General features: G+C 48.5%; 1 protein-coding gene across 1 annotated transcript; it reads left to right on the forward strand.

The window, feature by feature from the left end:
* Positions 1–5,151: 5,151 nt before the first annotated feature.
* IGSF5 (immunoglobulin superfamily member 5) lies at positions 5,152–60,252 on the forward strand. The gene is made up of 9 exons (XM_056119591.1): positions 5,152–5,274; positions 8,342–8,408; positions 15,019–15,339; positions 27,227–27,520; positions 39,920–40,054; positions 52,683–52,707; positions 54,312–54,463; positions 57,492–57,568; positions 59,558–60,252. Exons 2-9 carry the CDS (start codon positions 8,351–8,353, stop codon positions 59,642–59,644), a joined length of 1,149 nt encoding a protein of 382 aa, XP_055975566.1. The 5' UTR covers positions 5,152–5,274; positions 8,342–8,350; the 3' UTR covers positions 59,645–60,252.
* The last annotated feature ends 10,633 nt before the right edge of the window (positions 60,253–70,885 follow it).

The raw sequence follows: 70,885 nt of genomic DNA on the forward strand, positions 1-70,885 counted from the left end.
TTTCTCCCGCTCGCCCTGGGTCAGAGTTCCCAGTCCTGCCTGTGATATGGTGACGGTGAATGGTAAGTCTGAGCTCAAGGGGAAGGAAGAGCCCTGGATGCTTTAAGGACGTGTCCTTCTAACTACTTCCTGCTAGGAGTCAGCAGATCACGGAGGGCAATGACATCAGGGAATTTTGCAGATTCCCACTTGCAAAGTCTTGATTTTGTCTTAATTTTGCACCCCAGTTAGGTAGCCAGGAAAGCAGCGGGGTGCCTGGGGGAGGCTGCTGTGACTTGTCACTGAGGATCCTACACATAGGTTGTAAATTGGCAGAGTCCTGGGAGCTCATTTCACTGAATTAGTCATTTATTGAGTAACTGGGCCTTTCGGGGTCACGCGGAGTGAACTCAGGGCTTACCCTCGGCTCTGTGTCCAGGAGTCACTCCCCGTGAGACGGAGAGGAACACACGGGATGCTGGGGATCAAGTCAGGGCCTGCTGCATGCAAGGCAAGAGGCTTGTCTCTTGCGTTATCTTTCTGACTGTCAATTGGAAATTTTAAAGAGGTTATGATTCGACTAATGGTTCTAATTAAAACGATAAGATAAGGTTCCCATGCAAAACAAGAGAAAAAGAAAAGTCTTAACCTCAAGTATACAAAAAACACATTCAAATCAATAATATTTCCTGGAACAAAAGGACATTTAATGGAATGGGTATTCTTATTGCCGTTACAATACATTTATAATAAAATTATGCTATCCATCATGATGGAGCATTTATTATGAAGCCATTACAACAAGGTTCATGAGTGGTTTTTAATGATAGAGAATGACGCTTATTATATAATGCTCAATTAACAAGGCTATAAAAGTGTCTGGACATCGTATTCTACTATAGAATCCAGGAAAGTTGCTTAAGTAGATGTCTAGAAGCTGAAATATAGATGCATCTTAATGCTTCTAATAGTTCTTTCAATAAATACAGTAGCCTGTAACCGCTTAAGTGATCTCCTCAGGCTTGAGAGTCCGTATTAGTAGAAAGGTATCGAGGTAATAGGGTTAAGGGGCTGTGTTAGCTCCTCAGGGAGACCCCACACTGGGGGCCTTGACATGACACAGGGTGAGTGGGGGCCGGAGCTGGGATTAAGGTGTGAGCTCCTGGGACGAGCCCTCTGCTTCCTCCAGTTTCTGGGAGTGTCAGCAACCACTGGCTTGCAGTCTCCTCTCTCCAACCCCTGCCTGTGTGGGCATCGGGTTTCTCCCGCCCGCGTTTCTTCCTGTGTGACTCCGTGCCCGGAGCCCTCTCTGCCTGCAGCTCACCTCACACTGAACAGGTCCTTGGCCGCAGCACTCCAGCTCAGCATAGCCCATCGCACTGTAAGGACCCCAGTAAGGCCACATCCTAAGGCACAGGGCCGTCAAGTCTGTGTGTGCATGTGTGTGCGTATATGTGTGTGTATGTGTGTGTGTGCATGGGTGTGTACATGTGTGCGTGCGTGTGTATGTGCGTGTGTGTGCATTTGTGTGCGTGTGTGCCTGTGTGCGCATGTGTGTGCGCGTGTGTGCATGTGTGAGCATGTGTTCCTATGTGCCTGTGCGCATGTGTGCGCGTGTGTATGCGTGTGCGTGCATGCATGTGTGGTGTGCACACACATCTGTAGGGTGAGGGGGTGCTATTCAATCCAGTATAGTATGTTAAGTGAAAAACAGATTTTTGTATGTTAAGTTGCCTTGCGCGCAGCTGACCTGACTGACCCGGGTTCAATTCTTTTGCCCCTCTTGGAGAGCCCGGCAAGTTACCAAGAATATCTCGCCCGTGATATAAAGCCTGGCAAGCTACCTGTTACGTATTCGATATGCCAAACACAGTAACAACAAGTCTCACAATGGAGATGTTATTGGGCCCGCTCGAGCAAATCGATGAACAACAGGAGGACAGTGACAGTGATAGTGAAGTTAGAGTCAGTCAAACACTTCAAGATCCCATTCCCCAAGATGGCACAAGTTGGTGTGGCGTTGGAATGAGGTCCGTAAGAAGCCATTATTAGGCTGGAGCAATAGCACAAAGGGTAGGGCGTTTGCCTTGCACGCGGCCAACTGTAAACCAACAACAACAACAAAAATATCCCATTCGCTATGCTCATTTGGGTTCCAACCTACCCCTCCACTCCACTCCCTGACCCCCCGCTTCCGCTGGGGACTTTTTACCACAATCTGAATCACAGTGGAATGTTTTATGTAAATTTGAACTTTGTAATTTTAAAATAGCTTAGGCTAAAAATATTAGTAAAATTTCTCTTTATGCTCCAACTTTGAAGTAATCCCAAGTTTAAAAGAGAGAGAGAAAAAAAATCCCACCGTCTTTCTGAGCAATATTTCCAGTGACTTTTAAATCATGCTTCTGTTCTGAGCGGGGTTCCTTGTCAGGAGCTGGTGGAAGGGTTGCCCAGGATAGTACCTGGGGTGGGCACAGGGACTCCCTTTGATTGGGAACTTCATCAAAGGGTCCCTATTGATAAAAGTCACTGTCCTCCCGTTGTTCATTGATTTTCTCGAGCGGGCCCAGTAACGTCTGCATTTTGAGATTTGTACTCTTGGTAGCTTGCTGGTCTCTCCGAGAGGGGTGGAGAAATTGAACTCAGGCTGGCCATGTTGGCTGTGTATAAGGCAAACGCCCTACCCGCTGTGCTATCACTCCAGCCCCCCTATCGATATACCTATCAATATATATGCATGGTTGTTGAGGCACTGCTGGCTGGGGCAGAAGATGCCACCCGCAAAGAAGGAAGGATTCCTTTGGTTATTTTGGGTTTTGGGGCTGTATCCAGCAGTGCTCAGAGTCTCTCCCTGGCTCTGTGAACCTGGGTTGAGCACACGCAAGGCCAGTGCTTTCTCTCCTGTGCTTTGTGCTGAGGATCATGGAGGAACAACCGACATCTGCAGACTCCTTCTCCTCTCTGGTAGCAGGAAGGAGGAAGAGTTGTGATTCCTACAGATTCATGTCAGAATCCGCCCGATCAATCGCAGCAAATCAGACCTTGGGGTGGGGTGGGGGCGCTGTGGCTTTCCCATCCTCTCAAGGCACCAAAGCGGGTTTCCCGGGATGGTCTAGTCTTCTCAGGTGTCTGTCCCCTCCCTCCTTATAGATCCATTGCCTTGGAAAGTGGAACCAGCAGGAAGCTGAGGGGTGTGTGTGTGTGTGTGTGTGTGTGTGTGTGTGTGTGTGTGTGTGTGTGTACGTGTTGGGGGGTGCATTCTTGCCAATCTCACGTTAAGAATTTTTTCACTTACAGCAGGAGAGAACACAGAGGGAAAAAACAGTCTTGCCTTCCCACAAGTGATCACTCAACTCTCTGACTGTTGTCTCTGGGACCTCTTGAGGACATTCTGAACAACTAAAGCCTGAAAAATAAAATTCAGGTTAAGAAAGCGCTCTGCTGGCCTTGGGGCTCGGTGCCCGGGGGCTCAGTGCTCGAGGATATTTGAATGTTGCCTTGGCTCATGAATAAAGAGCTTAAAGAGCTCCTGTGTTTACGGGTTTAAAAAAGATTTTTTTTTTTTTCTTGAGTGTGTCTGTTTTGTTCACTACTTTGTGATTTTTTTTTTTTCTGATCAACAGCTTCTAGCACAGAGCAATGTGGGGGAAGGAAATGAGTGTTTTCCTCTACTGGCTTAAATTCTTTGTCTGAGGACTGCGAATTAAACTGGCAAGACACACATTAGCAGGTGGAAAAGGTTTATTTTGCGTGGGTATGGTGCCAACAAAGGTGGTAACTGACCCAGTGAATGAGACTAGGGGCCTAAACTGAGAGGAGGAAGGAAAGGTGACGATAGGGAAAAGCTTCTTATTGGGGGAGCAAATAGGTTTGTTTAGCAAAGACAGGTGTCTTAGGGGAGTAGAGGGAGCTAAGAATGTCAGGGATTGTGGTGACGTCTGCGCAGGGAGGTGCCGTCTTTGCAGCTTCTTCAGGATCCTGAAATCCCCTGGTTAGGGGATTTGGGATAAGTTTCACCTGCACTCTCCCTGCTTGGGCAGAGGCCCCTGAAGAGGAGCTGACTGAAACCTTATTTTCTTTAGTTAGAAAAGGGTGCTCTCTCTCTCTCTCTCTCCTCTCCCTCTCCTCTCCTCTCTCTCTCTCTCTCTCTCTCTCTCTCTCTCTCTCTCTCTCTCTCTCCCTCTCTCCCCCCCCCCCCCTTAACTGTTTGCTTTTTGGGCCACACCCAGTGATGCTCAGGGTTTTCTCCTGGCTCTGCACTCAGGAATTACTCCTAGCGGTACTCGAAGAACCATATGGGATGCTGCGGATCAAACCCAGATCGGTTGCGTACAAGGCAAATGCCCTCCCGGCTATGCTATTGCTCTGGCCCCCAGAGTATTTTAAATTATTTTTAAAATTTTGTTTCTGCACCACAGCTGACAGTGCTCAAGGCTTACTTCTGGCTCTGTGCTCACTCCTGGGAGTGCGGGGGTTGACCAGAGATGGTGCCAGGATTGAAGTGGGGTTGGTGGCAGGCAATGGGGGTATATTCTGATGCTCTTTAAGGTCAGGGAGCGGCATTGCCCTTCGTTGGCTTCGAAGCCTTTTCTTTACGCTGTGCATCTGAGGGTGCCCGTGACCTGTGACCCGTGACCCGGGTCCCCCACAGGCCAGACTCTCCCAGGGGAGCAGGGTTGGGGGGACAGCCAAAGATGGAGAGAGTTTCCAGGCTGGTCCCTGGAGTTGGGGGGGTGGCCCGCCCCCCCACCAGAAGTCACCTGCGCTTCCCTCACCAACGTCCTTTGTCCCCTTCTGAGGAGCTGGAACTGGAAGCAAGGGCCTCAGAATCTGGATTCACAGAAAAAGGCTCCTTGGGATAGCACAACACGCTCCCGGACAGAACGATCCAGAAGTCCCATCCCTTTGGGCGCCATTTCCACTGACAGGAGGACCATGGGTGGACTTGGAGGCCCTTCACCAGAAACGTCTGCCCATGCTCGGCCAAGGGCCGAGAGATAGCCCGGAAGGGCTGGTCAGCCTCAGGCCAGGGAAGGTGACCCGCGTCTGGGTGGGCCGGCCCTGGGCAACCGGCCGCAGCTCTACTCTGCTTGGGGCTGGTTGATGATTAACAGGGCGGCCAGCCTCTCCTGGCACTGCTGGCCGGCAGAGTCTCAGCCGGTCTGTGAGGAACTTCCTGCTCGGGGCCCTGGGAACTGTGTCCCGCTGGGGACTCAGAGGAACGGAGGCCCCGGAGACTCTGGGAGATGGGGAGGCCCGTGCTGAGATCCTGCAGAGTGGACTGACCAGGCTGAGGTGAGTGAGCGGGGCAGCCCTGACCCTTCCCCAGGGAGACCCACTGAGGTCTCTGAACACTGAGCTGGGGTTCCTGGGAGAGCGTGGGAATATCAAACATCCTTTAGCCCTCCCCCCAAGTTCATGCAAATTAGACGTTCGATGGGCCAGGCTATCCAGGCGGGGGTGGGGGGTGGGGGGGGCTGTGGGGTCTGAGGCAGGGACGCTGGCCCTGGGAGGTCAGAGTTCAGAGGCGGGCTCACTCCGGAGGGTGTACTCAGCTCTGTGAGCATCTGAAGTCCCACACTCTCCTCTGAAAGGCCCAGTGCCCGGAGCCGGATTTTGGGGATTCGTGCCTTTCCTTCCCTTCCTCTGGAGCTGGCAGGGGCTCCTGGTAGGGTTTGCTGCGGCAGGTTGTCACTGAGAATCACTCGTCCCTTTCCTGGGGGTTGGGGGTGGGCTTCTGGCTTGCAGGCAGGCCTGGGTGTTGAGGCCTCAGTGATTTTTGAGACTCGGGGTTCGGGGAGGCCAGGGGGGTGTATCGAAGAGGACTTGCATGGCGGGCGGGGGCAGGTGGCGTCCCTCCCGTCCCTCCCAAGCTCTTTCTGTTCGGGCCTCGCTTCTCTGGTAAATGCAGTTCAGTATGATGTTGGGCTGGTGTTCCTTTCCCCAGTATTGGAGGCCCTGTGATTCATTCTCCTCAAGCAGGGCTGGTTTCGCCCCTCTATCACCACACCCAACCCAGTGTCCCCTTCCCCGTACAGCCCTGAGCCCGCCCCATAGGCTTCCAGGGAAAGTGGCCTGAGCTTCCCCTAGGAGACCTGGGCTGGAGGAGGCGGGGGTCCCTCCAGAGGCGCCCGGTCCTGGCCAGTGGTGCTGGGCAGCCTCTGGCCGTTCCCCCTCACACCCCTTCCCTCCAGGACCCACTTTCCGGGTCTGCTGACCCTAGAGACAGTTTCTGGCAGAGAACAAGGCTGGGGCAGGGAGAGCAGGGCCATGGGCACTGGGTGCGAGTGTGTGTGTGCATGAGTGAGTGTTCAAGTGTGTGTGAGTGTGTGTGTGGGACTGTGTGATTGTGTGTGTGTGACTATGTGATTGTGTGTATGTGTGTGTGAGTGTGTGCGTGTGTGTAAGTGTATTTGAGTGTGCGAGTGTCTGTGTGTTTGAGTGTGAGTGTATGTTTGAGTGTGTGTGAGTATGTGTATGTGTGCTTGAGTGTGAGTGTGCAAATGTGAGTGTGTGTATGTGTGTGTGTGAGACCATGTGAGTGCATGAGTGTGAGTGTGTGAGTGCATGATGTGTATGTGTGTGAGTGTGTGTACCTGTGTGTATGTGTGTAAGTGTGTGTGCATGTGTGTGAATGCATTAGTGTGTATGTGTGTATTTGAGTGTGTGAGTGTTTGAGTGTGTGCACGTGTATGTATGTGTGTATGTGTATGTGTGTATTGAGTATGTGTATGTGTGTGAGTGTGAGTGTGTGTGTGCATGAGTGTGTATATGTGTGAGTATGTACATGCGTGTATGTATGTACATGTGTGTATGTGTGTGAGTGTGTGTACCTGTGTGTATGTGTGTAAGTGTGTGTGCATGTGTGTGAATGAATGAGTGTGTATGTGTGTATTTGAGTGTGTGCACGTGTATGTATGTGTGTATGTGTATGTGTGTATTGAGTATGTGTATGTGTGTGAGTATGAGTGTGTGTGAGTGCATGAGTGTGTATGTGTGTGAGTATGTACATGTGTGTATGTGTGTGAGTGTGTGTATGTGTGTGAGTGTGTATGTGTGTGCATGAGTGAGCGTGTGTACGTATGTGAATGTGTATATATGTGTGTGAGTGTGTGTGCATGTATGAGTGTGTTACGTGTGTGAATGTGTGTGAGTGTGTGAGTGTATGTGAGTGTGTATATGTATGAGTGTGTGATGTGTGTGTATATGTGAGGAGTGTCTGTGTGAGTGTTATGTGTGTGTGTGAGTGTGTGTATTTGTGACTCGAGTTTGCTGCACTCTCTGACTGGTGCTTCTAAAGGCCTCAGCATCGAGGCAGCCCCCAGACCCCAGGAGATGGTCTGCAGAGAGGAGGGCACCATTCCGCCCCTGCTCACTGCCTTTCTCCTGCTGGTGGCTTCTGGGGGTCTGTGAGCACAGGGCTATGTGCATGTCAACGGGAAGACCACCCCAGGGCCCCCGGGGCAGAGCCTGTGTCTACGGGAGCATCAGGGGCTCTGCCGCTCCCAGCAAGGCCTATGACAGCGCCGAGAGAAACATGTGCGGGCAGGAGGGGCCACTGGGACTGCAGGGAACATGACTCGAGGAATGGCGGGTGGGGTCAGACCCTGGGGTGGGGGCGCCCCCTGCCTTGTCTTGTGGCCCTGGCCCTGGGGCCTGTCTGGAGCCCCCCAAATGCTGGCACCACCTCTCCCGCTGTGACCCTTTCGAGAGCTGGTCCTCTGCCCAGAATGCCCCCCGCAGTCGCCCCAAGTCCGGGCCTCACCCCTTCACTCCTCCTAGGGCACCTCTTCGGGTGACGCCACGGCAGCCCCCTGCAGTCCACTATGCCCCGGAAGTGAGCACCCTACCTCCCTCTCGAACCCACTTTCCTTTGGAACGTGACCTCCTGGTGGCAGGGATAGCTGTGGGTCATGGATGTCACCTCACCGCTGAGCGGGCTATTCTGCAGCCTGTAGCTAGAACAAGGGGCCCGGGGTCGGGGTGGGGGTTCATCTCACACCGCGTATCCCCAACATTTTTGTTTCCTGCTGCAATACGGCTCAAGCCTGAGCTCGAGGGACAGAGTCAGTCCAGAGGGGAAGGCTTGCATGTGGTCTGGGTTCCATCCCCGGATCCCACATGGTTCCCTGAGCACTGCCAGGAGTGATTCCTGAGTGCAGAGCCAGGCATAGGCCCTGGGCACCTCCAGACATGGCCCCCAAACCAAAAGACAAAAAAAAAAAAAGGCAAAATCAAACAGAAAATTCAAATCTGAACTTGTGCTGAAAGTGTCACAGGAACACTGAGCTGCTCGGCCCAGCCCCAAGTTCCAGTGCGGGGAGCTTCAACTGACCACTTGTCCCTCCTGCGTGTTTTCCAGGGCACGGAGATGCAGAGTTGCTGGACCGGCATCCTGGCCGCGCTGGTCATCCTGGTGGGGCTGGCAGGTAGGAATCTCAGGAGCTCAGGTGGAGGGGGTTGTCGGGACCCCCGAGGGTCCTTCCTGGCACCCAGAAAGTGTCCCAGCTCCCAGCCACCTCTGGTGTGGGGGGGGTCTTTTCCAGCTGTGCCCAGGAGCTGCCCTGAGAATATCACTCAGCCCCTCCTTCCCACCCCCCTCCCTCCGTCCCCCCTCCCCCTCCCCTCCCCTCCCCCTTCCCCCTCCCACCTCAGTGGCCCCCTCAAAAGTCTCTGCTCTGGGCCAGTGTCCCTCCACACCTGGCCTCTCTCTGGTCTTCAGGAGTGACTCCTTCAGGGAGCAAATCCTACTTCCCGTGTTCTGATGGGGAGAGTCTTCTTGGGGACCCCTCCCTGGGCCGGAGGCCAGGAGCCTCCCCCATCAGACTTGCTTTGGGGGGTGGGGCGGGTCACAGGCTCATGCAGGCCAGATGACCTGGGCACCATCTGCGTTCCTGGCTTCTGTGGGTTCTTCTGGTTTGCCCAGCGAGAAGCTGAGCCCAGAGGGTCTTCACCTGGCAGGGAGTCAGACAGTGCCCATCTGAGCAGAGGCCCAGGGCCCAGGAAGCTAAGCTGGTGAGCTCAATAGTTACTGGGTGAGCTCGAGAGAGGCCGGGGTGGAGTTCGGGGTGAAGTGTCTGGGACAGGCTGGGTGGGTCTGAGGATGTGGTGCTGATAGGATGGTGCTGATAAGATGACCCGGTCTTGGTTTTTGTTTTGTCTGGTTTGGGCCGTGCCTGGCGGTGCTCAGGGGCTTCTGCCTGGCTCTGTGCTCAGGGACCCCTCCTGGCAGGTCTGGGGGACCCTAGGCAGTGTTGGGAACCCAACCAGGCGGGGCCGAGGGCAATGGAGTTGGCTTCCCTGTTGTCTGTCTCCTTGACCCAGCTCTGGGGGGTTATTAATGTTAAAGTGGAAACACTTGGAGTCAAGTTTGGGGCTGGGAGCATGGAGGCAGGGGAGGGGGTTCCTGGTCGCTGGATGGGGTGAGTGCCACACGGCTGCAGCAAGGAGAGGTGTCGAGGTGAAGGGACCCCAGTCATCACTGGGCAGGCACCTCTGCCGTCTCGGGGCCTGAGTCGGAGGCGCCTTTTCCTCCATGTCCAGATGCTTTGGATGCTGTCCCTCTGCCTTCCAAGTGTGGGAGTCACTTGCTCCTGAGAGCTGAGATGCTCACTGGAGTCTCTCTCTCCCTCTCTCCCTTTCTTCTCCCTCTCTGTCGCCTCTCTCCTCTCCCCCTCTCTCTCCCTCTCTCTCTCTCCCTGACTCCCTCTCCCTCCTCATTCTCCCTCTCTCTCTTCTCTCTCCTCTCCTCCCCCTCTCTCCTTTCTCCCTCTCTCGCTCTCCTCCCTCTCTCTCCCTCACTCTCCCCCTCTTTCTCTCCTCTCTCTCCCTCCCTGTCTCCCTCTCTCTTCTTCTCCCTCCCTCTCTCTTCTCTCTCTTTCCCTCTCTCCTCCTTCCTCCCTCTTTATCTCCTCTACTTCCTCTCTCTTCTCTCCCCGCCCTCTCCTCCCTCCCTCCCTCCCTCCCTCCCTTCCTTCCTTCCTTCCTTCCTTCCTTCCTTCCTTCCTTCCTTCCCTCCCTCCTTCCCTTTCCCCCTTCCTTCCTTCCTTCCTTCCTTCCTTCCTTCCTTCCTTCCTTCCTTCTTTCCTTTCTTCCTCTTCTTTCCCATTGGGGTACAGGAGAAGGGGCTCGGGAAGCAGCTTGGGAGCAGGAATGGAGGGTGGAAGGGTAGCGAGGACGTCGCCCCTCCATGCCACGTGACTGCCAGCTGCTGTTCCAGGGAAGCTCTGAATCCTGTGTCTGGGGCCCCGGCAGAGTTCTGGGAGGGTGACACGGGTCCTTCTATCTCCGTTTCTATTTGCTTCTCAAGTCTACAAGGGGAAAGGGCCCAGGGACGTAGTTTCTGGGGACTTGCCTGTTGGACTGAAGGTCTTATTTGCAAGTTTCTCCTGTTTGCTTTGTGTAGGGCAAGGCTCACAGGGCACAGCTGATAGGAGCCAGGTAAGAAAGGAAGGAGAGCCCAGCCCCGACCTCACCTGACCAGAAATTCAGCTTCTGACTCAGGAGGCAGGGCCGTGGTGCCATGAGCTCACAGGTGATAGCCAGCCCGGAGTGTCTAGGGGCGGGGATTCCTGGGAACCTGCAGTGCTGAACCTGCATCTCCTCACGCATCCCCTCCCCTCTGTGTAGTTGCCTCTGCCTCTGAGTCTGTAGTTGTGGGAAGACCTGGGATGGGGCTGGCCTGTCTTCTTTTGAACTATGCAGTTGGTACTTCTACTCTTTTGCTCTTTCTTTTGTGGACTCAGTGGGACAGGGGACAGAGGCCAGGTAGCTGCTGTGACTTCCCTGGGGCCTCCCTTCTGCCTCCCCATCCTCAGAACCATTTCCTTTAAAACTAACACCCGTGGGGGCTGGAGCGATAGCACAGCAGTGGCTAGAACATTTGCCTTGCACGCAGCTGACCCAGGTTCGATTCCCAGCATCCCATATGGTTCCCTGAGCACTGCCAGGAGTGGTTCCTGAGTGCAGAGCCAGGAGGAACACCTGTGCATCGCTGGGTGTGACTCAACAAAAGCAAAAAAAAAAAAAAAGAGGGACAGACATAGAAGGACTGCACTTATTTGTGGAATATAAAATAACATAACATGAGTCTGACATGCAAGGACAGTAGACACAACACAAGGGCCAGGAAGATTGCCCCCTAGTTGGAAGCCTGCCTCAGGAGCTGGGGGAGAAGGCAGCTGGGATAAAGAAGGGATCGCTAAGTCAGTGATGATTGGAGGGATCGCTCGGGATGGGAGATGTGTGCTGAAAGTAGATAAAGGACCAAACACGATGGCCTCTCAATATCTGTATTGCAAACCATAATGCCCAAAAGTAGACGGAGAATATGGGGAAAATTGTCTGCCATGGAGACAGGGGGAGGGTTGGAAAGGGGGATATACTGGGGACATTGGTGGTGGAGAATGTGCACTGGTGGAGGGATGGATGTTCGATCACTGCATGATTGAAACTCAAACATGAAAGCTTGTAACTGTATCTCACGGTGATTCAATAAAAAAAAAAGTAAAAAAACACCCAAAACCCAAGTCAAAGGGTTCTTGGGCAGAAAGGCAGCCCAGGAGGAGGGCAAGACTCAAAGGGGGGGTTGATTTTTAGAGACTCACACCCAGAGGCAAAACGTCATTCATTCCAGCTTAGCCCAAAACAGAATTAGCCATAGTCCATCCTGGCTCAGTGCTGCCCCTCTGGGTGTGTCCCTCTCCTGGAACCGCTGCCTTCCCCGCACTGGCCACTGGGACTGCCTACCACCATCTGTCCCTCCCAGTAAACCCTGCTTGCTGTGGACAGCGTCCTTCCTGTGAGCATTCTGGGCGCTCAGGCTGTGCTGATGTGCTGATGTGCTGATGTGCTATATGTGTCTGGTGTGTGCTTCATTCTTGGGATCTGCCATGAGATTCCTATAGAAACCCCTCTCCCGTGGGGAGAAGGGCCCTTCTTAACCATTGGGGGGATGCAAATTGTTGCAAATGTTTTGGAAAACTGAGGCACTTTCTTTGAAAACTGAGTGGACAATGCTGTAAGGTCTATTGACTCCCTGTGCGAAGAATACAAAGCACATTAAGACGTGAAGTTGGACATTCCCTGGGGATTGAGGAAGCATTACTTGAAATTGTTGAGGAAGCAGGATACATTCCTGGAGGTGTGCACACGTGTGTGTATGTGTGTGTGTGTGTGTGTGTGTGTGTGTGTGTATTTGTGTGCAAATTGATTGGATAAAGAATATGTGCACAGTGAAATGCCATTGAACTATAAAATGGTGAAATTTTGCCACTCACCATGAAATGAAAGGAACTGGAAGGGATTATGAGAGGCAAAAAATGTTAGGAGGAGAAAGACACATGTTGGATGATTTCGTCTGTGAATGCAAAATAAGGAAACCACTAAACACCAAGGACAGAACTGAGTTCCCCGTGGGAGACAGGGTGGGGTGGAATATGGGAGGTGGCAGTAAGGCTGAAGGGGGTCTTAGCATATGGTAGTGGGGTTAGAAAATAGAAATTCTGGCCTGGAGTAATAGTACAGTGGGCAGAGCATTTGCTTTGCATATCGTTGACCCAGGTTTGATCCCAGCATCCTAGGAATTATTCTTGAGTACAGAACCAGGAGTAACCCCCCAAGCACTGCTGGGTGTGACCCAAAGAGAAAAACAAAAAAAATCCAAACAAACAAATAAAGAACCCCCCCAAACCCTTCTACCATAAATTAACTTTATAAGGATATAAAGGAAAAGGGGGACTTGGCTGACCCACAAGGCTCATATAGCACCAGAGGGAGTAGGAGAGAGAGACACACACAGAGACAGAGACACAGAGACACAGAGACAGACAGAGACAGAGACAGTGGGTATGTGAGTGAGAGAGTGTGTATGTGTGAGTGTGTGTAAGAGTGTGTGTGAGAGAGAGGGTGTGTATGTATGTGTGTATGTGTGTGTGAGAGTGTATGTGCGTGTGTGTATGTGCGTGTGAGAGAGTGTGTATGTGCATGTGTGTGTGTGTGTGTGAGTGTGTATATGTGTGAGAGAGGTGGGGGAGAGAGGGATCGGCTGGAGAACCCACGATGAGCTTCATGAGTCCGACCAGTCAAGAGCTGACATCCCTTGGAGCCAGTGTCAGAGTGCCCCTAATGAGCCAAGAGCCGAATGTTGCAGGAAATGCAATGTGAGTCCTTTAACCCAATCTCTGCTTCCTCTGGCTCATCTTCCATGGTCAGCGCAATCTCTTCTTTCAGGCTAGTGTCATCTCTCCTTGCAGGTCTGCACCAAATATTCCTGAAGGGTGAACAGGATTCTGCCTTGGAAGGTCAAGCAATGCTTTTTGCAGCTTAAGTCATCGTCTTCCCTCTTCAGATCAGCACAGCCCCTTTTGCAGGCCAACATAACCCCTGCTGGAAGGTTAACACAACCCTTCCTTGAAGCTCTACACCATTCCCTGAGCAACCTAATGCAACCCCTGTTGTAGGTCATCATAATACTTAATACTCGGACATCAATGCAAGGCAAGCTTCTCAGCTCTGAGCCCCCTCTCTCTCTGGCTCCAGCAAAATCCTCTTTGTAGGTCAACACAAAAATTCCTTCTTGAAGGTCAACATGATTCTTACTTTTAGGTTAACAAAATCCCATCTTGCAGGTCACTTGTAGTGATTGTTTCCTGGGTAACTAAGGTTGTGCGAAAGGTTTCAAATAGATAAGTCTCATATCGTTCCAGAAACTCATTTTTGCTGTGGTGTCCGTGTCTGGTTTTTGACCAGGGGAGTAAGGTGTGGAGAAGTTGGGATAACTCCTTTGTGAGCCCAAACCCTCCCTTTGGAATCCATAGTCTTGCCTTCCAGAAACACCTGCTGTCTGTGGGAGTTTTAAACCCAAGATAGACGTGATGAGACCTTTGACCAGGTACCAAATACGGCTCTTAGATTCCCTCACCTAGTTGCTCCACTGCCCTAGATTCTTCTACCTATGAAAGGGCTGCCACCAGCCCTGATCATGGTGTGCAAAGCTCTGCACCCTCTTTGTGAGGGGGAAAGAACTTACTTTCCACTTCCTCCTCTGAGCCTTGAGGATCTCCAGAGGTGGAAATCCGAGGTCCCATTTCAGTGGGAGAAAAATTCTCATTGGTTAGGAAAGCGATAACTATTATTATTATTATTTAATTGAATCACCGTGAAATAGTTACAAGCTTTCATGTTTGAGTTTCAATCATACAATGATCAAACGCCCATCCCTCCACCAGTGCATATTGCCCACTATCAATGTCCCCAGTATCCCCCCCCACCCCAAATCCCAACCCTCCTCCTGCCTCCATGACAGACAATGTCCCCCCATACTCTCTCTCTCCTTTTGGGCATTATGGTTTGCCATACAGATACTGAGAGGCCATTGTGTTTGGTCCTTTATCTACTTTCAGCACTCATCTCCCATCCTGAATGATCCCTCCAACCATCACTGACTTAGCGATCCCTTCTCTATCCCAGCTGCCTTCTCCCCCAGCTCCTGAGGCAGGCTTCCAACTAGGGGGCAATCTTCCTGGCCCTTGTGTCTACTGTCCTTGGGTGTCAGCCTCATGTTATGTTATTTTATATTCCACAAATAAGTGCAGTCCTTCTATGTCTTTCCCTCTCTTTCTGACTCATTTCACTTAGCATGATACTCTCCATGTCCATCCACTTTAAGCAAATTTCATGACTTCATCCCTCCTAACAGTTGCATAGTATTCCAGAAAGCTTTAGATATTAGGGCCAAACCAGTGACAGGTTCATCTACATTGAAACCAGAACATTCCTGGGGAGAGAGAAAGGATCAGTGCCGCCTCCCTTTGCAAGTCCGCTGGGCCACTTACTCAGGGGGTGGTGGAGAAGGGTCACGGGGTGACTTGCTAATCCCCATCCTGAAGCTCCTGGACTGTAGGGGAAACCAGGTGTTGAGAGTCTTCAACCACCGGAAGTTCACCGAGCTCCCGATTGGTTAAGTATTGGCAGGTTCAACCGTGCTGTCAATGTAGGCGCGCTCATTCCCCTAACTGGGAAATCCTTGCTTTCTTCCAGAGGCTGTACCCAACAATCAAATCCTAGAGGGCCCCAAGGATGCCACGGTGCTGGTGGGCTCCGAGGCTCGCTTCAACTGCACCGTGTCACCTGGCTGGCAGCTGCTCATGTGGCTGCTGAACGGAGTGGTGGTGCTGAGCCTCACGCCCAGCATGGTCATCGTCACCAATGAGCGCTTCACCACCGAGAGATACCCCTCAGGCAGCGGCGGCCTCATCTCGGAGCTGATAATCCACTCTGTGCAGCTGGGTGACGCTGGCCAGGTCAGGTGCAGCCTCCAGGACAACAGCCAGAACAGTATAGCGCTCCTCTCCGTCCAAGGTGGGTACGTGGCTGGCTGCAAGGAAGGGCCTGGAGAGTCTGTGGGGCCGTCAGGTTGAGGATGGGAAGGGACCTGCGTGGTTCCCTGCTGGAGAGACAGCCTGCGGGGTCTGGCCTCACATGGGTGAGGCATGCAACTTCCTGAGCCAATGGAAGTTTGTTTCTCATCCTTCTATTATTCCCTTCCCCCTCCCCTCCCCTCCCCCTCCCTCCCTCCCTCCCTCCCTCCCTCCCTCCCTCCCTCCCTCCCCCTTTTTCCTTCCTTCCTTCCTTCCTTCCTTCCTTCCTTCCTTCCTTCCTTCCTTCCCGTTTCTTTTCCTTCCTTGCATCCCCCCCTCCCTCCCTCCCTCCCTCCCTTCCTTCCTTCCCTCCCTCCCTCTCTCCCTCCCTCCCTTCCCTCCTCCCTCCTTCCTTCCCTCCCTCCCTCCCTCCCTCCCTTCCTTTCTTCCTTCCCTTTCCCTTTCCCTCTTGCCTCCTCCCTCCCTCCCTTCATCCCTCCCTCCCTTCCTTCCCTTTTCCTTTCCCTCCTTCCCTCCTTCCCTCCTTCCCTCCTTCCCTCCCTCCCTCCCTCCCTCCCTCCCTTCCTTCCTTCCTTCCTTCCTTCCTTCCTTCCTTCCTTCCTTCCCTCCCTCCCTCCCTCCCTTCCTTCCCTTTTCCTTTCCCTCCCTCTCTCCCTCTCTTCCTTCCTTCCTTCCTTCCTTCCTTCCTTCCTTCCTTCCTTCCTTCCCTCCCTCCCTCCCTTCCTTCCCTTTTCCTTTCCCTCCTTCCCTCCTTCCCTCCCTCCCTCCCTCCCTCCCTCCCTCCCTTCCTTTCTTCCTTCCCTCCCTCCCTCTCTCCCTCCCTCCCTCCCTCCCTCCCTCCCTCCCTTCCTTTCTTCCTTCCCTTTCCCTTTCCCTCTTGCCTCCCTCCCTCCCTCCCTTCATCCCTCCCTCCCTTCCTTCCCTTTTCCTTTCCCTCCTTCCCTCCTTCCCTCCTTCCCTCCCTCCCTCCCTCCCTTCCTTCCTTCCCTCCCTCCCTCTCTCCCTCCCTCCATTCCCTCCTCCCTCCTTCCTTCCCTCCCTCCCCCTCCCTCCCTCCCTCCCTCCCTCCCTCCCTCCCTTCCTTTCTTCCTTCCCTTTCCCTTTCCCTCTTGCCTCCCTCCCTCCCTCCCTCCCTCCCTTCATCCCTCCCTCCCTTCCTTCCCTTTTCCTTTCCCTCCTTCCCTCCTTCCCTCCTTCCCTCCTTCCCTCCTTCCCTCCCTCCCTCCCTCCCTCCCTTCCTCCCTTCCTTCCCTTTTCCTTTCCCTCCTTCCCTCCTTCCCTCCTTCCCTCCCTCCCTCCCTCCCTCCCTTCCTCCCTTTCTCCTTCCTCCCTTCCCCTCTCCCCCTCTATTTCTCTGTTCTTTTTTTTAATTAAACACTTTCTTATTGAACAGTTCATATCACTTTCCCACATAGTCTATTTTGGTACCTAATAGCTTTTCTGGAAATATATTCTAGAAGTTTTCTGGGCTAGTTGCAGTCACTTTATTTAGAATTAGATGGAGTTGACAGTCATCACCTTTTCTCTACTGGTGACATTTCCTTCTTTTCACCAGAATTTCCTCAATCCATGGCTCTTCTCTACCTCCCCAGGGTTCCTAAAGTCAACAATGTTTTCAGTAAATTTATCAAGTCTTTTAGAGAAAAAGAAAACATAATATAACTTATTTTTAAAGGTAATTTTTGAGGTTCTGACAATAAATAACGTTACATCCTGAGAGAAATAAGAAAGATGACTATAAGAATCCAGAATCTTGTGATCAATGTTTAATCACATTACATTTCTCAAAAATGTAATTATAGATGATTTATAGATACATTGGCCTTACTAGAGCTCTAATTTCCATGGCAGCTTTTCTTTTGCTCAAAAATTTTATTTTATTAAAGCATCATGAATTACAACGTTATTCATAGTTGTTTTTTTTCTTTTTGGGTCACACCCAGTGATGCTCAGGGGTCACTCCTCATTCTCCACCCAGGACTTACTCCTGGCGGTACTTAGGGCGCCATATGGATGCTGGGTCAGCTGTGAGCAAGGCAAAATTCTCCCTTCCCGCTGTCCTATCACTTCAGCCCCATAGTTGCTTCTTTGACATACAGCGTTCCATCACCAATCCCACCACCGATGTCAACTTCCCCACTGGTGATCCCAGATTCCTTCTCCTACACACCCACTCAAGCCCCAGCCTTCCATCTTGACAGGCACCTTTTAAATCTGGTCAGGAAAGTGTGGTTCTTGTGATTTCAGTGTTGTTGACTGTGGTTTGGATATTTATCTGTGTCCTTCCTTAACTCCACCTATGACCCGAGTCCCCCTGACCCCTGCCCCACTGCTTCTCATCTATCCCTTCTCCCCTCCACTCCCTGTCTTTCCTGAAGAAGGAAATAAATAATGTAAAGGCACCTATACTCTAGGGTCTAACAGCATTTCTTAGACCACATTATGTCTTTGGAATTTTTCTTCTATTAATTTGTTTGCCTGGGAGAAATTACCAAAGATTCGACTTGGATTTATTTTGTTACAAAATCAGTTTTGATACTATTTGGTGGAGATATGTGTCTGCCCACTACTACTTGCGTATTCAAATTATGGGGTCATTACTTTTATGAGCCTTTAATTGTCTGGGCACAGTGGTAGCCTAGAGAATGAATTTTGTAAGGCTACCTGGGTTATTGGCCTGCTTGGTGTGACCAGTAGCTAATAACCGAGTGTGATACATGGTGGGAAGGAAAACAGGAGAAGGAATCAAAGGTGTGTGGACTCTGGCTTGATTGTCATCAGTCACCTGCCTTGGTGACTCTTGCCGGTGGGTCAGTTTCTTCATCTTTATTTTATTTTATTATTTTTTGCTTTGTGGGTCACACCCAGTGATGCTCAGGGATTCCTCCTGTCTCTGCACTCAGGAATTATTCCTAGCGGTGCTCGGGGGACCATATGGAATGCTGGGAATCAAACCTGGGTCAGCCGCGTACAAGGCAAATGCCCTCACTCGCTGTACTATCGCTCCGGCCCCAAGTTTTTTCATCTTTAAAGTGAGACTAAGGTTCCCTCTGGCCACCTGGTAGGCTGACGCTGAGTGTCATCTGTGGCTGAGGACAGGCTGAAGCCTCCAAGGTCCTGCTTGGGTCACGTCACTGCGTGTGAATGGGGGGTGGCAGACAGGCATGTCTCACCGTCTCTAGTGCAGCTGTGGGACTCTGGCACCAGGATCGTGTTCTAGCTCCATGATCATGGTGTGACCTTGGAAATATTACCAGATGACCTTGTGCCGTCCACCTGGGATTGGCGTGAGAGCCAATGCCTCTATAAAAACTTTGTCATTCACGATCGTTTCTGACCTCCCCAGTAGAAGTTCACCATGGTGTCAGGCTCTGAAGGGGGCCTGGAGGTTAAGAGACCCAGGCACAGGCCCTGCTCACTATGCCCTGGCGAGGAGAGTAAATAATGAATAATTAGTGACACAGCGTAGATGTTGGCAGGTGAAGTGGGTCAGACAAAGACTCAGCTTTCAGTAGGGAAGGTAGACGAGAAAACTGGCAAAGCCTCCAAGGATGGCTGTGAAGATGACCCCAGCCATCCTTGGAGGATGAGCGTGGAGTGCAAAGGGCAAATGAGTGACAGGGGGCATGCCTCATCCCAGAAACTCTGGACCAAAGGCCTGGCTTACTGTCCATATGTACATGACAGATAAAATTCCTACATCTACATGGTTTCATAAAATCTTCCTCCCAAGCCCTCAGTCTACAGAGTTGTCTGAGAAGCCCATTTTTAATCTACTGGAAATTTCTGTAGCTTTTGTTAAAAAGTGAGATGGCAGAACAAGCATCTTGGGAAGTAAAGATCTTTCCCAAGTTTACCCGGAAGGAACCCACATCAGGGACAGAATATCTGCAATGGTTCACTCTGGTTGGGAGAGGCGCTGTAGCATTTATTTTGGGTGGGTCTCCAAAGTGATGCTCAGCTGTTAGAAAAGATGAAGTCATGAAATTTACATACAAGTGGTACTACATGGAAAGTATCATGCTAAGCGAAATGAGTCAGAAAGAAAGGGATAGACATAGAAAGACTGCATTCATCTGGGGAACATGAAGTAACAAAATAGGAGACTAACGCCCAAGAATAGCCGAGGTAAGTACCAGGAGGTTTACTCCATGACTTGGAGGCCAGCCACACATGCTAGGGGAAAAGGCAGCTCAGATAGAGAAGGGAGCACCAAATAAAGGGTGTTGGGAGGATCCTCCCAGGATGGGAGAAGCATGCTGAAAGTAGACTACAGACCAAACATGATTGCCAGTCAGTGCCTCTTTTGCAAACCACAGCACCCAAAAGGAGAGAGAGAACAAAAGGGAATGCCCTGCCACCGAGGCAGGGTAGGATGGGGGGTTGGGGGTGGGTGGGAGGGATACTGGGATCCGTGGTGGTGGGAAATGGGCACTGGTGGATGGATGGGTACTTAATCACTGTATAATTGAAACCAAGCACAACCATTTGTAAGTCTACAACTGTACCTCTTGGTTTGTCACTAATAAAAAAAAAGTGATGCTCGGGCATCCCAAGGGGCTACTCCTAGTGATATTGACCCTGGGTCAGGGTGGGTTTGGTCCCTGCCAGTGACCACCATGACAGAGTGCTAGAGCATAAGGAAGAGACGCTGCTGAGGAACCTCAGTATCCCCTTGGCATCCAGGCTGTCTGTGAAGTTACCTCAGTCTTCACGGGCACACTCTATTGCCTTGCATATCCATGGGTACACCCAGAGGCTTTCCCTGTTGTATCCACGACACAGATCGTGGCCCTGTTTCTTCACAGGTGCAGTCAGATGCTGCTTTTTACCTCTTGCTCCCATACATACATGGAAAGTTTGGCTTTACTCAGCGGATCAGAGTTTTCCTGATAGCTGATGTAGAGTGACACTCGGTCACACAGGGGGACAGAGCCTTATCCAGCACTAACAGAGCAGCAGGGTCTGTGGAAAGCCGCCGAGGGAGGAACTTCTAAGTCCTCTCATCAGAAAGACAACTATTTCCTCTCCCTCATGCTGTATCTGTAAGGTCTGGTAGATGTCCACTAAGCTAGAGGGATAATTCTTTCTCAGGATTTGCAGATCACTCCATCCTGGAGCAAGACTTAAACAGTGAGATACATCTCTGACAAAGCAAGACAATAAAGTGCCAGGTTGAGCGATGGATTTTAACGTAGCAGAGAGAGGAAAGTCCCTTTATAGAGATTCAGACTCCACAATGTAGCCAACATTTCAGGAAGCACTGCTTTTCATCTGGCCTGGGACCAAAGAACTTCAGGATATCTGTGAAAACAAGACAGAGTTTGCTCTCTGTCTCTCCGTCTGTGAGGCCAGGCTCCTGCCTGACTTTTGACAAAGGAATGTACTACAACAGCTCGAAGTCAGAGGCAGATAGGGGGATCTACTGGAGTGCAAAGAGCTGTGTAACAATATAAGACAGTGTCACCTTCTTGCTAATTAGTTTTGTCTTTAAAAATTTATTTTTCAGGGGCTGGAGCAATAGCACAGCGGGTAGGGCATTTGCCTTGCATGCAGCTGACCCAAGTTCGATTCCCAGCATCCCATATGGTCCCCTGAGCACTGCCAGAGATAATTCCTGAGCACAGAGTCAGGAGTAACCCCTGTGCATTTCCGGGTGTGACCCAAAAAGCAAAAAAAAAATTTTATTTTTCACAAATGTTGTTAATCTCTAATGAATAAGTAGTTAGGATAGTATGGTTGTGATTAAATATTATAATAAATTTTCCCCCAATTTTATGGAGGCCTGTCATGATTTCCAATATTGTTAATGATAGTTTCCTGCATACGATGTTCCAACGCCCACACTCACCACCAGAGTCAGCTTCCCTCGCCAGTGACCCATGGGTCCCTCTAATCTAAGCTTCCCTCTACCCCCAACCCTGACTGCCATATAAGCAAACCTAGTTCTATAGGTTAATTCTCAGGTTCTGATGCCTTTGGCCATTTATTTATAAGTTTCTTTATATCCCCCATATGAGAGAGATCGTGTGTATATATCCCTCTTCTTTGGACTGATTTAACTTAGCAGATGCCTGCTCAGTGATCTTAGAAACAAACTAGCAACAAATTGCATGATTTCATCTGTTCTTGGAGCTGAGTAGTATTTCATTAGTGTATAGACCACAACTTATTAATCTATTCATCCTTATTTGAACACTTGGGTTGTTCAGAACTTGGCTGGCTACTGTGAATAGAGCTGCAATAAACATAGGAGCACAGATGTCTTTTCAAATTAGGTCCTTGAGGTGGATGCAATTCTAGGTCCTTGGGGTAGATGCCAAGAAGTGGAATTACTGGAAGTTCAGTATGGAAGCTCATTTTTTATATTTTTGAGAAGTGTCCATATTGTTTTCCAAAGAGGTGAAACCAATGGACATTCTCACAACCAGGGGATGAGTGCCCTTTTCCTCCACATATGTTCATGGTTGATTTTTTTTTAAAGTGTGCCAGTCTCACTGGTGTGAGATATCTCATTGTTGTTTTGATTTGGACCTTTTTGATGGCAACTGATGAAGTGTTATTTCACATACCACTTGTTCATCTGTATGTTTTCTTTGAGAAGTGTGTATTCAGTTCATTTCCCATTTTTGATGGAAGTTTTTGGGATAATTTTTAATAAGTGATTTATATATCTTGGATATCATTAACCCTTTTTCAGATGAGTGGTGAGCAAATATTTTCTCCTCATCTGTGAGATGTCTTTGATGTGCTAGTTATCATTTCTTTTACATTGCAGAAGCATTTTAATTTGATGTAGTCCCATTTGTCTCTGGTTGCTTGGCCCACGGCACTGAGTTATTGAATATACCCCCAGTTTCAATGTCATGAAGAATTTGGCCAATATGTTCCTTAAGATAATTATAGAATCAGGTCTGCTATCAAGGTCTCTAATTAAAAAATAGACACATTTAATTTTAATTTAAAATAATGGTAAACATTGATAGATATAATCTACATAAACTAAAGGTCTTGGAGTCTTCAGTGATATTTTTATTGTTAAATTTTTGTTATAAAAATTTTTAAGCATGCCAGGGCTGGAGCGATAGCACAGTGTGTAGGGTGTCTGCCTTGCATGTGGCTGACCTGGGTTCGATTTCTCTGCCCCTCTCGGAGAGCCTGGAAAGCTACCAAGAGTATCTCACCCACACAGCAAAGCCTGGCAAGCTACCCTTGACGTATTCAATGTGCCAAAAACAGTAACAACAAGTCTCACAATTTGTTGTGAGACGTTACTGGTGCCTGCTCGAGCAAATCAATGAACAACGGGAGGACAGTGACAGTGACAGTGACATGTTCCAACACCAATCCCACCATCAATGTTCTCTTCCCTCCACTAACGTCCCTAGGTTCCCTCCCAGACCCCATCATGCCCCCCTTGACGTCCATATAAGATTTTTATTTCATATTAATTTTTTCTGGGCTGGAGCGCTAGCACAGCCAGTAGGGTGTTTGCCTTGCATGCAGCCAACACAGCCAACCCTAGTTTGATTCCTCCGCCCCTCTCGGAGAGCTATCGAGAGTATCCCGCCCACACAGCAGAACCTGGCAAGCTCCCCATTGTGTATTCGATATGCCAGAAACAGTAACAAGTCTCATAATGGAGATGTTACTGGTGCCCGCTCGAGCAAATCGATGAACAATGGGAGGGCGATGCTACCTACAATTGCTGTATGTTTTTAACCTTTCTTAATCAAGCAAAAGGACAACCATATGCACCAGGATTGAGAGTCTTACTCAATGCCACTTGATGGGAAGTTTCTCCTGTCCTTTGAAGAAACTCTTTCAATGCTTCCTGTAAAACTGATTTCAGGGCTTATGAATTCCCTAAGCTGTTCCCTCTACATGAAGCTCTGCATAGTTCTTTCAAATCTGGGCAGTAATCTAGCTGAATAGAGTATTCTCAGTGAGGTGTTGATTTTGTTGAGGTTTTGTGCTATATCCTTCCATACTCTTCTAGATTGCAAAATCTCACGTGATAGATCTGTTGTATATACTATGCAGTTTCCTTTTCTGATCTTGCTGCTTTCAATATTCTGTCTTTGGCTTTTGTCATCCTGAGTACATTGTGTCTTGGAATTTTCCTACTTGAGTTTATTTTTGCCGGGAAACTTTGGGCCTCTTGGATTTCGATATCTGTATTCCTCCTCTGAGAAATTTTTATCAGTGATTTATTTTTTTACCTTTTCTTTAAAAAAAAAAAAAGAAATCATACAGTTACAAAGCTGTTCATTATGGGTTTCAGTCATACAATGTTCCAACATCCATCCCCCCACCAGTGCACGTTTCCCAGCATCAGTGTCCCCAGGTGCCCTCCCATCACCCCCACCCCCTGCCTGCCTTTATGGCAGGCGCTTTTCTTCTCTCACTCACTCTCTCTCTCTCTCTCTCTCTCTCACCCCCTTGCTCTCTCTCCCCTTTTGGGCATTATGGTTTGCAATGCACATACTGAGAGGTTATCCTGTTTGTTCCTTTACCTGCTTTCAGCACACACTTCTTCTCCAGAGTGATCATTTCCAACTATCTCAATGACTTCTTCAACGATTGTTTCATTTTCACATTTGCCTTCCTTTCTGTACTCCAGGGACTCTGATGATTTGTATTTATTTCCTCTTGAGTTCACTCCACAGTTTCCTGGGATGCTATTCATTTCTATTTAGACTATTCTAGACTATTCCCTTCTGCCTTTTTCCTAGCAGTTTCCTCCTTTACGTCTTAGAGCTCCTTGACCTTTGGCTCAGCTGCTGTTATCCTGATATTCAGAGTTTCTATTGAGGTTTTTTTTTCCTTATTACCTACCATGATCTTTATTTCCGGTTGTATTTTTTTTTTAAGCCAGGTTCCTCCTGGCTTTGCGCTCAGGAATCTCTCCTGGTGTGGAGCTCAGGGGACCATATGGGATGCTGAGGATCACATCTGTTTTGGCCACCACCTAACCCTTTGGACTCTTTCTCTTAGCCTTGATTATTATAGTTTTTTTTTTCATTTAGACTTTTATACTTTCTTGTGCTTTGCTGATTCCCTGTGCTATTGTTTCTTCGAGCCCACTGAACATCCTCATCACAGTGTCACTGAAGATACTCTCTGAGGATTTATCTCTGTTGTTTATATCTTTGGTGATACTGTTTTCATTTATTGGACTTGGACGTCTACCTTTTTTTCCCATGAGTTTTCTGGTGTCCTGGCTATGCGGGTGATGTGTGAATCTTTGTAGTGAATCCCTCTGGATGATGCTGTGAGGTGAGGCTAGAGGTTGTTCTTGTTCTTCTCTGCCCATCCTCCTAGCATGACCATTTGTGTGTACTCTGAGCAGCGTGTAATTTGTAGAGTTTGTCTGATGCACGGCTGCTTCAGGTGCTGTGGTAGGGGGCTTCTGGGACCCACCCAGGGGGGAGGGGCTCGGTCTCCCAGTCCAGAAAAGCAGAGGCCAGCCTCACCCGAGATGGTGGAGCAGCACGCAGAGGGTCCTCATCAGGGAGTTTTAAGTGTATAAAACACAGAAAACAAAATGTCTGAAGGCTGATGACCAGTTGGTAGGAAACAGAGCTTGGAATTCCAGTGACTTGGCAATTTTGTGAAAAAGTCAGGACTGAAATCAGAGCCTTTGTTTTCTTCTCCAGAGTTTTCTCTATATATTGAAGGACATTTCAGAATGTTAGTCTGTGTATTTCAGTGCTGTTGTACTTCACCGAGGCTGTGCCTTTACCTGGGTCAGTGCTCAGATTACTTCAGTGATATTAGTACTAGTTGGTATATACATACTAACATAACAGTTTGCAGGTGTGTTATTTGTAGTGTGTGAGCATGGTGATGCATGTGGGTTCTTAATAGATACTTAAATAAAATAAAGATGAAATGAAAACATTAGGTACCTGTTACTTTATGTTCCCCAGATGAATGCAATCTTTCTATGTCTATCCCTTTCTTTCTGAGTCATTTCGCTTAACATGATACTTTCTATGTAGTACCATTTGTATGTAAATTTACTATGAGAATATTTTAAGACCAAGTCATAGGAAGTTATGTCTAAAAAATCTGTACTATTACCAGGGTAATAGTTCAGTCTCTACTAGTATCTGTCAGCATGTGATTTGTAATCCTAGTTTATTATTTCTCTCATTGTATTAGATTTGATTCTGATTTAAATTGTAACTATGAGAATGTTTTTTTTTTATTAGTGAGACATCATGAGTTACAGTTGTAGACTTACAAATTTTTGTGCTTGGGTTTCAATTATACAAAGATCAAATACCCATCCCTCCACCAGTGCCCTTTTCCCACCACCACGGATCCCAGTATCCCTCCCACCCCCCGTCCCTCCCATCCCACCCTGACTCTGTGGCAGGGCATTCCCTTTTGTTCTCTCTCTCTTATTGGGTGTTGTGGTTTGCAAAAGAGGCAATGGGTGACAATCATGTTTGGTCAATAGTCTACTTTCAGCATGCTTCTCCCATCCTGGGAGGATCCTCCCAACACCTTTATTTGGTGTTCCCTTCTCTATCTGAGCTCCCTTTTCCCCTAGCATATGTGGTTGGCCTCCAAGCCATGGAGTAAAATTCCTGGTACTAATCTCGGTCATTCTTGGGTGTTAGTTTCCTATTTTGTTACTTTATGTTCCCCAGATGAATGCAATCTTTCTATGTCTATCCCTTTCTTTCTGAGTCATTTCGCTTAACATGATACTTTCTATGTAGTACCATTTGTATGTAAATTTACTATGAGAATATTTTAAGACCAAGTCATAGGAAGTTATGTCTAAAAAATCTGTAATTCCAGTGGAATATTACTCAGCAGTAAAAAAGGGTAGAATCTTGTAGTTTGCTGTGACTTGGATAGAACTAGAGGAAGCCATGCTAGGTAAGGTGGGTAAGAAAGAAAAAGACAAATACCAGATTATCTCACTCAGAGATATAGAAACAAAGAGCATAAAGAAACAAAGTGAGGAGCTAGATAATCACTATTGGGAACAACCCCATTCTACAATCAATAGAAGTGGGATTTGAGGCCACTGGGTGTTTGGGGAGGACCTTGGGGTAATGACAGAGGGAATCTGGTATTGTGGCAGTGTCACAGGAGGGCGAACACCAAACAGTTGTACTGGTACAACTGTACAAAATAATTTCAACTTTTTTTTTGGGTTATAGCCATTTTTATTCTTTTTTTAAAAAAAATTTTAATGAATCACCGTGAGATATAGTTACAGATTTCCAAACTTTTGTGATTATGTTTCAGTCATACAATGATCAAGTACCCATTCCTCCACCAGTGCCCAACATAAATAATTGAAAAAATACTTTCAGAGAGAAGAAGAAATGCTTGAAGTGATTTCAGGATTCACAGTGCCATGTATGTGAAGTCCTTGGTTCTTTCCATAGGGATGTTTCCAACACTTCAGCATTTGGATCACTTCTTTAAACAAAGAGACAAAAAAGTCTGTGACTCCCCTAAATAAAACAAAGGCAACCAACTGGAGCCAGGGGGAGGTTTGCTTCCACTGCTGACAACTGTGTCCTCTGGACCATGAAAGGAATGCAAGGATGGTTCTTTCTTCTTCCATGAGCTCCATCTAGATGCAGAGCAAGTCTGCAGCCAGCTGCAGGAGCTGCCCCAGGACACAGCCTCTGCCTCTGTTTCCCATATTTTTTCCACCCTGATTGGGATGTTTTCATCCCCAGCCTTGCCTTCCTCAGTGAACCCAGCACGGACAAATTTCCCCATGCAGACCCAGCCTGTGTGGTCTGAGGAAGTGGGCTCCCTGGACTGGGAGGGGAAGCCTAGAAGTGAGAGCTTCCCGACCTTCTCTCAGACCTTTCTCTTTCCTTCCCTAGCTGTGGGGACACTGCTCATCCCCGAGACCGAATATCTGCTCAGGGACCAGCCTCATAATGTCACCTGCCACGCCTCGGATTGGACCCCTCTGCCAGACCTCTCCTGGGAGCTGGAGATTCAGGCCATCAACTGGAGCTACAGTTCCGTCCTGGAGCCTGGGGACCCCCACAGCATATCCAGCGTGCTGACGCTCGTGCCTCAGGACAGCGGGGCTGTGACCTGTGTGGCGCACATGAAGGGGCTGTCCGAGCCCAGGTCGGTCACCGTCAACCTCACAGTGGTCTCTTCCCTGAGTAAGTGAGAACTGCATTCTGGCAGTGATGGATTCCTGCATCTGCTGCATCCTGGTGTGGTTTCATCAGTGCTGCCTGGGACTTGGAGGAGGGGTGGGGTGGAGGCAGATTGCTTTGTTTAGTTTGCTTTCGGGGCCACTCCCAGTGTGCTCGGGGCTCAGGGATCACTCCTGGAGGAGTTTGAGAGGTCCTATACAGTGCTGGGAATTGAACCCTGGTTGGCCGTGTGCGAAATAAGCATCCTGTGCATTGTGTTATCTCTCCAGTTCGCTTCCACTTTATTTTAATTTAATTTATTTTCTTTTTGGGTCACACCTGGTGATTCACAGGGGTTACCCCTGGCTCATGCACTCAGGAATTACTCCTGGCGGTGCTTGGGGGACCATTTGGGATGCTGGGAATTGAACCCTGGTCGGCTGTGTGCATGGCCTGCTGTGCTATTGCTCCGGTCCCTGAACTTTTTAAAAATTTGTTTTTATTTTTAAGTTGTTTTCAGGCCATGCCTGGCAGTGCTCAGGGCTTACTCCTGGCTCTGTGCTCAGGGCTGACTCCTGGCTCTGTGCTCAGGGCTTACTCCTGACTCTGTGCCCAGGGATCCCTCCTGGTGGGGCTCAGGGGATTTATTTTTGCTTTTTGGGTCTTACCCAGCGATGCTCAGGGGTTACTCCTGACTCTGCACTCAGGAATTACTCTTGGCGGTGCTCGGGGGACCATATGGGATGCCACGGATCAAACCCAGGTGGGCTGCATGCAAGGCAAACGCCCTACCCCACTGTGCTCCAGCCCCAGGGAATTTTTTTAGGTGGAGCTGAGGACCAAGCTGGGGTCGGCCGTGTGCCCAGCAGTGCCTCCCCGCCTTGCAGTCTCTCTGGCCTGTCCTGCAGTGTTCTGTCATCACCTTCTCATCATGAAGCTTCAGACGATGTTTCTCTTTCCCGCTTACATGCAAACCTTGCCGTGTTGTTGGGTGAGAGGTCACCCGGGAAGTTTCAAACACGCTTGCGGCCGCCAAGCCTGAGACAGCCCCGAACCCGAGTTCAGGCAGAGTGTGAACCTTTTCCTTCCCACGCTCTGCTGGGCTGCGTTAGTCAAGTTTCTCCTTAGCTAAGGCAAACCAGTGCAGTTACAGAAGCTCAAGGGGAGCCTTGAATGTGGGGAGCATTTTCTCCTCGGCAGCTGGAAAGACCCATGGGTGGCTGCTGGCGAGTCCGGAGTTGGACATTCTCTGGGCAGCCTGTCCCTGCTGCCTGGCTCTCTGGGGGCGGCCACTTACTTTCCCGCTGGCCTGGGGCTGCCTCAGCATGATGATGCTGAGTCAGGAGAGAAACCTCATCTGTATACTCTTGGAGTCCCCACTTCCTCCACTCCATCACATCCCCGGCTAGCTGCACTTCCTGCCGTGCCCTCGATGCCTCTAACTTGAGCAGAATTGGGGTGGTTCACCGTTTACCCCCAACACGGCCGACCCGAGTTCGATTCCTCTGCCCCTCTTGGAGAGCCTGGCAAGCTACTGAGAGTATCTCACCCGGCAAAGTCTGGCAGGCTACCCGTGATGTATTCAATATGCCAAACACAGTAACAAGTCTCACAATGTTACTGGGTCCTCTCGTCCATGAACAATGGGAGGACAGTGACAGTGACAGTGACCGTTTATCCACAATATGTTTGAAAGTACTGTGTCTATTTTTTAAAAATTTTTTTTTAACTGAGTCTCCGTGAGATACACAGTTTCAAAGTTGTTCATGATTGACTTTCTTTTTCTTTTCTTTTCTTTTTTTTTTTTTTTTTTGCTTTTTGGGTCACACCCAGCGATACTCAGGGGTTATTCCTGGCTCTGCACTCAGGAATTACTCCTGGTGGTGCTTGGGGGAACCATATGGGTTGCCGGGGATTGAACCCAGGTCGGCCGCGTGCAAGGCAAACGCCCTACCCGCTGTGCTATCACTCCGGCCCCCTCATGGTTGACTTTCAGTCATACAATGTTCCAACACCGGTTCCTTCACCAGTGCACATTTTTTGCTATCAATGTGCCTGGTTTTTCTCCTGCCCACCTTAACCCTACCCCAAGCCTGCCACTATGGTAGACCTTTTTTTCTCTCTCTCTTTTCTTTCTTTCTTTCTTTCTTTCTTTCTTTCTTTCTTTCTTTCTTTCTTTCTTTCTCTCCTTTCTTTCTTTCTTTCTTTCTTTCTTTCTTTCTTTCTTTCTTTCTTTCTTTCTTTCTTTCTTGAATCACTGTGGGAAAAGTTACAAAGCTTTCAGGTTTAGGTCTCGGTCATGCAAATACCAATCACATTTCCCTTTACCAATACTTATTTTTCACCACGAAGAACCCCAATAAGTCACCCCCCCCAATGTCTGTGAGGCAGATGAATTCTAGTTAACACTCTGTCTACTTTGACTAGCTTCATTGTTTCGATAAAAGTTGCACCATTATTATTTAGACTTTACCCCCCCCCCCCCCATCAGCCATGCTGAAAAAGCATTGTGAAATGATTTGCTTTCTACAGCTGGGTTCAAGAATTAAATGATGTGCTGCGGCCGCAATAGCGGCTGCGCGGTTTTGGATTTCTGCTATTTTATTTATTAACCCTGGAAATATTTCTACTGAGAGTCAGATAATTAAGAGATTGGTTTCTGTGCTTCTGGGGCCGTGGCCGTGCCGGAGAGCTGCTCGTGGGGGGCAACTGGTGACCTCGGTAGGGCGTGAAGGACGGGCTGGAACGCCCCCCCTCCCATGAGGTATCCGTTGCTCCCCCACCCCCGGCTCAGACCTGCTCTCCACAAGGCTCCCATGAGGCCACCATCTTTCTTTCCAGAGAGGAGAGGGCGAATGGGGCAACACCCTTTCCCCTCCGGGCAGGCAAGATGGTGTGGATTAATGCATAGTCCGTTCGCTTTTCTGCTCCAAGCTGCTGGTTTTCTGTATTAAGTCTTTGTGCTTCTGGGGCCATGGCCGTGCCGGAGAGCCGCTCGTGGGGGGCAACTGGTGACCTCGGTAGGGCGTGAAGGACGGGCCATAATGCCCCCGGTCCCATGTCTCTCTCTCTCTTTTCCTTTGGGCACTGTGGTTTGGAAAACTGTTACTAAAGGAGTATCATGTATATCACTTACTTCCTTTCATCACTCAGTTCTTGTCCAGAGTAACTTTTTACCCAACACCCAACTGATAAGGGATTAATATCCGAGATATATAAGATATATTAACTGGTAGAACTTTCCAAAAACAAAACATCCAACCTCATCAAAAAAATGGGGAGAAGAGACGAACAGAAACTTGCTAAAAGGAGAAATACAAACGGCCAAAAGGCACATGAAAAAATGCTCCACATCACTAATCATTGGGGAGATGCAAATCAAAACAACAATGAGATATCATCTCACTCTACAGAGACTGGCACACTTCAAAAAGAGCAAAAACAACTAGTGCTGGGATGTATGCATGGAGAAAGGGACTCTTCTTCATTGTTGGTGGGGATGCTGATAGGTCTGTCTATTTTTCATTATTTTTTTTATTGAGTCACTGTGAAATACACAGTTACAAAGTTACTCATAATTGGATTTCAGTCATACAATGTTCCAACACCCATCCACATTTCCCATCACCAGGATTCAAGTTTCCCTCCTGCAACCCTGGCCCCCATAGGCTGTCTCTTTTCTTCTCTCTCTCTCTCTCTCTCTCTCTCTCTCTCTCTCTCTCTCCCTCCCCCCTCCCTCTCTCTCTCCCTACTTCTCCCTCTCTGTCTCTCCCTCCCTCTCTTCCTCCCTCTTTCTGCCTCTCTTCCTCTCTCTCCCTCTCTCTGTCTTCCTGTGTCCCTCCCTCTCTCTCCTTCTCTCTCTCCCTCCTTCTCTCTCCCTCCTCTCTCTCTCCTTCTCTCTCTCCCTCCTCTCTCTCTCCTTCTCTCTCTCTCTCTCCTTCTCTCTCTCCCTCCTCTCTCTCTCCTTCTCTCTCTCCCTCCTCTCTCTCCCTCCTTCTCTCTCCCTCCTTCTCTCTCCCTCCTCTCTCTCTCCTTCTCTCTCTCCTTCTCTCTCTCCCTCCTCTCTCTCCCACCTCTCTCTCCCTCCTTCTCTCCCTCTCTCTCTCTCTCCCTTCCTCCCCCCCTCCCCCTCCTGGGCATTATGTCTTGCAATACAGTCCCCTGGCGTCTGTTTTCCAAGTAGAGGCCAGGAGAGCAGCAGAGTCTGCAGTAGGGTCTCTGTCTGTTGCAGGGCCAGCCCAGCCTTCTGGGCCCTGCAGAGAGCACCCCACAGTGCTCATTAATACTCTTGCAGCCAAGACAGTGGAGGTGGGGTGCCAGAGAGCTTCTCTCACCTCCATCCAGAAAGGCCTTAAAGCTTCAGTCCTGATGGGGGTGACCCAGCCCTCCACAGCGCTGGCCAGGGAGACTGCTGCTTGAAACTTCCCCCATATGAACCCCATTTCCTGCCCCGCTGTCCTGGGTGTGGGCTTTGTAATCATGCGGCCCTAGGAGAGGGGAACGGTGTGAGGCGTCTGCCCACGTATGGAGTAAGGGACAGTGGGTCATAGGGTAGAGGCGCCCAGCTGCCTGTCCTCAATATCTGCGCTGGATTTGACCAGTGGGAGTTCCCTCTGGCTGGATTGGATATTCTTCCAATACAACCTTGTATGTGTCCTAGTGCTTGGTCCCTGGAGACGCCCCGCACTTGCCTACCTCAGCCTGGACCCAGACCCAGCCTTTCCTCCTCAGAGCCGCTGGCCTTAAGCTGTTGCAGTGCCCTAAAGCACAGCCAGGCTTTGTAAGAGGTTTAAAAAACCCATTAGCATCAAATGGAACGAAACAAACCTTTGAAAGCAAACACTGGGATAAGAGAGAGATGCTGCCTTCGGGGTGATGGGGTGAGGGGGGAGGTGCAGATGGTTTCAGAAACCAGCTGCCTGCAAAGGTTTGCTTTGGGAGGCCAGAGGGGGTGCTTGTTCCGCCCCCCCCCCCCCCCCCCACGAAAGCATCTTACAGAAGGTGTAGGGAAGGGCGGTGTTGGTGGGGGCAGCTGGTGGGGACAGCTGGCTTTTGCAACCTCACAGAGATGGGCAGCAGGTTCCTGGCATTGCTGGACGTCACTGGACTTCTTTGGAAAGGGGCAATTTTTTTTTTCCTCTTTGGGTTATACCTGACAATGCTCAGGAGTTACTTCTGGATTTGCACTCAGGAACTACTCCTGGCGGTACTTGGGGGACCACATGGCATGCTGGGAATCGAACCCAGGTGGGCCACATGCAAGGCAAATGCACTATCTGCTGTACTATCGCTCCATTCCCTGGAAAGGGGTAATTTGCTTCTAAATAACATCAAGGCCCAGAGCTGCTGGTGGCTGGTGGCTAGTGTGTGTTTTCTGCGAGGTGTTTTTTTGTCAAGGTCCCATGATTCTTTAGACTTTTAGTGCTCCTTCTGTGCAGGCAATGTTCTGCCAGTTTTACCAGCTGGAGGATGGTCTGCGGGGGCAGAGCGGGGCTGGGAGAGGCCTCAAAGCTTACACAGGCCGTGCCCACTTCTCCAGGACCCAGAGAAACCTCCGTCCCAGCAACCGCTTCTGGCAAGTGCCAGGACGCCGTGTTTATTTCTGGAATAATCCCTTTAAGTCCTGAAAGCTGTGGAATCAGCCAGTAGCTTAGGAGTCCAACCAGTGCCAAATGTTTGTTTGAAGTCGGTTGAGAGAACAGGGCTCGCAGGGACAGTTCGGGAGAGACGGATGTGGTCCCACCTCGCCAGGCCCAGGGCCAGCCCCGCACACCCGCCCTCACGAGCCCAGCCGTGCCCAGGTAGCCCCTCAGCCTGCCTGCAGCCGACCCACCCCCCCTGCACTGGGCACACCCGTGGTTGCCACAGCAGCGTCATGTGGTCTTATGACCCGTGGAAATTTCAGCTCAGGCCAGAGTCAGGAGTAATGATCGTGCTGTGTGACCTGGGGCAAGTCCCTGGCTTTGAGGGTCTGTTCCCCCCCAGAGCTGACGGGAAGACACATAAGGCAGCTCCTTCATGGCCAACTGCCAGTGTCCAGTGTCCAGGGGAGGTGAGGGCAGCAGCGAGCTAGGAACCCCAGCCCAGAGGTCTTGATAAGGTTGCCCGGGGCCTGGGCACTGGCGTATTTTCAAAAAGCTCCCAAATTCCTTTATTTATTTTTATTATTTTGCTTTTTGGGGTCACACCCAGTGATGCTCAGGGGTTGCTCCTGACTCTGCACTCAGGAATTACTCCTGGTGGTGCTTGGGGGACCATATGGGATGCTGGGAATCGAACCCGGGTTGACTGCGTGCAAGGCAAACGCCCTACCCACTGTGCTATCCCTCCAGCCCCGCCCCAATTCCTTTAAACTCAGGCCCAGGGGCTGTTGAAACCAGAACCTCCAAGGCCCAAGCCCCATGCTCTCTGCCTAATCAGGGGCTCCTCATCAGGGGCTCCTCATCAGTGCTCCTCTCCTCTCCTCAGATGCAGAGAGCAGACAGCCCGGGCCCACACCGGCCCCTGATATTTTGCCTCTTAACTTTGCTGTCCAACTTTGAACAAGTCTCTTCCCCTCCCTGTGCCTTGGCTGTCTCTGTTGCAAGGAGATAAGCCTCAGAGCCGGTGTGGAGACCAGAACAGGCCCTGCCAGAGAGGCTCCGAGCCAGACCCCAAGGCCACCCATGGCCCCTTGATAGAGCCACCCAAGGGAGCATGTGGGGGTGGAGGGCCCAGCGCTGCTGGGTTTCAGCTGAGGTGTCTGTGCCCTCAAACTGTCCTGAGCACTGTTTGAAGAGCATAGGCGAGGTTCATTTTTCTTTCCTCCACGGGCAGGGGATGGGCAGTTGGAGAACCCGAGCTGATGGCGTCACAGTAAATCCAGTAAATTCAGGATTGGGGTGTGGGTGTGTGAGGGGCAGAGAGACAGTGGGTGGGGCGGACACGGTGGGAACCTTCTGTGGGGTGACCACAGCTTAAGCCCCACTGGTCCTTGCCTGGGCCACAGTCCGTCCACGCAGACTGTCTGGCCCTCTGGGCTGCATGGTCCCAGGGGTTTATCCCATGTGGCAGGTGCAGCCTGGCAGGGGAGGAGACCGGAGCGAAGGTCCTGGGGACAGTGGCTCTGCCGGTCCCCTGCCCTCTTTTTTTTTTTCTTTTTGGATCACACCCGGCAATGCTCAGGGCCTCCTCCTGGCTCTGCACTCAGGAATCACTCCTGGCGGTGCTCAGGGGATCATATGGGATGCCAGGGATTGGACCTGGGTCGGCCACATGCAAGGCAAACGCCCTCCCCACTGTGCTATCGCTCCAGCCCCACCCCTGACCACTTTGTCCCTGTGTTTCTGCCCGACTGTGTGATATTCGGGTTCTTCAGCACAGCACTACCATCCATATCCCCCCCTTTCCATCCACCGCCCACGTGGTCCCCCAGAAGACCAACTTCATCCCCCAGGAGCGTGATCTCGAAGCTGGTGCGTGCATCTCCCTGGAGCAGAGGCCCCGTGAATGTGGTAGGGGCTGGCCTTGGTCCCTGGCACCCTGTCCTGAGCTCCATCAGGACGGATCTCTAAGCGCAGAGCCAGGAGCAAGCCCTGAGCACCGCTGGGTGTCCCTCCCACCCCACCCCCCCAACTACCAAAAACCCAGAAAAATATCAAATGAAGGCAGGCTCTTCCGGTCGGTGCTGGGAGAGCGGGAGGCTTGTCGGCAAGCGGGACATGGCTCTGCTGCGTGTGGTGGCCGGGCTGAGGGACAGGGAAGCCAGGGCCACCCTAGCACCCTGACTCACTGCCTTGCTTTGCTCATCTCCTCCCTGGGCAGGTCCCAGGCCCCAGGGCAGGCATGAGTCCAAGGCTCCTGAAACTTGGCAGGCTGACAGCTCCCGCATGAGGAAACACCCCTGATAAGGACCGGGCAGAGCAAGGGTGTTGATCTTTTTCCCTCTTTGCCGAACTCTTGAATCTCAGAGCTTACTGTGAACCCAGGTCGGGTCTCTCTGAAAGCTCCTGGTGTTTGCACGTGCCCCGGGCGGGAATCAGGGTGCCACCGTGACCTGGCAGCCAGGAATTCTACGTGCCTGACTGCTGGCCGCTCCTCACTCTCAGGGCAAGCCTGGCACTCCTGGGGGAGCGTGGGTCCAAGGGTTCAGGGAGGCGGGGACCTGCACTGGGTGTCAGGAGGTGGAACCCTCCTGGTCAGTGCCTTGGGGGCGCCTGTGAGCAGGGAAGCAGGAATGTCCCTCCAGGAGGCAGGTGGCTTGGCAGCATTTTGGCTGCCCATGAGGAATTCCTGGGTGCAAGTCACTGACTTCTCACCAGAACCAACCCCCTGGCATGACTTCAGAACACTTCCTTGGCCCCACTGAAGGGGGCTCTGTGTTGGCAGCGGCACCAGCAGCTGGCATCCCTCCAGGCCTGGGGCTAGAGGGTCAGGCAGGTTGTTCTCTGGGTGGGAGGACACAGGTTTGTTTTTCTTTTTCTTTAGTTTTGGATGCTTGAAATTTTATTTAAACACTCTGATTTACAAAGCTGCTCCTAATACAGTTGTTTCAGATAGTCAATGTTCCAACACCAATTTCACCACCAACACTGGTTTGTTTTATTTTGTGATTAATTATTTTTTTTTGTGAAGGGGAGGGGTCATGCCTGGTCATGCTCAGGGGTGACTCCTGGCTCTGCACTCAGGAATTACTCCTGGCGGTGCTCAGGGAACCATATGGGATGCTGGGGGTCAAACCTAGGTGGCCCGCCATTCCCTCCTCATTGTGTTAACATCTTTCTGGCCTCAGAGCTGGTTTGTTTTAAAGATCTAATGCTGGGGCAGAAAGCTGGGAAAGGGTCTAATTCTGTCTCCTTTCCTCTCCGCCTATATTCGGGAACTTCTGTTCTCTCCCAGCCTATCACAATAAGCAATGTGGATATACAGATTTTTAGAAAAAAGGTTTTGACTTTATCGCAATCCTTTTTTTCCTCTGGGCATCTAAATATGAGGAAAAAAATGGGCATTAGGGCAACCATATAGAATTGTCTTCTGCATATAGGCTCAGAACTCAGTTTCTTCATTTATTCCTGTACCCATCTACCCATCCATCCATCCATCCTTCAACCCACCTACCCATTCATCCATATTTTTCTGCCTGTCCATCCATCCACCAATCTATGTATGCACCCACCTACCCATCATCATCCATCCATCCATCCATCCATCCATCCATCCATCCATTAATCCATTCATCCATCCATCCATCCATCTGTCCGTCCATCCGTCCGTCCATTAATCCATTCACCCATCCATCCATCCATCCATCCATCCATCCATCCATCCATCCATCCATCCATCCATCCATTAATCCATTCATCCATCCATCCATCCATCCATCCATCCATCCATCCATCCATCCATTAATCCATTCACCCATCCATCCATCCATCCGTCCGTCCATCCGTCCGTCCATCTATCCATCCATCCTTTCTTCCTTGCTCACTCCATGATTCATCCATTCCAACACACTCATCTCTCTACTCATTCATTCATCTGTCCACCCAGTCACACATCTAGTCATGTACCCATACATCTATTCATGCATTTGTCTTTCTGCCTGTCCATCTGTCCATCCATTCACTCATCTGTTTGTGCATTCATCTACTCAACCATCCAACCATGTCCATCCATCCATCCTTCCTCTCATTCATGGGTCCATACATCTTCTTATTTATCCATCCACCCAATCCATAACCAATATGAGACAGGGGCTTGAGACACACTGACTTATTCTGAGCACCTAACTTTGGCACAGGGATAGCCAATGGTGATTTCAGGATCCCCACCCCCCACTTTTTTTTTTAGGCAAAGATGCTAAGCAAGAACATGTAAGAGCTGCTTTTAATTGTAGCCTCTGATTCCAAAGTGCTGGAGGGACCTTAGCTTAAAAGCCAGCCTGAGCGTTCTTGGAAGGAAGTCTGTTGTTTAAATATTTCTTAGAGCAAATCATCTAATAAAATACCCACGTACTCAGAGCTGAGTGACAGTTCTATTGAAGAGCAATTCCCATTTAAACAGCTCAACTTAAAGGTCTTGTGGTTTGACTGCAGTGGGGCTGGGAGGGGAAGTGAAGAGCCAGATAAAGGCTCTCTGGGATAGTGCAGTTCCCACGGGCCAGTGGGCAGCGCCAGCCTGATCATGCAGCAGGACCGTGCTGGTGAAGGCGGGGCTCCCCGCTGGGCTCACAGGGAAACTGTGGTGCCCGGGGATTAATTGTATATAATTTTAATTAATGTAAATTTGAGTTTAGCTAACTGCAGGGAACCCAGCTTGGTCAAGGCGGTGTTCCCAACCCAGATGGCTTTTCTTTCTCTGCCCTCTTGTCCTCGCTTCCATTTCCTGCTGATCCCACATTGCAGAAGCTGTTTTCTGCAGGCCCAGGAAAGGATTGCGGACTGGAAACAGGCTCAGATCCCACCCTGAGACCTTCGAAGGGACCTGGGGTGCCCCCACTTGGCATGGTGGAGAGTGTCCTTCCAGTCTTCCTGGGATTTACTGCTCCAAGCTTTTGTTTTATCTTATCTTTAAAATTAAACAAACAAACAAAAAATAAAATTAAACAAACAAAAGTTTCCCCCAGATAAGTCCACCCCATTTACACAGCTGCCCTCAAGGAAACTCAGTTCTGTTGTCTAGATTTCCTGGCTTGCTTATTGCTTATTATTTATCTATATTTCTGTATCTCTCTCTCTCTCTCTCTCTCTCTCTTTCTCTCTCTCTCTCTGCTTTTTTGCTCACACCCAGCAATGCTTTGCATTCAAGAATCACTCCTGGTGGTGCTCAGGGGACCATATAGGATGCTGGGAATTGAACCTGGGTCCGCTCTATGCAAGGCAAATATCTTAACCCACCCCCCGTGCTATTACTCCAGAACCTCCCTCTCTCTTTTTTGATTTTGGAGCCACACCCAGGATGCTCAGGGCTGTCTCCTGGCTCTGGGCTCAGAAATCGCTCCTGGTTCCTGGGGAGAGGCCATGCAAGATGTCCAAAGTGAAAGAAAACAAATCCAGGCAAAGTTGAGAAGCCGTATTATATTGGTTTTCCAGAATAGCAACCCTACATCATACACGAAACACAGTGACTCTTAACAAAAAAAGGACAAAAGGATGGTTGGCTTGGATTGGGCGATTCTGATACAGTCTTTTAAGTTATAAGAAACTTAGAAAAAAAAATCATTCCTGGTGCTTAGGGACGCACTTGATGTGCGGCCAGGGCAACTGTGGTTGAGGCTTGACTGTAGGTAATTTTAATTTATTTCAATTTTGGGATGCTGAGGATAGATCCTGGGTCAACCACAAGCAAGGCAAGCACACTGCTCATGGCACAATTTCTGTATTACCAATTTATAAAAAAAAGAATATGTTTTAACCTCTATATTTATTTCTGCACTTATCTTTCAGGGGTTCAGCCCTCTTAGGAGGGGCCATGCTAGTTACTGAAATCAAATTCAATAAGAGAAAACACGCTTTCAAAATTTGGGCAGTAGGTCCAAATCTTGCTGGAACATCAAGGTTTGAGGGAAATAAGAGGTGCCTGGAGACAGGCCCTTGGGTCTGTGTGGGGGAGCAGGTCGTGTGCAGTGACTGGCTAGAACACCCCATCCTGCCCTCTTGCCCACGATCCCACTGGAAGCGACTAAGATGCCCAGAGCACAGGGTTCGAGTTTAAGGGCCACGGGATCTACATTCTCTCCTACTGCCTGTTTCTCTCCTTTTCCCGTTGTGCTCTTTCTTTCTTTCTTTCTTTCTTTCTTTCTTTCTTTTTTTCTTTCTTTCTTTCTCTCTTTCTCTCTCTCTCTCTCTCTCTCTCTCTCTCTCTCTCTCTATTGTTTTCTTTTTTTTAAATTTTGGCTTTATGAGTCACACCTGGCGATAGTCAGGGGTTACTCCTGGATCTGCACACAGGAATTACTCCTGGTGGTGCTTGGGGGACCATACGGGATGCTGGGAATTGAACCTGGGTCGGCCGTGTGCAAAGCAAATGTCCTCACCACTGTACTATCACTCCAGCCACCGTTGTGCTTTTTCTGCCCCTCAGTTTTATCTGCAGGTATTGCACACATGGATGGAGTCATCCAGCATTACCCGTCCAGTGGGCAGTGTCCCAGCCTTATCTAACTCAGGAGGGCAGAGGTGTGGTGGCTGGCCTGTGGACTGGCCCTGGGCAGGCAATTGTGTGCTGTAATCCATATGGTGAGGTGTGGCCTGTTTCAGCACCTTGAGCCAGGACTTGGCCCAGGACAGCTTGCCCCAAGAACAGGCTGAGGGGCTCATCCCCTAGGGTCTGTGTTAGACCCACGGTGTGGTGTTGCCTGATTTCATGCTCAGGCAAAGCCACTGACCTCTCTCTCTCTCTCTCTCTCTCTCTCTCTCTCTCTCTCTTTCCCCTTTGACCTTGCAGGCAGCGAGTCAGGTCAGGCCCTGCCCACCTGGGCCATCGTGCTCCTGGCCGTCTCCCTTACGCTGCTGTTGATCCTGATCATTGTCCTGGTGGTAATATTCTGCTGCTACTACCCTTCGAGGCGAGAGAAGAAAGGTAATTCTCCATATATTTGCCATGGATGCTTGGGGACTCTTGGTGGAAGCGGCCAGGCCCATCAGTGTCTTGCTGCCTGCCAGGACTGCTTCATTCTGCCGTTCTTTACAATTGTTTTATATATTTAAAAATATATATTTAGGGCCAGAGCGATAGCACAGCGGGTAGGGCATTTGCCTTGCATGCAGCTGACCCGGGTTCAATCCCCGGCACCCCATATGGTTCCCCAAGCACTGCAGGAGTGATTCCTGGGTGCAGAGCCAGGAGTAGCTTCTGAGCATCTCTGGGTGTGACCCAAAAAGCAATATATATATATATATATATATATATATATATTTAAACAAGTTTAAGTTGCTAAGCATACAATGTCCCAACACCTATCCTATGGCTGTCAGCTTCCCCCAAACACGTTCCCAAGTTCTCTCCCACCCCCCAAATTGCCACCTTAACTCGTACATTTTTCCCCCTTTGGTTTTTGGACCACATCGAGAGGTGCTCAGGGCTTACACTCAGAGGTCACTCCTGGTGGGACTTGGGGGACAATGTGGTACAGGAATTTGAGCCCAAGTCAGCCGCATGCAAGGCAAGAACTTGCTGCACTATTGCTCAAGTCCAACAGGTACATTTTTGAGTTTAATTATTCTCGTTTGGGCCCCCTGCTTACAGTAATAATGGAGCTGTGGTTTAGCTACAGATGTATATGCCACCTCTATACCAACTGATGTGTCCAATGACCTTGGCCCCTCTCATCCCTTCTTCCTCCTCTCTCCTTTTCTCTCTCTTCCGATTCTTCTAGTTCTTGAGTAGGGCCGAGGGTACCTTGCATTCCCCAGTCATATATTAATGGTCTATAGAATAAACCACAGAGAGGTGAGTTTATCCAGGGCCCGGCTTCTGACTTGGTTCACTCAATGTGAGTTTCCTCCAGTGGCGTTCATGTTGTTAGTGAATTGTGTGGTCTTGTCCTTCCTTGTGGCCCCTTAGTATGCCATGGTGCTTCTGCACGGTGCCTTCACTGTCCACTCACTTACTGCTGGACACCTGGCTTGGTTCTGTATTCTAGCTGCTGCACAAAGTGCTCCAATGCACCACGATGCAGCCGATCTTTCAGATTAGAGTTCTGTGACTTGAGGATACTGAGAAGTGGAATTGCTGGGTCACATGGCACCTCAATGTTAAGTTTGCTGAGGCTTATTTTATTTTCTTTTTAAATTTAATTTAAATTTTAAAAATTTATTTTTATTTCTTATTCTTTAATTTTTTAATGAATCACTGTGAGGTACAGTTACAGACTGACGAACTTTCGTGCTTACGTTTCAGTCATACAATGATCGAGTACCCATCCCTCCACCAGTGCCCATTGTCCATCACGAATGTTTCCAGTATCCCTCCCACCAGCTCCCCACCTACTCCTCCTCCACCTCTCCCCTTTTATTCTCTCCTTTTGGGTGTTATGGTTTGAAATATAGGTATTAAGTAGCCATCATGTTCAGTCTATAGTCTACTTTCAGCACGCATCTCCCATCCCGAGTGAGCCCTCCATGTACCCTTTACTTGATGGTCCATTCTCTATTTTAGCTGCCTTTGCCCCCACCATGTGAGGCCGGCTTCCAAGCCATAAGTGGTCCTCCTGGCCCTTCTTTCTACTATCCTTAGGTTTTAGTCTCCCATTCTGTTACTTTATATTCCACAAATAAGTGCTGTCATTCTATGTCTGTCCCTCTCTCTTTGACTCATTTCACTTAGTATGATACTCTCCATGACCATCCACTTATATGAAAATTTCATGACTTCATCTTTTCTAACAGCTGCATACTATTCCATTGTGTAGATGTACCAGTTTCTTTAACCAGTCGTCTGTTCTCAGGCACTCAGGTTTTTTCCAGATTCTGGCTATTATAAACAGTGCTGCAATAAACATAGAAGTGCAGATGTCATTTCTAGTATATATTTTTGAATCTCCAGGATATATTCCCAGAAGTGGTATTGCTGGGTCAAATGGGAGCTCAATTTCTAATTTTTTGAGAATCGTCCATACTGTTTTCCAAAAGAGCGGAACCAGTCGGCATTCCCACCAGCAGTGAAGGAGAGTTCTCTTCTCCCCACATCCATGCCAACACTGGTTGATTTTGTTCTTTTGGATGTGGGCCAGTCTCTGCGGTATGAGATGATATCTCATTGTTGTTTTGATATGCATGTCCCTGATGATTAGTGGCGAAGAGCCTTTTATAATGTGCCTTTTGGCCATTCGGATTTCTTCTTTGAGAAAGATTCTGTACATTTCATTGCCATATTTTCTGATGGGATTGGATGTTTTCTTCTTGTAGAGTTCAACCAGGGCCTTGTATATCCTTGATATTAACCCCTTATCAGAAGGGTATTATGTTAATATTCTTTCCCATTCTGTAGACTGTATTTAATGAGGATTCTTGATACTGTTTTCCACACAGATCCAACCAGACAACATTCCCACCAATAGCGATGAAAGTCCTTTTCTCACCACTTCTCCACTGGCACAGATTGTCCGCAGCATTCTTGATACATGCCATTGTCCCTGGTGTGAGGTGGCATCTCAGCACTGTCTTTTTTTAAAATTTTTAATTAGTGAAACACCATGAGGTACAGTTGTAGATTTACAATTTTTTATGCTTGGGTTTCGATTATACAATGATCAAATACCCATCCCTCCCCCAGTGCCCATTTTCCACCACCATGGATAATATCCCTCCCACCCCCATCCCCCCCATCCCACCCTGCCTCTGTGGCAGGGTATTTCCTTTTGTTTTCTCTCTCCTTTTGGGTGTTGTGGTCTGCAAAAGAGGCATTGAGTGGCAAACATGTTCAGTCTATAGTCTACTTTCGACATGCATCTCCTCTCCTGGGAGGATCCTCCAAACATCCTTTATTTGGTGCTCCCTTCTCTATCTGAGCTGCCCTTTCCCCTAGAATGCCTGGCTGGCCTCTAAGCTATGGAGTAATCCTCCTGGTGCTGATCTCAGCTATTCTTGGGTATTTTTAATCTCATACTTTGTTACTTTATATCCCCCAGATGAATGCAATCTTTCTATGTCTATCCCTCTCTTTCTGACTCATTTTGCTCAGCATGATACTTTCCATGTTGTACCACTTGTATGTAAATTTCATAACTTCATCTTTTCTAAGAGCTACATAGTACTCCATTGTGTAGATGTACCAAAGTTTCTTTAACCAGTCATCTGTTCTTGGGCACTCAGGTTTCTTCCAGTTTCTGGCTATTGTAAAGAGTGCTGCAATGAACAAACAAGTGCAGATGTCACTCAGACTACACATTTTTGCCTCTCTGGGGTATATTCCCAGGAGTGGTATTGCTGGGTCAAATGGGAGCTCAATTTCTAATTTTTTCAGAAGCGTCCATACTGTTTTCCAAAAGGGCTGAACTAGTCGGCATTCCCACCAACAGTGAAGGAGTGTTCCTTTCTCGCCACATCCGCGCCAGCATCGGTTGCTTTTGTTCTTTTGACCAGTCTCTGAGGTGTGAGATGGTATCTCATTGTGGTTTTGATCTGCATCTCCCTGATGATTAATGATGTAGAGCATTTTCTCATGTGCTTTTTTGCCATTCGGATTTCTTCTTTGAGAAAGTTTCTGTTCATTTCATTGCCCCATTTTTTGATGGGATTGGATGTTTTCTTCCTGTGGAGTTCAACCAGTACTTTGTATATCCTTGATATCAACCCCTTGTCGGATGTGTATTCGGTGAATATCCTTTCCCATTCTGTAGACTGTCTTTGTGTTTTGGTCACTGTTTTTTTGGAGGTGCAGAAGCTTCTTAGTTTAAGATAGTCCCATTTATCTATCTCTGTTTTTACTTGCTCGGCCAGTGGCGTGGCATCTTTGAATGTACCATTAGCCTCAATGTCATGGAGGGTTTTGCCAACTTTGTCTTCAATGTACCTTATGGTTTCTGGTCTGATGTTGAGGTCTTTAATCCATTTTGATCTTACTTTTTTACATGGTGTTAGGCAGAGTTCTCAGCCCATTTTTTTGCATGTAGCCGTCCAGTGATGCCAGCACAATTTGTTAAAGAGGCTTTCCTTACTCCACTTCACATTTTTTGCACCTTTATCAAAGATTAGATGATCATATGATTGAGGGGAGATGTCAGTGTATTCAACCCTGTTCCACTGGTCTGCAGTTATGTCTTTGTTCCAGTGCCACGCTGTTTTAATTATTACTGCTTTGTAGTAGAGTTTGAAGTTAGGGAGGTTGATTCCTCCCATTTTCTTTTTCCCAAGAATTGCTTTAGCTATTCACGGGGGCTTATTGTTCCATATAAAGTTCAGGAGTGTTTGCTCCATTTCTTTGAAGAATGTCATGGGTATCCTTATAGGGATTGCATTGAATTTATACAATGCTTTCGGTAGTATTGCCATTCTGACAATGTTAAGTCTCCCGACCCATGAGCAGGGGATATCTTTCCATTTCCTCATGTCCTCTTTTATTTCCTGAAGTAGCGTTTTGTAGTTTTCTTTGTACAGGTCCTTTACTTCCTTAGTTAAGCTGATTCCTAGGTACTTGATTTTCTGGGGCACAATTGTGAACGGGATTGTTTTTTTCATGTCGCTTTCTTCTCTCTCACTGTTTGCGTATAGAAAAGCCATGGACTTTTGGGTATTGATTTTATAGCCTGTAACTTTACTATACGAGTCTATTGTTTCTAGAAGTTTTTTGGTGGAAGTTATTGGGTTCTCTAAGTATAGTATCATATCATCTGCGAATAGTGAGAGCTTGATTTCTTCCTTTCCTACCTGAATGCCCTTAATATCTTTTTTCTTGCCTAATCGCTATTGCAAGTACTTCCAGTACTATATTGAACAGCAGTGGAGAGAGTGGGCATCCTTGTCTCGTCCCTGATCTTAGAGGGAAGGCTCTCAATTTTTCCCCATTGAGGATGATGCTTGCTGTAGGCTTGTGGTAGATGGCTTTAACTATGTTGAGGAAAGTCCCCTCTATACCCCATTTTGGCTAGGGTTTTCATCATAAAGGGGTGCTGGATCTTGTCAAATGCTTTCTCTGCATTTATTGATATGATCATATGCTTTTTATCTTTTCTTTTGTTGATATGATGGATTATGTTGATTGATTTACGAATGTTAAACCATCCTTGCATCCCTGGGATGAATCCTACTTGGTCATGATGTATGATCTTTTTGATGAGTAGTTGGATTCTATTTGCTAGTAGTTTGTTGAGGATCTTTGCATCTGTGTTTATCACGGATATCGGCCTGTAGTTCTCTTTGTGTTATTTCTGTCTGCTTTTGGTATCAGTGTGATATTTGCTTCGTAGAAACTGTCCGGGAGTGTTTTTGATATTTCAATTTCGTGGAAAAGCTTAAAGAGGATTGGGAGTAAGTCTTCTTTAAAGATTTGGTAGAAATCACTGGTGAATCCATCCGGGCCAGGGCTTTTGTGCTTGGGGAGACTTTTTATTACCATTTCAATTTCCTTGGTGGTGATAGGTCTGTTCAGGTATTCCAGGTCTTCTTGGTTCAGCCTTGGGAGTCTGTAGGAGTCTAGGAATTTATCCATTTCCTCGAGGTTTTGATGTTCCGTCGCATAAAGCTTCTCAAAGTACTCCCTGAGGATCCTTTGAATTTCTGTAGTTTCTGTTGTGATGACCCCCTTTTCATTTCTGATTCGGTTTATTAGGGTTTTCTCTCTCCCCTTCTTTGTGAGTTTTGCTAGAGTCTTATCGATCTTGTTAATTTTCTCAAAGAACCAGCTCTTGGTTTCATTGATCTTTCGGATTGTTTTTTGGGTTTCCATCTCGTTAATCTCTGCTCTGAGTTTTATTATTTCCTTCCTCCTGTTTGGGTTGTGCTCCTTTTGTTGGTCCTTCTCCAAGCTCTTAAGCTGTGAGGTTATTTTATTTATGTGGGCTCGCTCCTCCTTTCTGAGGAATGCTTGTAAAGCTATAAACTTTCCTCTTAAGACAGCCTTTGCTGTGTCCCATAAGTTTTGGTAACTCGTGTCCTCATTTTCATTCATTTCTTGGAATCTTTTGATTTCCTCTATGATGTCCTGTCTAAGCCACTCGTTCAATAGCACACTGTTTAATTTCCAGGTGTTTGATTTAGTTTTCTGTTTTTGTGTGTGATTTACTTCTAATTTAAGCGCATTGTGGTCTGAGAAGATTGTTGATACAATCTTTATCTTCTTAATTTTATGGAGGTATGTTTTGTTGCTCAGCATGTGGTCTATCTTGGAGAATGTTCCATGTACGCTTGAGAAGAATGTGTATTCAGCCTTTTGAGGATGAAGTGTCCTGTATATATCTACTAAGTCCCTTTCTTCCATTGTTTCCCTCAGATGAAGTATGTCCTTGCTAAGCTTGAGTCTGGTTGATCTATCCAGAGGTGACAAAGCGGTGTTGAAGTCTCCCACTAGTATTGTGTTGCTATTGATGTCTTTTTCCAAATTTATGAGTAGTTGTTTTAAGTACTTTGCTGGTCTCTCATTAGGTGCATATACATTTATTATTGTAAGTTCTTCCTGTTGTACAGATCCTTTGATCACTAAGAAATGGCCTTCACTGTCTCTTATGACCTTCTTCACTCTGAAATCGATGTGGTCTGATATTAAGGTGGCTACCCCAGCTTTTTTATGGGAGCTGTTTGCCTGTAGGATTGTTTTCCAGCCTTTGACTCTGAGTCTGTGTTTGCTTTGACTATTAAGGTGTGTTTCTTGCAGGCAGCAGAATGTTGGGTTCAATTTTCTAATCCATCCAGCCACTCTGTGTCTTTTAATTGGTGCGTTTAGCCCATTGACATTGAGAGAGATTATTGTTATGGGATTTTGTCCCATTGTTCTGTTGAAATTAGGTGTATTTGAGGGGCCTGTCCTGTCTTAAAGTAGCCCATTTAGTTGTACTTGTAACCATGGTCTTGAGTCTATGAAGTTCCTGAGCTGTTGTTTGTCTGTGAAACAGTGTGTTGTTCCTTCTATTATGAATGAGAGTCTCGCTGGGTAAAGTATTTTTGGAGAGGCATTTATTTCATTGAGTTTTTTCACTATGTCCCACCACTGTTTTCGGGCCCTGAGGGTTTCATCAGAAAAATCAGCTGTGAATTTTAAGGATGCTCCTTTGTAAGAGATTTCTTTCTTCGATCTTGCTGCTTTCAGAATTTTGTCTCTGTCTAAAGTTTTGGTCATTTTGATCAGGATGTGTCTTGGGGTATTTTTGTTCGGATTTCTTCTAGGCCCTTCGGGTCTCCTGAATGTGGTCACAAGTTTTCTTCAGCTCTGGAAATGTTGTGGCAATGATGTCTTTGACAGTTTCTTCTTCATCAGGGTTTTCTTCCTGTCCCTCTGGGACTCCAATAATTCTTCTGTTACCCCTCTTGGCTTCATCACGATCTTCTCTTGCCATCTGTTCCCGAACTGTGAGTCTCTTTTCCATTTTCTGCTCTTTTCTGGCGAGTCTCTGAACTTCATCTTCGAGCTCACTGATTCTGTTCTCAGCAGCTGTTACTCTGCTTCTGAGGCCTTCCACTGAGGTTTTCAATTCGCCTACCAGGGTTTTCAGGTCCGACATTTCCGATTGCATTTTTCTCATTTCTGCCTTCAAATCCTCTTGTCTTTTATTGGCATTGCTTTCCATTGTTTCTTTTAGTTCCCTAAGCATCCTAAGTAGCTCCCTTCTGAATTCCTTGTCAGAGAGGTTGTCTAACACTACAATACTGTTGGTGTCTTCTGGGCTAGCCTCTTCAATAAGAAAGTTTGGTGGGCTTTTGCGTTGCTTTACCGTTGTGACCAGTGTGCTTTAGTCCTTCACGTTCACTGTTACTATTCTGGTCGAGTGGAGAGAGTTCCCGGATCCATTCAGCTTTGTTGCCGCTGGATGTGATGTTGCCTCAGTTCCAGTCCCGTGCAGGTCAAGGGAGAAAACCGGCAATTCTAGGGGATCAAGCTAGCTGCGCATTCCCTGGGGGAGTCCCAAGCCGTGGGGGCTGGCTGTACCTGGTTGAATGAGGAGAGACTGCCAGGAGTCGTTCAGTTTTGTTGCCGAACAATGGGCCTCGGTTCCCGCCCGGCACAGATTATACTATTCCCTCTTATAATGGGAAAGGATTTTGGATAAGGTTTTGTCGATGTTCAGCACCTTCCTACGTTTCTGAGTTTGACCTTCTTCTCAGTCAGGCGTTATTCTTTGTTTTATAACCGACATTGAGTGAAACTTTTGGAGGAGGTCCTATTTGGTACTGAGCTTATACAGCTATTTTCAAACAGGTCTTTGTTGGAAATTGAATAGGCGAGTGGGCTGTTGTTGGATTGTAGTAGAAGAGGTGGGAAATTTTTGGTTGGTATTAGGCGGCAAGTTGTGGGATGAGAGTCCTGAGTGCTTGATGTGAGTGATATAACTGCGGCCACGTTAGCGGCCTCCCGGCGAGGAGAAGGCCACGCCCACTTTAAGAGGCCACGCCCCTTTCCTGGTGGCCATGCCCCTAGCCTGTCCCAGGTGACTCCCACCCAGGATCCTGGAATGGAGGAAGGGTGGTGGACAGTCTCCCCACTGGGCTTTAGGCGGGAATCTGAGGCACGGCTGGGGGGGCAGGAGCACATCCCGGCTGGGCGCCCCCTGCCCACCTGGAGGGGAGGGGCCGAAGCTGTATAATCTTTTTGATGAGTTGTTGAATTCTATTGGCTAGTATTTTGTTGAGAATCTTCGCATCCGTGCTCATCAGGGATATCGGCTTGTAGTTTTCTTTTCTTGTGGTGTCTTTGTTTCCTTTTGGTATTAGAGACATATGGGCTTCATAGAAGCTGTTTGGGAGAGTTTCTGTTTTTTCAATTTCCTGGAAAAGCTTGAGAACTGGCAATAGGTCCTCTTTAAATGTTTGGAAAAATTCGCTAGTAAATCCATCTGGGCTTGGGCTTTTGTTTTTGGGAAGACTTTTGATTACAGTTTCAATTTCCTTGATGTGAATAGCTCTATCCAGGTACTCTATATCTTCTTGATTCAGCTTTGGGAGATGATAGGAATCCAGGAATTTATCCGTTTCTTCTAGGTTCTCTTGTTTCGTGGCATACAGACTTTCAAAGCAGTCTGTGATGAGCTCTTGAATTTCTTTAGTTTCTGTTGTGATATCCCCATTCTTATTTCCGATTGGATTTATTAGGGCTCTCTCTCTCTCTGTTTCTTTGTGAGTGTTGCTAGTGGTTTATCTATCTTATTTATTTTCTCGAAGAACCAGCTCCTGGTTTCATTGATCTTTCGGATTGTTTCTTTGTTTTCCATGTCATTGATTTCTGCTCTAAGTTTTATGATCTCTTTCCTTCTGCCTGACTTAGGCTCTTTCTGTTGATCCTTTTCTAAGGTCTTGAGCTGTGAGTTGTTTATGTGCATCGTTTCTACCAACCTAAGATATGTTTGCAGAGCTATAAATTTTCCCCTTAATACAGCTTTCGCTGCATCCCATAAGTTCTGGTAGTTTGTGTCTTCATTCTCATTTGTTTCCAGGTATCTTTTGATTTCATCCTTGACTTTGTTCCTGACCCACTCGTTGTTCAGCATCAAGTTGTTTAATTTCCAGGTGTTTGATTTGGTTCTCCATGTCTTTGTGTGATTCACTTTTATCCTCAGTGCATCATGGTCTGAAAAGATGGCTGATACTATTTCTATCTTCGTGATTCTGTTGCGGTATGTTTTGTGTCCTAGCACATGGTCTATTTTGGAAAATGTTCCGTCCGCACTGGAGAAGAATGTGTATTCTTTCTTTTTGGGGTGTAAAGCCCTGTATAGGTCCATAAGCCCTTTCTCTTCTATTTCTTCTTTCAAAGCCAATAATTCCTTGCTGGGTTTTGTTCTTGTTGATCTATCCATAGGTGATAAGGCGATGTTGAAGTCTCCAAGTACTATTGTGTTGGTAGTGATGTCCTCCTTAAAATCTGTTAGCAGTTGTTTTAAATATTTAGCTGTTCCCTCATTAGGTGCATATACATTTAAGAGTGTGATTTCTTCCTGTTGTACGTATCCCTTGATGAAGAGAAAATAGCCTTCACTGTCCCTTCTAATCTTTTTCAATGTGAAATTAATGTTGTCGGATACTAGTATGGCCGCCCCAGCTTTTTTGAGGGAGCTGTGTGCTTGCAGGATTGCTTTCCATCCTTTGACTTTGAGTCTGTGTTTGCTCTGGCTGTTGAGATGAGTTTCTTGTAGGCAGCAGAATGTTGGGTTCTGTCTCTGTATCCATTTTGCCACTCTGTGTCTCTTAAATGGTGAATTTAGACCGTTGACATTGAGAGAGAAAATGGTTATGGGGTTTTGTGTCATCTTTCTGTGTGGGTGTGTTGTGTTTGTAGGGTTTGTCTTGTCTTATAGTAGCCCCTTTAGGCCTTGCTTTAGGTTTGGTTTTGAGTCTATGAAGTTCCTGAGCTGCTGTTTATCTAGAAAATAGTGTACCGTTCCTTCGATTTTGAGGGAGAGTTTAGCCGGATAGAGTATTCTTGGTGAAGCATTCATTTCAGTGAGTTTTTTGACTATATCTCGCCACTGCCTTCGGGCTTGTAGTGTTTCCTCTGATAGGTTTGCTGTGAATCTAAGGGGTGCTCCTTTGTATGTGATTTCCTTCTTTGCCCTTGCTGCTTGCAGTATTGTGTCTCTATCGGCAGCATTGATCATTCTAACTATGATATGTCTTGGAGTGTTTTTGTTGGGGTCTCTTTTAGCTGGCACCCTTTGGGCTTCTTGAACCTGAATGGATGCATTGTGGAGCTCTGGGAATTTTTCAGCAATGATTTGTTTGACGGTGTTTTTTTCGTTGGGATTGTTTCCCTGAGCTTCAGGTAGTCCCATGATTCTAATGTTGTTCCTCTTGGAATCATCTGCTAGGACTCTGATTCTCTGTAGAGCTATTTTGAGGTCCCTTGCCACTGTTTGTTGTTGCGTGTTGGCTTGGTGCAGCTGATCTTCCAGCTCACTGATTCTCTCTTCAGCTGCGGTCATTCTATTTTTAAGAGAAGAAACTGAGTTTCTCATTTCATCTACGGAATCTTTTAATCGTGACATTTCTGCTCTCATTTCTTCTCATAATTTGTCGATTTTTTCTGTGGTGTTACTGTGTGTCTGTCTGACTGTTTCATTGAGTTGATTGAACATCTTCATGACTTCGTATCTGAATTCTATGTCAGAGAGGTCCCTTAGGTGAGCTGTATCGACAGAATGTTCTAGATTGTTTTTGTTGTTCTCCCCTTGTGGTGGGGATTTTCTTTGTTTCTTCATATTGCTGAGTAGGTTGGGAACTAGATTCCTTGGAGACTAGGTTCCTTAGTATGGGAAAACAACCTGCAGCCGGGCAAGCGGCCACCCGCCGGAAGATAAGCCATGCCCACTTTTGAAGCCACGCCCACTTGTGAGGAGGCCACGCCTCTACGGAAACCTGGGTTTGGGATGAGATGAGCGCCTCGGCAGGAGTGAAGAGGGCAGGGCAGACGCTCAAAACTGCTTTTCTCCAGGCATCTCGGGAGACACCTGGGGTCCTGCAGGGAGAGATGGAGGCCCTAGGGTCCCGAGCCAGCAGCTGAGCTGACCTGGATTTCGGATGAGATGGGCGCCGCGTCAGGAGTCTATAATATTGCTCTTTAAACTGGAGTTTTCTCTTAGGCTACATGCCAGCTTGATGGTATCTGAAAATTCTATGAACACTGAGAGCCACTGACAAGTTTTTGGTGTATGTGTGTATGCATGTGTGTGTGTGTGTGTGTGTGTGTGTGTGTGTGTGTGTGTGCATGCACATGCGTAGTGCACCCTGCTAATACTTCCCATGTATGGTCTAGCCTTAACCAGGAGAATTGTCTAGAGCGGAATGTCTCAATCAGGGGACCATGTCCCCCTGCCCCCCTATCTCTGATAGTCCCCCAGAACACTTCAAGGGGGCCACAGGTAAAAATCGCGTCAATGGGGAGGTGGGTTATGGCATGAATGTATAGTTGCCAACTGGTAGGATGGGACTACGGAGGCGGGCACACAGGAAGGAAATAAGGTCAAAGGAGGAAAGGCTAGAAAGATGCGGGGCTGGCTCCAGCTCTGTGTGACTGGGGTGTGGTTAGGGAACCAATTCTGTGATAAAGCCCTCTTGCCTTTGATAGGAATTTGTTTTCATTTCGGGGTTGCTGCTTCTGTGTCTTAGATGGATCACTCAGATGACATCTACTGGGCTTTACACAAAGCAATTTTGTAGCACAGCTTTTGATTTGGATTCCCATGCTCAGGGCCTGCAGAAAACTCTTGCTTGCCCTTCCTTTCCTTCCTTCCCTTCCCTTCCCTTCCCTTCCCTTCCCTTCCCTTCCCTTCCCTTCCTTTCCCTTCCTTCAGCTGGCCCCCTGTACCACCCACCGCCAGCATTTGCCCTTTTGCTCACACTAATTGCTCAATTGAGTGCTATGGGGACTGAGCTCTGCCTTCTCCACAACCCCCCAAACCCAAAAGCAACAAGAGAAAAACAAAAACAATAGCAGTAATGGAAAACCAACAAACAAACAACACTAGGTCATATGAGTATTAACTTCGGGGGGGGATCTATAACAGTTATGTGTATTTTATATTGATAATAACCCTCCTGACTTTGCTTATGTAATTTTGCTTTTGTAGCATGGAGTTACCAGAGTGAACCAAGGTAAGCTTGAAACGACATCCATTTCCTGAAAACCAACAATATCCATGTGGACACGCACATGCACACATGCACAGATACACCCTAGCATGCGTGAACACACATTTGTGGGATCTGGGGAGTATTTTCTCATAGTTAAATACTGAAAATGGGTGGCCAGGAGCAAGTGTCGGCCACGCCCACAGGGTAATGACCACGCCTATAGAGCAGTGACCACGCCCCCACACTAGAGACCACGCCCACAGGGCAATGGTCACGCCTGCAGAACAGTGGCCACGCCCACATACTAGAAACCACGCCCACAGGGCAATGGTCATGCCCACGGGGTAATGGCCACACCCACAGAGCAGTGGCTGCTATGCTCATACTTTAGAGACTACGCCCACATGGCAGTGGCCACGCCACAGAACAGTGCCCACGCCCTTACACTGGAAACCTTGCCCACAGAGTAATGACCATGCTCACAGAGCAGTAGCCACGCCCTCACACTAAAAACCACGCCCACGGGGTAATGGTCACGCCCACAGAGCAGTGACCACGCCCACCACCAGAAACCACGCCCACAGGGCCACAGCCAACTCCCCAGGATAGGTCTAGGACCCTCTGTCTTCCCCGGGGAGGGAGAGGATTTTCCATTCTGCGGCTCTTTCCACCAGCCTGCACTGTGAGCGTGACTGGGCCCTCCTTGCTTCTCCTCTCAGAGTGACCATTCCAGGTGTGAAGTGAGGCAGGAGAGGTCCTGCCCCACTGGGCCAGGGAGCAGCAGGCAGCTAAGGAATTCCTGCCGTTCCCGCCTGCCTCTGGAAGCAGCCACGAGAGTGTTTCAGGACTGGGAACGACGTGACAGGCAGTTCCCGAGCCATGTCAGCAAAACTATAAATGCAGGAAGGAAAGGGTCCTTATTTTGGAGGGGGGCGGCCACACCTGCTGGGGGCTGGAGGCTCTTCTGGTTCAGTGATAGAGATGCTCCGAGCGGTACTCCGGGGACCATGCAGCGCTGACCATCAGCCAGGGGTTCCTGGGCGCAGTGCCCTCGGCCTAGCCATCTCTCCCTTGCACAGGGAGGGACTTTAAACCACAGTCACTTTGCGTGGGCTGTTCTCACAATGCCACCCCTGGTTAGCTGAATCCTATTAGATAATTCAAAAATCCCTTTTGCTCTGACCAGGCTTGGGCTGTCTCAGTCCTGGCATGGTTGTGTGCTGCCGACCCTCTTCCTCTCTGGCCTGCTGGGTTGTGAGGGCGTGGCTGTGGTCCCTGGGCTGGCCACAGTGCAGCCACCAAGACCTCTCCCCTCCCCAAGAGGGCCTGTTGGGGATGTCGTCCTTGGTGGCCCTTCTGTAGAACACAGCCCCCGCGGGATCCCAGGCCTGCTGCGTGCATTTCCTTTCTCCTCTCTGATTTCAGCACATAGCCTGGGATCCAGCGCCCTTCTGGGTCTTGGGGCGGGTCTGAGTGGGCTGGGTACCACCACCCACAGGGAAGCTCTGTCCAGGCCAGCTGGGGGCGGCACTTCCCGCATGGCAGGTGCCTGGAGGAGGCGGTGGGCAGTGCCACGTGGGTGGCCACCTCTGCCACCCGTGTCTGACGCCTCCGTCTGATTCCAGGAAACCTGCAGATGTGAAGCCAAATGCGTTCTCGGAAGTCAAGACCAAGGGCGGAGAGGAAAACTATGGCTACAGTCCTGATGAGCTGCAGACCGGCATCAAGAGGGTGGGCGGGCCCACGCAAGGCCCACGCAGGCAGGGCAGCAGAGAAGGTGCGGGGTCGTCTCTCTTTGGGGGTGGTTTTTATTTATTTTTATTTTTGTTAGTGAAACACCATGAGGTACAGTTGTAGACTTACAATTTTTTAATGCTTGGGTTTCAGTTATACAATAATCGAGTGCCCATCCCTCCACCAGTGCCCATTCTCCACCTCCAGTGCTCCCAGTATCCCTCCCACCCCCTCACCCCCCCATCCCACCTCACCCCTGTGGCAGGGCATTCCCTTTTGTTTTCTCTCTCCTTTGGGGTGCTGTGGTTTGCAAAAGAGACATTGAATGGCAATCATGTTCGGTCTTTAGTCTACTTTCAGCATGCATCTCTCATCCTTGGAGGATCCTCCCAGCATCCTTTACTTGGTGCTCCCCTCTCTATCTGAGCTGCCTTCTCCCCCAGCATGTGTGGCTGCCTCCAAGCCATGGAGTGAACCTCCCTGTACTTATCTCAGCTATTCTTGGGTGTTAGCCTCCTATTTTGTTACTTTTATATTTTGGGGGTGATTTTTAGAAGAGGGAGGAATTCTCAACTAGATGGATTCTTGTTTTTAGTTATTATTTATTGAATCACCATGAGATACAGTTACCAAGCTTTCATATTTGAGTTTCGGTCATAGAATGAAATCAGAATATTTTTTAGACACAGGTTTATTTTTTTCTCTTTGGGTCACACCCAGCAATGTTCAGGGGTTACTTCTGGCTCTGTACTGAGAAATTACTCCTGGCAGTGCTTGAGGGACCATATGGGATGCTGGGAATCGAACCCGGGTCATCTGCGTGTAAGGCAAATGCCCTACCTACTGTACTATTGCTCCGACCCTTCGGTCATACAATGATCGAACACCCATTCCTCCACCAGTGCACATTTTCCACCACCGATATCCCCAGTATTCCCCCACCCCCCCAATCCTAGCCCTCCCCCCGCTTCCATGGCAGAGAATTTCCCCCATACTCTCTCTCCTTTTGGGCATTATAGTTTGCTCAAATTTCTCCACCATCATTCAAGCCTGCCTGCCAGGGGTAGCACTGTAGCACTGTCCTCCCGTTGTTCATTGATTTGCTCGAGTGGGCACCAGTAACGTCTCCATTGTGAGATTTGTTACTGTTTTTGGCATATCAAATACACAACGGCGAGCTTGCCAGGCTCTGGTATGCAGGCGGGATATTCTCGGTAGCTTGCTGGGCCCTCCGAGAGGAGCAGAGGAATCGAACCTGGTCAGCCTCGTGCAAAACAAACATCCTACCTGCTGTGCTATTGCTCCATCCCACCAGGGGTAGACGTTAGATAATTTATTTTCTGTTGCTGACTTTGAATATCATGAGAGGTGGGACGCTTTTGGAATTCTAAGATTGTAAATGGTTGGGGTTCCAGATACATCTCTGTAGGGAGCTAGTTCATTTTGTGTTTCATTTGGAGTCTCTGGATCAAGGCCATTGGTGTGCTGAGATGGTGCCTGGAGGCAGATTCTGGCCGTGACAGCCAGGACCCTGAGCGGGTAGGGAGACGGGGAGGGATGGCCTGACTCCTCTGCCACTGCCGTGAGGTCTGGAGTCTTAGTCCTGGAACCCCTGGAACTGCATCTGAGGTGACCTAGTGGAATTGGCTCGGTATGTCAGCTAGATGGATTCTAATGCACAGGATGTGCCTAAAGCTTAATAAATGAGGTAATAATAATTATTATTATTATAATAATCCAGGACTTAAATGTTTACACTTTCTCTTGCTTTCAAAGCTGCTTTTTGCCTTGAAGTGTGGGTGTGGGTCCTTTCCCTAATTTCAGTGAAAACAAATTTAGCAAGACACTGGGATTGTTGGGATGTTCTCACTTTTCAGTTTTCTGGGGCATTGGAGAATGTTGAAACTAAGCCCAATATATATATATATATATATATATATATATATATATATATATACACACACACATATACACACATTTATATATAACATATAAAATATAATATAAATATAATATATATTTTAAATTAATTAATTTTTTCCCCTTTATTTCTTTTTGGCAATGGGGGTGGTGGAAGGATCCCCCAAGGGGCGGACAGGGACCCTTCACCTGCCAGCGGCCCCGTCAGACTCTCAGTCTGTGTGAGACTCTGAGACCGGGTGTGCTTGGAGGCAGTGGTGCCAATAGCTGGGAAACCCAGCGATGCTCTGCCTCTGGGCCCACCCCCGCTGTTGACCAGGAACGGTGTGGTTCTGGGGATGGGACGGGGCTTGGAAATGTCCACAGTGTACACCCAAGCCCTGGGCTCTCTCCGGGCCCAAAACCCAACCTTGAAAATCTTTTCTGTTGGTCAGCATCTCCATCTCCCTGGGCATCCTGCAGGCAGAATGGTGTGCCCTTGAGCAGAGCCCTTGGGATCTCTCTCGGAGTGTGAACTGCACATCAGGTGGAAGAAACGGGCCTGCTGCACACATTCCCCTGGAGGGCGCTCACTCAGCAGTTTCTGCAAAGAGGCCTGAGAGAGTTTTTGCTCCCATGTTTGTCCGACTTTTCTCAGCAGCTCCTTCCTGCCTCAGTTTCTCTGACCCCCTGTTCATGCTGAACTTTACACTTCTGATGTTGAAACAGTTCACAAAGCAGGGACTGTTTCCTTGGGTAATCTGGCCACGAGTTCTGGAAAAAGTGCCTGTGAGCCAAGATGTATTTCTTAGTCTCCTGAGAAGGCAGTAAGTGAGTAATCAAGGCATCCCACCCAGCCCTTTCTGGTCCCTCCTTCCCATGTACTGGGTGGTCCTGGGTGTGAGACCCACCCCGGAGCTAGGGATTCCTCTAGGCTTTGGGTGAGACCATACTTCCAGGCAGGACACGGTTCCCATTCCACTGGGGAAAAAAAGTTCTGAAAGCATGAAACCTCAAGGGCAGTGTTTTAAAAAACTCTTGTTATGGTGGAGGGTGATTTTATGCCTGACGTACTGCATGAAAGCAAATGCATTTCTTGATAAAGCTAATAGTTATTGAGCTGTTTCCTTGGTATTCGTTATTTTTCACCCCAAACCCATCTATCTCTGCAGAGATTGTTGCTTCTACCCCTGTCAAGTCTAGTCGACCCAGGGTTATGGAAGACCATGGCAGCGTACAGCGTCAGCAGGTAATCACAGACATTCTGTCCCTCCCTGCCTCCCTCCTTACCTCCCTCCCTCCCTCCCTTTTGGTTGTTCTAGGGGACGTAGTCTCTTTCTTTCCTATGTCTTTCCTTTGGGGAAGAAGAACACATGAACAACTGAAAATCAACCCTTCCCCACTCATCACTCCTCTGGCGAGGAGCAGAAATAAACTCTGGATGCATTTAGGGAGGAGCCACAATGGTGCAAAGACAGTGGGCAGGGCAAAGACTCTCAGGCCGGGCCTCCCAGGGGCTCTGCACCAGGGACTTCCCACAGCCACTCATTTTTCCAGTGCAGCAGGGAACGAAAGATTGAACACTTCTCTCCTCAGGACCAGCAGATGTCCCGTTGCAGTATAAATAATGTACAGCACCGGGTTCCATTATTTAAGTGGTTCAGCACAGCTCAGGGGCTCTGGCACGGAAGTGGACGTTCTGATGGCCAGCAGGGGGATGTGTCACTGTCGGCTGTGCCTGCTTCCCAAGCCGGGCCCCTGGGGAGGAGCAAGTGGTTTGCTGGGGAGATAATTTCAGAGAATGCAGGCATTCCTGGGAGAGGTCGGCACACACAGGACCCCGAGAAGATGTTTTTCCCCGTCCCCGCCCTTGACACATCAAGGCTGGCACCTACCATCTGCCACTGACCCTTGGGTGGGGTTTAATTAACATGAGTGGCAGTGCTGGCGTCAGTGTGTTAAGAGGAACTGGAGGAATTTTTAAAAATTTTTAAAAATGTTAATAGTTTTTGTTTCTTGGATGGGGTCCACACTGGTGGTGCTCAGGGCTGACTCCTGGCTCTGTGCTCAGGGATTACTCCTGGGATCACAGGGCTCAGGGAACCCTGTGCAGTGCCGGGGATTGAACCTGGGTCTCCTGCATGCACAGCAAGTGCCCTGCCCTCTGGACTATTTCTCCGGCTCCCCAAGAGGCATGCTTTGAAGAAGGGTAAAAAATTTAATATTTTCTGATATAGTTCGAATTTCTGCAGGAGAGAACAAAAACCAAACCCAACCTGTGCCTCTTGGTAGGAATCTGCATATAAATACTGCCTCTTTGAGTGCAACTCTTAGGTGCATGTCTTAAGCCCCAGAGATTGGGAACCTGGGAGGAGGAAGATGTGTGTTGCTGAGACGAGGATGGAGAGGCAGGATGAGTGTCAGCCTCTGCACTCTCTCACGAGCCTCTCTGCAGATTCCCTGATGAGTGTGCCATGGCACATGAGGGCTGCTTCTCTTCAACTCTTTTGGTGGGTTCTTTACTCTAGAAAGAATTATTCTCAGGGACCCAGGTACTCAAAAAAGCAAGAGACCTTATGGGGAAGAGGAACGGGGGCACTGCGCTGGCCCTGGCCAGGGGGCTGGGCTGGGGTTGGCTTTCTGCATTGATCCCACTCTCCCTCCACACGCCGTGTGCTCTGGCTCAGTCTCTCCCAGGCAGTCACATGTTTTTTGGCTTTTTGTGTCATACCCGGTGATGCACAGGGATTCCTCCTGGCTCTGCACTCAGGAATTACTCCTGGCGGTACTCGGGGGACAATATGGGATGCTGGGAATTGAACCCTGGTTGGCTGCGTGCAAGGCAAACGCCCTACCCACTGTGCTATCGCTGCAACCCCATTGTTCACATTCCTGAATCCAGCTGAGCCTTCAGCAGACACTCGCTGGGGTCTTCCATGCAGGCAGTTCCAAATGCCCTGTTAGGGGAAGGTTCTGGATGGTGATGTGGGCGTGAAACCGTGCTCCTAGCCCTGCATGTGGGCTCCTGCTAGCTCCCATTCCCAGATCCTCTCTCTGTCTCTGTGCAGTGCATTTCCCTCTGCCAAGCCCTGCTGGGGCAGTGTGGTGGGTGGGTGGGCAGCACCTGTGGGGAGAGGGGTGTACTGAGTAGTGGAGCCCCACGGCTGCAGGATGTTTTCTCAGAGGTCCCCTCGGCCACTGGTCTCCACCCATTAAGGGCACTTGTCTCTCTTGCCAGGTACCCGGACACCGCCAGACAAGCTTGGCCCACGTTTCCTTTGCGGTGGCTAGTCCTCGGACGGTCAGGAACGCGACCATGGTATAGTGCTCTCCTACACATCAGCCCTGCTGTGTGCCGAGGTCTCAGACTGGGCACCGTGGCCTGGGAGGACACTGCCCGCGCCAGCCTGCCTTGCTGACCATGCTGGACTCTTTGCTGCTATTAGAATCTGACAGTGGGAAAAGGAACAAAGGGACCAAGTCCAAGCTGCCGCTGTGTCCTGATGATTCCACCGGCCCCCACCGAGCACGCCTCCTCGATGACCCCGCAGACGGGGATGGGACTGGCCAGTGTGTTTCCCAGTCAAGTCAGATGAAGATGCCATTGATGAGTGTGAGAAGTTGGGGCATTACTGCTTCTGAGCAGAGAAAAAGGAGCATAGAAATAAGTAGCAATCAGAAAGGTGGATTGTCTGGAAAACGAGAGGACCCAGGCTGCAAATACAGAAACATTCTACAGAGGATGTGTAGGTTGCAAAGCACCTACTGTCCTTGGGTCTTCACAGGAAAACCTGCATGGGGGTCCATCTCCTCTGGGCTTTTGTGTCCTTGAACCAGGTAGATGTGGATGATGCTTTGTATGGGCCGGGAGACCACCGATGCCACCAACACACTGTCAATGGATTGTGTGTTATTTAATAAAAGAGGAGGTACCATCAATGTGTGTGATAAGCTTTTGCTTTTTTCCCTCCCTTAAGTCTTCGCTGTTCAGGAGGTGAAGACTCATGTGTTAAAGACTCAAGCAATTTTTAAGAAGCAAAGCAGAAGACTGTAAAAACATTTGCATCTCTCCACTGGTCTCTGTGCATCTGTCTTGTTTCAAGTTAGTATGGATGCTGTTTATAAGAATAAAACCCTGGTCTTTCTAAGCCCCCTTTCTCTTGAAGATAATCATAGTGTCTTTCACTATTCACCTGTCTCATCAGATTTACCCTGCAGGCAGGGCTATGATTATGCTGACTCTGCCCAGGTTGGTGGAGGATTTTGTGACAGTAATTGGTCAGCTGCTAGGAGTGCCGTGTCCAACCATGCTGATGCCCAAGCAGAATCTCATGTTTGAAACAGGTTAATGTTTCAGTGAACTGCTTAGTTACTGAGTAAATGATGCAGATTAAAAAAATATTTTAAATTTTAAGTTAATTTTCAAAAATTTATTTAAGTGCCATGATTTACAAAGTTGGTCATAATTCAGTTATTTCAGGCATTCAATATTACAACACCAATCCCACCACCAGTGTGACGTGTGACCTTTCCTCCACCATTGTCCCCAGTCCCCCTGCCCCAGTTTGCCTACATAGCAGGCACTAATTAATTCATATTGCTTATGGCAATAAAAGGGCTAATGGAATTATTAAAAATTACTTTGGCAAAATAAAATCTGTGAAAATTGTTCTATCTCACCATCGGATCGTTAAAGTCCTTGTCTGAGGGTTTGCTGAGCTCTTTGTTGCTGATTGAGCCGTCTGTGTTATTGGTTTTGTTTACTGAGCTTAGTTGACATTTTCCCATCTTATTTGGTGTGCTCCTGCTGGGCTGTCAGGGCTGTGGAATATGGAGGTGTTGGTAGCTGCATATGTGGCCACATGCTCTAGGAACTCCAGCATCAGTGGGACTGGGCCAGTGAGTTTCAGTACCAGCTTGGCTTGGTGTCTTCTGAGATGACATGTGAGGCTGTGAAGCTGGGCTGTTGCTTACATCGGGGTGGCTGTGGTTTGTGGGTGTGGATACTGGGACTTACAGGGGTGTTGTGGGGGAGGCTGCCTGTCCCCAGTCTGAGATCACTCCAGAGTTTTCGCCTGAAAACCAGTGTATCTGGAACTTTTCATCTGGTATCTCTGCAGAGATTAGTTGAGAATTGGTAAAATTGGGCCGTTGGCATGAGGGTAGCTGTGGCTGCTGAGGGCTTTGGCAGGGTGGGGACTCAGTCCAGCCTCCCTTCCCAAGGGTACCAGAATTTCTAGACTGAAGACCCGTGTACTTGTGAATTTTACTGGCTGGGCTTGCAGAATGATGTAGACCCTTCATGAGACACCACACTTACCTCTTGCAGGTTCAATGAAAGGTAAATCAAGATTATATGTACTGTTATGATTTATACAGTGATTGTATAATCTTGAATCTATGATTACCTGCCCCTGTGAATCAGCAACTACCTTGAGGGACATTTTCTGGAACAACATGGGATGGTGCCAGGTATTATTCACCCTGATTGGACAGCTTGCATTTCATGTCCATTGCGATTGGTTGGTACCATTACATTAGCCATTCTGATTGGGCAATGCCTGTACAAGACCCATTCTGATTGGGCGGTTTTCATGCCTGTCTATTATTTTTAATGTACTGTGAATGGCTTTTTAGAACTTGGAGGGTCCTGAAAATAATATGACATTGCAAAAAAAAAGAAAAAAAGCGTCCCTAAAGGAAGAAAATTGGCAGACTGTTTTCCTAATTTCTTTGTAGTAGGACTAAAATATAACATTTCCCAAGTCATAAATACTGCTGCCTTTCCACTTCTGCAAGAGTGGAAAAATTGTCGGTTCAACTGCTTCGAAATGGAACTCTTGTTTATTATCATAGCTTGGTCTTTACTCACTGTCCATGTGGATCTGTCTCTCTTCACCACTCTCCAGTGGATTGCAGTCCAGGAGAGAGAGAGAGAGACAAAGGCTCCTGAGACTCCAGGGTTCCAAGGAAAATGCATCTTCTTCACTTAATATCTGCTCTTTGTAAACCACCTGGGACCCGAGTCCCAGTCCAGGCAAATGTTACTGGCAACCTTTGGAATGCCTTTGGTAACCTTAACAGAACCTCCTACTCTGCGGGCAGCCCATAAATATTGACCTTCAAGGGGCCACTATTGAGAAGGCAGTACGTGGAAGCACCATGAATACTTGCCATCTGCCTGCTCTAAGAATATTCTTGTGGTTATTTCAGGAGTTGAGGGGCGGTTGCATGTAGGATATAATGAACCCTAGGGAACAGTGCCAAATGATTTTCATCATCATTTCCCCAACTTCTGGGCTTGTTGAATCACTCAGTCTCCAAAGAATTTTTAAACTCCTCAGGGTAGGGGACTCTTTCCTGGGTCACTCGTGAACAGGTTCTTTCAGTTGGTTATTCCAACAGTGTTTCCTCACGGGATCTTCAGCCAGCTTTTTTTCTCATCAGAGGCAAATGCTTCAAGCAGCACCATCGAAAATGCAATAAACAACTGGAAATGAAGTAGAATGTGTGACTCGTTTCAGCAGTCGTTCTAGCCACAGGTACTCAGTAGGGGCCCACAGGAGCTGGGTTAGGGCAAATTATAGCTTTCATTGCTGTAGGGAGTTCCAGTGCATTGCACGGACCTATTCTCGGAAATGACCTTGATGTGCTGAGAATAAGCTCTTGTAGTAAGTGCCGAACTCCGTGTTTTCTGTCCGTGTTAGGTCTGTGAGCTTGTCCACTTTGACTCAGGAATCCTGCAGCCCTCACCCCGCTCCCTGCAGGCGACTCTCAGCTGAAAATGGGGTTTGTGAGGTAGAGAAGCCGCTTCCACTGTCAGCAGAAAGGGGTGCATGGGGGAGGGGAACTGGGGTGTGGCCCAAAAAGATCTGTAGGCCCCTGCAACTGGGGAGAGAGCCCACGGCGGGGAGGGCACTTGTCTTGTTATGCAACTGACCCTGATTTGGTCTTTAGCACCACATATGGTTCTCCAAGAACTGCTCGGAATAATCCCTGAGCACAGAGCTGGGAATATGCCCTGAGTGCTGCTGGGTGTGGTTCCAATCTTCCCCGAATGCCCCCCAAAGATAAAGAAGGTGCCCTAGTGATGAGGCGGCAGACTTATGTAAATCAAAGCCTTTGGCACTGGGTCCTCCTCAGGGAAATGGCACCTGTCCATGGTGCTGGGGTCCAAGGCCGCCCCCTGATGACCACCGCCAATGCTTAGAGTAGCCACCAGGAGTTATACCCCGTGCCCCCTGGAAAATAGTTGGAATCTGAAGCCAGGCTTCTAGTTCTAGGTGTTTCAAGACTAAGAGGAAAGGCTGCTGGCACAGGGTGGGGCCGGGCAGAGATGCCCAGAGATGCCCAGAGATGATCAGGGATGGTGCTCAGGACCCAAATGCGGGTGTTTCGATGCTTATGGTGTCCCGCGGCGAGTGATTCCTTCCTGTGTGAACAGGGGTCCCAGCCTCTCTGCAGGACAGCGAAGGACTTGAAGGGTCCAGAGGCCGGATGGAGGGGAGTCAGGGAGCTCTGGGTCAGACGTGCTGTCCAGGAGAGGAGTGAGGGGGCCTGGCAGGTGTGGGTGGAAGCTGTAGGCCTGATGGCTGCAGTCCTCCAGGGGCCGAGGGACAGGGAGACTCTATCCCGGACTCCCTCCTGTGAATCAGCAACTCACTTAAGGACCCTTTTCTGGAACCACGTAGGGTGGTGCCAGGCATTCATTCTGATTGGACAGCCTGCCCAGAATGTCCATTGTGATTGGTTGGCGCCGTTACATTGGCCATTCTGATTGGGCAGTGCGTATGCAACATCCATTCTGATTGGGTGGTGGTGACGCCTTGCTATTATTTTGAAATAATGTGAAGGGCGTTTTAGAATTTGCAGAACTTGAATGCACCCCAGAGGGAGAGTAGCCAAGCCATGCCAACCGGGTGGGGGGATCTGGGGGACAAGGACTCCACCCCACCCAGTCCTCTGCTCTTGCCTCCTGCTGACCAAGCCTGACTAGGGGGTGCAGGGGTCCTGCTCGTGTCCTTAGTGCTAGTTGGAAAAAGAGGCAAAATGCGTGTGGAGGGCCAGGAAGGAGATACTCACTCAGGGCCTGGGAAGGGGCTTTTCCACTCTTGCCCTTCCCGAGGGAGACACCCCTCACCCCGCAGGGACAGAAGTTAGAGGAGAGGACTTTGTTTGCGTCGAACTTGAATGCATCAGAGGGCTTGGAGGGGGGACTTCTCAGGTTCTCTCTGCTGCTGCTTACCCTGATAGCTACGTTTGTATGCACAAGCGCATGTCTGCAAGTGGGTGCTCCTGCATGCAAGCACACACGTGCACCCTCACACACACAACCCCCTGCCCCAGCTCTCATGCTGCTGCGCTGGGGCACATCTTCTGGAGGCAGCTGCGTCCTCCATCTGCAGATGGTTAATATTTAATTCTCACCCAGCTCAGGCTGTAAGCCGTGCCCTGGGCGCTGGCCGGTGAGGCGCACTGCAGCTTCTCAGCCTGGCTCCCGACCAAGGGCAGTCCCAGGAGGCTGGCTGGGCCCTGGCTGCAGCGACCCAGAGATGCCTCTACTTTCCTGCTCATTGCCCAGGCTCAGATGCAGGAGTCCTTGCCGGCCGGCCCCTCCTTGTGCCAGGCTGGGGGAAACTGAGGGTTTGTAAGTCCCAGCAGTTGTCCGTGGAGAATGTAGCACGCACGTATCGATGGCATTTCTCTTCTGAAGCCTGAGGAATATTTCACAGGGCAGCTCCACTTGGGAATTGTTGGTAATAGTTGCTTCAATTTCATGGCTAATGAAGTTTGAGGTAGTTCAAATGATGGCAAATTATTGTCTAAATCAAACGCTAATTAAAAAACCTCTCACTCTAGTCAATATCCTCCCACCCCCATAGGAAGTGCCAGTTGGACTGGTTAAGAGAAATGTAATCATCTGGAAGCTTCCAGAGTGATGCCTACAGGGGGTGGGGGAAAGCACCATTTTCTCCCCCCCTCCCTGTGTATGACTGTGCATGTGTGCATGCATGTGTGCGAGAGTGACTGTGACTGTGTGTGTATGTGGATATGTATGCGTTGCGTATGCATGCATAGTATGCACATGCATGCTGACACAGGACATGTACATCCATGTGGTAGATACACACGCCCTGCCCATATGGCATGGTATGTGCACACATTTATGGCATGTCTGCATGCTCATAGGTGATGCACACACATATATACAAATGTGTGCACCTATGGTATAGCACACACACATGTGTGTAAACTCACACAAAAGGGGGGGCACGGCACTCAGCGGCGGTGGCTCTATCTCTCCCGCCGCCCGCGTTCGGTAGTCTCACCCTTCTCCCACCCAGGAGAGGTCGATGGCGATGGTCAGGTGGAGGAAGGAACGAGGGCCAGGCTGGTAGGTATTAGTTGTAGTTTATTCTGATTCTCTCTTCATCTGTCTCTGCCCCTTTCTCCTTCTGTCTCTGCTCCCGTCTCTCTCTGTCTCTCCTCCTTCTCCTTCCCAATCTACCGTCTCCTTATATATCTCTCCAAGAGGAATTGGGGAAAAAATTACACATAGGTGCGGTCACAATCAATAGGGGTAGAAATCAATAGGGGTAGAAATCTTAGCCTTAGGGAAGGCTAGGACATATCTCTCCTAGGACAGATCCTTCCTCAGCAGGAGGACCCACCCTAGAGCAGAATCCCATGGGTGTGCCTCTCTTCTCCTTGTCCGACAAGCATATAAGACTATAATATAAATCATTTTGCATGAATACAGTAAGAAATATCTTAAACTTATAGAATTGCTCTCCTAGGGCCATCTCGATCTCAGACTACGGTGCTCAGGTCAGATAGTCTTTCCCACCCCTAGCAGGATCCTAGTCTTGTCGTTACCTTTGAATCATGACAGCATTTGTCTATGATAAAACTCTTAACTTATAGTTAAGAATCGTGGCACTTTGGCCTGGCCCATTTTGCTGCCAGGGTAGCTCAACGCTTGCCCTGGGTCCATTCAGTCCCTCGTCGGGACGCTGCTTTTGGGGTGTTAGGAACTAAGGGCAACTGAGGCTTAAGTCAAGAAAGCAGATGCCCGGGAGTGAATAATATTCAAGGCCAATCAAATCCTAAGTTACAAAGCACAATGTTAACGGTCTTCCTGTATCTATACAAAAAGGATATTACTTTAAGGTAAACTGTTCATAAGGCATAAGGAGAGGAGAAAGGCAATATTTCACTCATACATATAAAATCATAGATTTCTGGGAAACTGATCTTACAAATTAACAGTCTGGTTAAGGGGAAAGCTGATTAACTGGGTGGGAAGGAGAGCATAGGGAAGACTGTTTACAGATAAACACAATGGAAGTGGAAATGCTTCAGGAGCACTGTGATGGGTGTAACCAGATTGATGGGTGTAACCAGATAAACCTAAGCTTCTTGTACTCCAACACACATGCATGCACTTTGGCATGTACACACACATGCACACATGGTTTAATATGCACACGTGCATGTGCTTTAGGAGTGTATATGTGTGTGCAGTAGGGTAGGTGCATGTATGCACACTTATGGTACACATGCACACACAACATGAGTGTGTGTGTGTGTGTGTGTCTATGAAAGTGTGGAGGGAGAGATGGTCTGTGCTCATGACAGGGGCGACCCAGAAAACCCATGAGCTGCAGCTGGGGACCACAAAAGTAAGGACAAGTGAGGACAGAGAGGAGGTACTGGGAGCCGCTGAGAACTGGAAGAGCCGTCAGCAGGAAGTTACAGTTCAGGGGCCTGACCTTGAACTTCAGAATTGTGAGTAAACAAACTTCTGTTGCTTGTCATTTTCCTGGTGTGCAGTGGGGATGTGCTGGCATGAGCTTGTTGTCTGGGATACTCTACCCCTCTGGGCAGTGGTCGCCTTTCCCTAGGCTGGTTCCAGCAGCTTCTCCCTGTCTGCCCTTTCCGATCGCCTCCACCATCTTCTTTAAACCTTGGGGATTCAAATCCCTTATAGCAATTTATGAAGACGACGTTCACCTCTAGAACTGATATTCCACAGTTCTAAGTTTTGTATCATCAGCTTATTAATAACAACTCCATATCAAGTTCTGACATTTTAATTAATTACAAATTTTTTTTTTGGCCACACCTGGCTCTGTGACCAGGCGACACTTCTGGAGTTGCTCAGTGGTCTGTATCTGGTGCCAGTGATTGGATCTGGTCAGCCGCATGCAAGGAAGCACTCTAACTGACTCTAGCTCTGAAATCTCTTTCTCTCTTCTCGTAGATTATACCTTCGACGTTCTGGCAAACACAATACAAATGATAAAACCAGAAACAAAACCCCAAACTCTTAAGTAAACCAACCCCCATCCAGCCCCATTGTTATAAAAATTCTTGCCTAGACCCTGTAAATGCTTGCTCAAACCCTGTATTTGAACATGAACATTTTTCCCAAGAATTTTCTCAGGTGACCTGGATATACAAGCAGTCCCAAGCACGGTTGATGGGTTGAGGTCATTGTGAGTCTAAGAAATAGAGTGGGAATGCCGATGTAATATTCTTTGCTCAGTTGTGAGCAGTGATTGTGAGTGAATTGACTGGGGACATTCAGAGCCCTTCCCTCCCAACCACTGAGAAAACTGGGCCTTTCCGGTTGGGAAGGTACTTACAGAGCGCAGGGTGTGTCTGAGCACCCCGGATTCTTCAGCACATCTGTGCACAGTGACTAACGTCTCTGGAGATGGACGGGGTCCCCCAGGAGCTGCCTCAAGAGCGTCAGCATCCCCTGCCCTAGCCACCATTCCTTTCCCTGCTTGGCTCCACAATCAAACAAGCCTATGGCAGGAACAATTGAAGACCAGGGAAAAGCTCAGGGTTTTGGCTGTTCCCATCTCTTCTACTAAGAGCCAAAGATGGTATCTTTCTGCTTTATTGGCAAACTGCTGAGAAATTGCATGATTCTTACAGCTGCTCGTTGATTACAATAATTAGAAGGAAACAAATTAATGAAGACGCCAGGGTGGTGGGGAAGGATGAGCATTCTTCATTGTTTCTCACGTGCAAGTGACAATACTGGGAATCTCACAAGAGCAGAGACTTAGGCATGGGTGAGCAAATAAACACACTTTGAACTCATTTAACTTTTTTTCTTATTTTTAAAAAAATTTTATAAAGTAGTTCACAATATTTGATTGCATTTAACATTTGAACACCAGTCCCATCACCATTACACCTTCCCACCACCATATTTCGGATGTTTCCATCCCAAATTCCAACCCCTGCCCCAAAGCAGAACTGCAATAATTTATTTTGTATTGTTTGTTATGAAAAACCACTGAAAATGCTCCAAAAATTTTTCCTTTGAGGAAAGAGTGTGAAGATTGTTGTATTTTTTTAACCCAGAGGCCATTAAGCCCTTCTATAAGAGATCATCTTATTATCTCATTCTTGCTTTGGACAACCTGGCAGACTACCAAATGTAACCTGCCCACACGGCAGAGTCTGGCAAACTCCCCGTGGTGTACCGAATATGCTAAATACCAGTAACAATGATGGGTCTCATTCTCCTAACCCTGAAAGAGCCTTGAATGTGGCACTTTTTAGAATCTCAGGGCTAGGATGAAGGAGACGTTACTGGTGCCTGCTTGAGGCAATTGACGGAAGCAGGATGATCGTGATCATGATAAGAGGTCACTAACATGTTGTTAAAGGCTGAGCCTTGTGTGTGCTTATATATATATGTAAAAAATATTTCCCTCTAAGATTGGTTGCCTCCTACTTTAACCCCCATCAAATGTGGTGTGGTGCCCTTGGAGTATGGGTGGTGTGAGGTATGAATTGTTGCATGGCTGTGAATGTGGCCGCAGGGTCCAGAAATGCATTCAAGTCTGGGTGAGGCTCGGCCCAAGCATGTGGAAAGCGTTCATGAGGATGGTAGCAGTTGAGTACTGGAGGTTTTCTGCTGGGTCTGGGTTCATTTACCGTTTCATGTCAAGGTGACAGTAGGACAAGTAGTGACCTGTGAAACATGAAGCTGCCATCTGCTTTCTGGCACACGCATGGCCCCAAGCTCCCAGAGGGGCTCTGGCTCTGGTCCATGGTTTGGGCTGGCACCGACATCCATTTGATTGTTTATCTTATCGACATCAAGATGAAATATCCTTTTGAAGGTGACCGTCTATAGTTTAAAGCTGTCATATGTGTCTTCTTAAGAGCTTAAAATACAGAGCAGACATCTGAGGTGAGAGACGGCAGCGGGCAAACATTTCAATGGATGTCTGACAAATTGAGCTAATAACTTCTCTCCTGGGTGGCGTGGCAGCGAGGATGATTAGATTTCATCCTGACGTGGGAGATTTTGCTGTTGTTTTCATGTGGTAGGGTGTTCTCAGAAAGAAGGAGCTGTGAAGGGCCAACTCAACAAAGGAGAGATAATGGCAAAGGAAGGGGATCAGGGGTGGGTAGTCTGGGGTCCCAAATGGACCACAGATACACAACTTACTTAAATTTCCCTGCAAGAGCTCATGCTTCAGGCAATTTGAAGAGATGTGCTTGAGAGGAAGGCTCTCCATAATGATGGAGAGGATGGGATTACAGTAAAATTACTGTATTTTTTTAGATTGAAGATGGCATTATAGTGCTTTGTACGTTGTAGTTTCACGTCATTGAAAGTCGGTGCAGTTCACATCAACCCTGAGAGTTCAGTTCTGTCCTCTGCAATCAGAGTGCTCTGACCTCTCCCTTTCCTTCTGGTAACCAGAAATTTGCTTTTGCTTTTGCTTATTTGCCTGTTTTCTTTATAGCTCATGTCTAAGTGAAATCCATCCACATTTCTGCTGATGGTAGGATTTCATGTGACTGGATTATATATTGATTCTTTGAAGATTTCACCTTTTTAATTGCAGAATAGTATTCTGTTTTGTATCTACGCTAATCTTCTTTATCCATTGGTCAGTGGATGGGTATTTAGATTGTTTCCAGTTATTAGCTCTTGCAAACAATGCTGCATTCAAACACAGAATTGCTTCTACTCCTTTGAAGGGACATTTTTGTACTCTGTACTGATTCCTTATGTAGGGAGATTGGAGACAGCTCAGGCAGGTGGTGGTGAGTGAACAAGAAAGATGCATTATGTGGCTGAGAGTGTAAACCAAGCGAAGTTGCAGCAACTAGTGAGGACCCAGCTGAAGAGCAGGGGTGAACTCAGATGAGTGGAGGAAGGAGGAAATCTTACTGAGAACCTTGGGCCGGAACTGCTGGACTGAGTGCTGAGAAGTTACCAACAATCTCCTCAGGGAGAGGTGCCACCTTGGCCAGTCTCTTATGAGAACTTTGACCGGGACCACTTTTCATTATATCATCCAAGTGTTGAATCCGCTGTGCACCCTATTGGTGAGGAAGAACAGGACTGGGCACTTGAGCAGAAACCATGTGGAAACGGGGCCTGGGTGCGAGGTGATCAGGCCTGTCCCACAGAAGATAGATCAGAGAGATGGCATGTGAGAAAGTATCAAATAATTACTGATTCTGAGAATGAAAACAGATCAGAAGTCAAGACCCGTGATAGCTGCTAGAATCTGGAAACAGC

This window comes from Sorex fumeus, unplaced genomic scaffold, assembly GCF_029834395.1.
Source record: "Sorex fumeus unplaced genomic scaffold, SorFum_2.1 ptg000041l, whole genome shotgun sequence".
Lineage (NCBI taxonomy): Eukaryota > Metazoa > Chordata > Mammalia > Eulipotyphla > Soricidae > Sorex > Sorex fumeus.

Excerpts from the sequence above, each read along its gene's own strand:
- IGSF5 (XM_056119591.1), top strand. The coding sequence starts at position 8,351 with ATGCAGAGTTGCTGGACCGGCATCCTGGCCGCGCTGGTCATCCTGGTG. Across the intron at positions 52,708-54,311 it reads AGTTACCAGAGTGAACCAAG|GAAACCTGCAGATGTGAAGC; the intron begins GTAAGCTTGAAA and ends GTCTGATTCCAG. Across the intron at positions 54,464-57,491 it reads CAGGCAGGGCAGCAGAGAAG|AGATTGTTGCTTCTACCCCT; the intron begins GTGCGGGGTCGT and ends CTATCTCTGCAG.